This window comes from Cyprinodon tularosa, unplaced genomic scaffold (assembly GCF_016077235.1).
Source record: "Cyprinodon tularosa strain WSP-4 unplaced genomic scaffold, ASM1607723v1 ctg354, whole genome shotgun sequence".
In the NCBI taxonomy this organism is placed as follows: domain Eukaryota; kingdom Metazoa; phylum Chordata; class Actinopteri; order Cyprinodontiformes; family Cyprinodontidae; genus Cyprinodon; species Cyprinodon tularosa.
Genome location: NW_024039068.1, coordinates 490,443 through 542,856, shown reverse-complemented (window position 1 = coordinate 542,856; position 52,414 = coordinate 490,443). Strand labels below are relative to the sequence as shown.

The following is a 52,414-nucleotide window of genomic DNA, read 5'->3' as shown; positions in this document are numbered from 1 at the left end:
ATAGGCAGAAAGATGGACCTCACACAGGTTTACACTGAACCTATGGATCTTTCTTTACTAATATGAGAAACAAAGTGTGCTTTTATTTGTTTATTGCTGTCGTAATGTCATCCTTTGCGTAAGTTAAAAGTAAAACATACTTTCACTGAGATCTATTATTTCAAAAAGGTCCTGAGTCAATGCACTGTAAAAAAAATAAATAAATAAGGCCTTTGGAGAAGAAACAGATCCTTCAGTTATGGGCTTTTCTGCATATTGAAACATTATTTTCACTCCAGCCCCTCAATGAGTTTTGGCAGCTGAACAGGTCAATTTAAGTCTGTTGAGGATATAGGAGACATTATCAGTTGTTTAACACATTTGATCTATTTAGCTACATTTTAGGATGTCCTGTGGGGCAGAAATGTTTTTTATTATGGCATTTCCTTAAAAAAAACGGCAGAGGAGGGCATTTACTGCACCTATGAATAACTTATTTGCAAGGAATGTTCTCATGTCTTTTTTCTCTGTTTTGAAGTTTGACTTGGAGAAAATATCTCTGTAGCATCATATTTAGACTCAAACGTAAGTCTTTCATTATTAATTGGAAGTTGCAAGAGACTATGAGCAAAATGGAAAGTTTTCCTCCAATGACTGAATGTACTAAAATTGATGAAAGCTGTTTTTTTCTAGATATTTCATTGACTTAATTCTATTCTCACTACATTTATTTTAAGCCACATTTTGTTTTTTTGTTTTAATAGAATTGCCGGTGAATGTAGAGGATACTGCACATTCTTAGAAGCATTTCTTACAGGTATTTTCTAGTAGAAAAGAAACCACTATTTAGCATTTTTCCTTTGGATAAACTTTACATGCACAAGTGCACTCTAACAAACAACTACAGGTGCTTTGTTCCAGGTACTCAGAGATTCACTTCCATACAGAAAGCCCATATTCTTATCTTCAGCTACAACAGTTTACATGTCAGATTAAATAATACTACTTATACTTCAGTGATAGTATCAAAGTGTTACTTTATTTGTATTTTTTATACTATATCCGTTGGTTGTGCTGTTCTTTTTACATCTCTTTGCAGGTGATGAAGCAGACTGAAGATGTTTTATCGTAATCCTCCTTTTATCTCCTCTTTCTTTCATATTTTCTCCCTTTTTGCTGTTTTTCTTTCCCTGTTCTACTTACATTGCAGTGTCCATATAATCTGTAATTGTCCCTGCATGAAGTATAATAAAGCAATTTATATGCATATATCACGTGGTACACTATGGCGATAGCTGTACTGTTCCACTTGTGAAAGTAAAATCTGTTGGGCTCTTGTTTTTGGCATCAAGACAACTATTCTTATTGGAACATCGCCAGACAGGACACTGTTATAAAAAAAAAAGTTATTTTCTTTTATTTGTCTGACTGCAGGCTGTACAGTGAGTGGAGCAGTTTGCTGCAGTTCGATTTCCGGCCTGGGTTCTCTCTGCATGGAATTTGCTTGTTCTTCCCTGTCCTCCTGCCGTCCAAAAACTGTTGGATTCATTGGCTTCTCTAAATTGTCTTAGGTGTGTATTTATAGTTGTATGTCTCTGTGTTGACCTGTAACAGACTGGCCAGCTGTCCAAAAGTCCCCCATGGTCCGCTGCAGATTGGCACTGGCCTCACTGTAACCCTGTCTGAATAAGTGAGAGAAGATGGATAGATGTTTAACTGCTTTGAAATATTTAGAGTCGGAAACAAGATGTTTGAATAAACTTGCTTTAAAACCTGCTAGAATTTGATTCAGTCAATTTCTTTTCAGTAAATCTGAAGGAGCCCCAAACCTGACAACCAGTATCCCAACAGTGTTTAACTAATTTCTAGATTTCATAAATGCTCTAAGTTTTGTGCCTGATTTAATCCCTGACTAACACCTACAAGTTCTTCTTTGTTGATTCCTCTGGTCTTGTTGGTAGGGGGGCTGATCATACCTGCTGCACAAGATTCTGTTCTTTTGTTAACAAGATTTTCCTGTTGCCCCTGCATTCAAAGTCTTCTTACTTTTATCTTTTTCTTTCATCTGTTGGTTTGATTGTTTAGCAGTCAGAGATAAAAGCAACCTCAACAACATTGTTAAGTGTCCCAGATTTACTGGTGTTTGTCTAAGAGATCTGGCCTCACTGGCAGAGCAGCTGGTCAGATCGTATACTTGATCAGAGGCATGTCTTATGAGTTTTTTTAATGCTCTCAGGTCAGCGTTATTGCCTACAGTCAAAACTGATAATTATTTTATTGATACCTTCTGCAAAAAGTTCCTAAATGTAAGCATTGTTTTCATTTTTGACCGTTGTGTGTCGGCTGTTGCAGCTTTGTGTGTCCGACCGAGTCCCTGCAGTAATTACCCTTCATGGAATTAGTAAAGTTTCTGTTTTTGATATCAATCCGCTTCCAATACAGGGTTATTGTAGTCTATACTGATACCTTTTACCTGAAATATCATAAATAGTAAATAATAGTGCTTTAAGCAAAGCTGTTTCTGTGACTAACTTTAGATTTCTTTATCTTGAATCCTGGCTCAGCTCTCATCTGCTTAGCTGTGTTTTCTGGCCATCAGGGGCTACTACCTTTCTTCTCTCACATTGACTCCTGAAGGCCTGCAGTCAGATGCTGGCAGAAAGCCATTCACACAAAGCCTGTTTCTGCTAGATGCTTCTCCCTGTTAAAATTTTTCTTTGCTGCAATTCAATGACAAAATGCAATTGACAGTCCACTGCAGAAACATGTTCATCCAGGTGGATTGAAACCTGCAAGTTGAGCTGGATGCAATCCGCTGAGTTTCCTGAGATGGAAAACTTTGAACTGATCTGTCTGCATTTGATTGGGCTGTAAAGTGTGTTGAGAGGACGTGTGTTGGTTATTGGGGCTTTGAAAATACATTGTTATCTGATCAAAAATAGAAAAAAATTGTTATTATAGAGGATTTTACAATATAGATATACTAAAAATAAATCCCATAACTGAGTTTGTAACCATAGTCAGCATGTAGTCTAAATACTTTCTTTGCTTTAACAGTTAAATTGAAAATATTGCACTCAGCCATGTTCATATTTCAGTTCTGAAGCATAGATCTTTATCTATTCTTTGACAGCCACTGATTGTGCAAGTTCTCCTACTTAGAATAATGAAAGAGGACATCGTAGGTACACTTCAACTATGAGAGACGAAATGAGGAAAAAGAAATCCAGGAAATCACATAGTAGGATTTTTAAAGAATTTATTTGTAAATTATGGTGGAAAAAAAGCGGTTTGGTCAATAACTAAAGCTCAACTCAATACTTTGTTGCATAACTTTGTTTGCAATGGCAGAGGTCAAACGTTTCCTGTAAGTCTTCACCAGGTTTGCACACACTGTAGCTGGGATTTTGGCCTATTCCTCCATGCAGATCTCCTCTAGAGCAGGGATGTTTCGGGGCTGTCATTGGGAAACACAGACTTTCAGCTTCCTCCACAAATTTTCTATGTACCTATGCAGGGTTTATACAGGAATGAATAACTCTAATTTAATGCTCTTAGAAATAATTTTAATGCCACCAATAGGTACCCGTCGACAGGCTGCAGCCATACCCCGAATTCCTCGTTTTCGAACTACTATTGTTGAAATTGGCATTCTTCCCCATTCTCTAGCTTTTTCTCCAACTCAAGCTTCTTTTACGAAAATTTGCGATCAACCGGAAGCAGTTCCACGCAAATACATCGTGATATGTCTGACGAAATTTTATTTTGTTAAGAAAAAAATGCCACAATAAACACATTTAATGATTTTTAATGACCCGCGGAAACCCTGCTATGATAAAAATTACAGACCTCTCATTATTCTAAGTAGGAGATCTCGGTGGCTTACTAAATACTGTTTGGCCCCACTGTATTTCTTAGTTTCATGTTTAGTTTTTTGCCTCATCAGCCCAACACTGATCTGATTTGCATTTTAGCATTGATATTTGGATCACTATTCCCACCCCTACAGTACTTCTAACACAGAATATTTTCCCAAAGCTGCTGGGATCATTTGTTCATTTAAAAGCGATTCCAATAAATCTCATCATGTGTTGATATTTAAAAACATTTAGAATACATGTGGTCAGAAAGTTTCTATTAAACAGATGACTTTATTTTCTGTTGCTGGTTTTGACGATTCTTTTTTACTTACAATGAGTAAAATCATTGATATTTGCTCAGGTTATCTTGGTTTCATTTTGAAGGATTTTTGGTGCAACAAAAACGCTTTGATTCAAAATATGTCAGCGCTACTGATCTCCTCACAAGAACTCATACGAGACAGATTTTTTAGGATTTATTAAGATGTATTCAGACACTCAAAATGGATCAGCCCATCACTAGTAATGCTGTTTAACATTAGATTTCATCGAGCTGTAAGAGAGACCACCAGTTAGGTTAAATACGCTCCCCGCCCACAGCCAAAAGTTAGCAAAACCAACACAGTCCGTCATATAAAAATCCAAGGGCAGTTATCAATAATTAAAACATAACCAACACTGTGCAATGCAATAAAAGTTCCTTTCAAACACAACCATGGACCTTTTTCTGAAAAAAAACAACAAAAAAACTGAAAAAAAAAAAATTAACTTAAAAAAAGTGACAAGACACCAGAGAGATTTTGTTAATAACACTACATAGAAGAAGACCACCACTGCTTAACATTTGACCAGCTTTGTGAAAATGTAGCCTGAAGAGGAAAAAAAGGGCGGGAATAACAGAAGCAGAAAAATATTGAGCTGTACAATTGTTCGGAATCTCTAAATAAATTTCCAGGTGAGCTGCTGAGCTTAGAGCTGAACTGAAGGAAGAAGAGAACATTGCACCCTATAACAACATTAGAGTATAGCTTTTTTTTTTCTCTTTTTAACACAGACGTATGACAGTTTCTTACTCTAAACTGATATCACCTATTGCAGGTTGGAGGAGGTTGATTACTGGCCTCTCTGGAAAAGGAGTTGGCCAACAAATTTAACCTTTATGTTTATGCTGCGGTCTGTTATCAGTATGAGCAACAAATTTAAAGTTTCACTGATGTTTGTCTCTTAGAAACTTTGGAGACGTGAATCAACATGTTCCTGGAAATCCGATGCATGCTGGGAAGAGTTGTTGCTTTTCACAGCGATCCTTTCCTGGAACTGTCACAGCCTGAGAGGCCGAGCAACCCAGCATGGGAACAATTTGGTGTTTTCTAGAATCAACAAAAAGGACCCCCTGGCCAAAAAAAGAACCCAAACACAGACTACTACAGGGAACATCCAGCCAACCCTCTTGTGTGACAAGCTAACCCTCCTTATCACTGTTCTCACACGCCGCACAATCACACGTCCACAGGTTTCCCGCTTGCTTGCCTTTCTAAAAAGGGTTTAGTCTTTAAACTGAGTAAAAGATAAAAATGTGTTTGTTTTTTCTTTTTTTTCAGGAGTTGTAGTGATACATGCATCCGTTATACTGATATACACTTCTTAAAAAAAGTTAAAAAACAAAAGAACATCAACAAAAAAGGTATTAGAAATGCAGCTATACAGAGTCTTTTAGCTATTCCAGGGAAGTGAGGGTCAAGAGCAGGTCTGATGCCTGGAAATCAACGGGTCCAACGTCCAGAAGTTGTTTGGGAGGGGTGGGAGCCGAGAGGAGGAGGAGGTGAGTGGAGGAGCTGGGCTAGTTACTGCAGCAGGAGCGGCTGCTGGGCTGAGCCGCCTCTGTCAGGTCCACCCCCCGGTTCCGCCCGCTGCTGGCTCCGGCAGGCTGCGGCTCATTCTTCGGAAGCTTCTTTGCTGCAACCACAAAACACCAATTTGTAAGGTTATTGCCTTTAACGAGCTTCTATAACAGAGCCTGTAAAAATGACTTTACAACACTGATCGTTGGTCAGATCAGTTAGGCTGGAAAAAACAGAAGCTACTTGGTTTGTTTCTTTAAAGAATGTCTTTAAAACCTGCATCAATCTGACCTTCCCTGTCAGATCAGTCATGGGATAAATTAAGTTCACCTTAGCCGCTTCTTAAGGTTTCAAGATGAAAGAGCAGCAGCCATGTGGTGCTCATTAAAAGCACATCATTTATGGATCATCATCAGAGTGAGTCTGTCTATAAAAAACAGGAGTTAGGGAACTTAAAGTAGAGTATTTATAGAAAGAGTGCAGGCAGGATTTAAAAACTAAGATTAAATAATTTAGAGAGAACTAAATTTGAAACGCTGGCCCATACAGCAGAAAGAATAGATGCATCGATTAAAGGGAAAAAAGTAAGGCACAGCTACTCAAATAAAAGGCATATTCATGTGAAAAAAAGCAGCCAGTTTACAGAACAATTCAAATACTATACGAGTGATATGAATGTACAAACCAGCACTTCCAGAGCCATGTATATTAACACAACGCCAAGTTGGAAAGACATCAGTATCGACCTAAAAGAACCTTATTTTGCTTCTCGTCAATCTGGGAAGGGATACAAGTCTGAAAAATCTGTGGTTTGGAGAACATTTAGGACGAATGGGAGTCCTAAAAGAAGACATTCCCGCAAATTCTTCTAGCGATCACACAATGTTCAGGGAAATGGCAAAAAAACATAAACAATAAAGAGCTCCATGTCAAACTTCACAGGCCTCTGTTCAATTTCAAACTTAAGGATTCAAGTTTAGGATTATTATAAAAGGGAAGAAAGAGTTACAGTGTTGTGATGGTCTATAAGCTAAAATAAACTGTGGGACTTTACCAGAGCTACAAAGAAACAGATGTCTGCAAAGATCAATAAACTGATGCAACAATACAAAAAAGAACAGACTTCATCTGAAGAAATTTCATAGAAATTTCATAGAAACGTTAATTTCACAGGACAAACTGTGTTTTCTTAGGGAAAGAATTTTTTTAAAAATCGATGGAAGAGAAATTTAACCAGCTTGAACAAAATCCTGGAGCTGAAAGACCTAGATCAACTTGTACACCTAAAGATAACAATCACAGCAAAGCAAATTTAGTTCTTTCTCCCATTATTTAATACATTGAAGCTTCTGCAAAGCTTAAATAAACTCAACAGTGCCACTTTGTGGCCAAAATGTTTCTTGTCATTTCTGTCAGGGGGTAAGTTGCATTTAAGTTGCAATTAAGAAAGTGCAGCTAATTGTTTTCATGGGCTTCACACAGCTGAGGACCCATCTGATACCTGTGCTCCTTCTAAAACACTATCTGACTTAATAAAAACCAAATGTGTTTACAAATAATTAGGGAAACGGGTGAAATAGTGAACAATTGATACCCAGCAAACAGTAAAAAGCTTAAAATTAGTGCTGTCAATCGATTAAATTTTTTAATCGCGATTAATCGCATCAATGCCTGAGTTAACTCGCGATTAATCGCATTTTAATCGCAAATTTTTTTTCTGATTGAAAATCATTTAAATACTCTCGATGACATACAAAAAATACATACAGGCTAGGTTTGTGCCAATGTTCTTTTTTTAAAATGAAAACAGGTCACAGACACTGATTTATGCCAGAAACATATGGCAAGAAGATGGGGAGGCATGTAGCAAAAAATAACAAATATGTAGCCAAAAAAAAGGCCCTGAAAACAGGCTGATGTAAAAGACAGTCTTTACAGTTAATGCAGTCTTTTGAACAAAGACAAGCATTTTACCCTACTGCTATAAAATGTAGTACAGTTAATATTAGATGTCAATTAACCAAGGTAATAATGAACAATTTTCAATCAATACATCAAAATCAATAGACCGACATCACTAGATGGAGGTAGTCTATGCTCTAGAAAGTTACTTTTCAGCCTCTTAACAAAAATGAGAACACACACACACACCCACCCACCCACCCACACACACACACACACACACACACACACGATACCGACCTGTGGCGAACACAGACAGCAAGATTCCATTTCACCTCAGTAATCTGTTTTCTCAGCGTATTTCAGGTTGCTACTAGTTACCAGACACTCTACTTGTTTGTTGGTGGTGGGGCTTAAAGAAAAGGCACTAGCGCTACCCAGTGTATGAGCGTCTTTTTTCCTTGAGGAGCTCCGCTCTGGAAGCCTATGAGAAATGCATACACTGGGGGAAAATAGCCCCGCCTTCTCGCAGGCTGCAGCGGGATGTACTTGGAAAATTGTACCATAAAACCACATAGCGTTAATCTCACGTTAAAAAAATTATCGCCGTTAAAATGGCCTCGCGTTAACGCGATAATAACGCGATAATTTTGACAGCACTACTTAAAATATATCATGAATCTGTAATTTTGGGAGCATGTCCTATTATCATCCTGTAGAATTAGGGACGGATTTTACCTAAACTAAAATTTTACAAATTGAAGGAAGAAAAAAGGTCTGCTCAGTGGTGACGTGGGTAGCACTGCTGCCTTGCAGCAAGAAGGGTTCTTTCTGCATGGAGTTTGCATGTTCTCCCTGTACATGTGTTGGTTCTCTCCGGGTACTCCGGCTTCCTCCCACAGGCCAAAAACATGACTGTTAGGTTAATTGGCTTCCCTAAATTCTCCTTAGGTATGAGTCTGTGCATGAATGGTTATTGGTCCTGTTCATCTCCATTTTGCCCTGCGATGGACCTGTCCAGGGTGTACCCCGCCTACCTCCCATTGAAGCCTGGAGATAGGCACCAGCACCCCTCGCAACCCCACTTGGGAATAAGTGTGCAAGAAAATGGATGGATGGATTTATGGATGGATGATGTCTTTCAGGTGTTTATTCAGTTCATTTTGATGATTATTCTAACAGTTACTGTGAAAAATACAATTCAAGACAATAAAACGTTATTTTGATGGCCTAGCCCAAAATAGGAAAGTCTCCTGATTTGTAAGCAGTCTTGTTTCTTTTAGAGTTTAGAAAGATTTAAATTGGTGATGACAGTGAGAGACATTATAATTCTTGGTGTTCAAACAGCAGGAAACTCTACAGTTTCCTGCTATCACATGCGTCATTCTGACCCTTTAAGATATGCAAACAAACATACTAGCATGTTGATGCTGCTTTATATTAAAGCAGCATGAGAAAATGTTGATTAAATACAAGGAAGCTCTGCGGTATGGGTAGAAGCTGTGGTCTGGATATATGATGACGAATACGTTACCAAAATAATATCTGCTTAGTTTCTAAAGCTGAAAGCAGCAGCTCTGTTTGTTTATTGCCATCGTGATTAAAGAGCTGTTGGTTTTGTGTAAACCGTATTTAAAGACGTGAGGATGTCAATAAATAGGTTTTTATAATTCAGTTCAACAATTTCTCTACACAACGATCCACTGCTTGTCAACCAGAGAAAAGACACGTAAAAATCTTATGTGTATTTTTTGCAATAAAGTAAAGGAAAGAGGGACTACAGATTAGTAGAGGGAGGCAGTCGGAGGCCCGGAGTAGGAGGCACTTACCAATGGCCATGAAAATCTCGTTCACGTTCATGGAGGTCTTTGCTGAAGTTTCCATGAAAAGCAAACTGTTGTCGTCTGCATATGACTGTGCGTCCTATAGAGCAGCATCAGAAATGAGTAAGAAAAAGAGTAACAAGCAGAGTCAAAAGAAATGCTTAAATGAGAAGTTGGGAGACTAAAGGTTTTTTTTAAATCTACAATCAGTGATTTTGATCCATTTAATTAAACAGTTGAAGTTCTGAGGACAAACCTGGAAGTCCAGAGCTCTCTTGCTTGCGAGGTCCGCCTTGTTCCCAGCCAGGGCTATTACAATGTTTGGACTGGCTTGTCTCTGAAGCTCTTTGACCCAGTTCTTTGCCCGTACAAATGACTCCTGGCAGACATAGGAAATAAGAGTAAGGGCTCCCTCACTTAGAGAAAATAACAATCAAGCCCGAATGATGGAGAGCAAGGCCAACACAGTTTATTTAACTGATCAGGGCTTTTACAATTTTGGTAAAGCACAGGAAGAACATTAAAGAATTACATACTTAAAGTAAGCAGACCAAATACCATTCCTCTGTTCTAACAGAGGAAACATGGCAGACATCAACCTGCAAACAGAATACTAAATGTTAGGCCATTAAAAAGTGAAATGCGTGTGCTGCCACTAGGGGGTGCACAAGATGAAAAATGTAATGGCCGTCTGATAATTACAGAATTACATTTTTTCCCTACACAATAAAGAGGTGTAAATAAACATATCCTTTGTAAAATTTCAAATAGAAACTGTAGTATTAATAAAGATCTACAATTTTTTTCACAGGAAAAATCTATTTAATTAGAAGCAATCTTTTTCTACACTTTATTTGAAGATATTGTATAAAGGAAGTTATCCTTCTAAGCATTGTAGTAGGTACTGTATACGCGAAGCATGCGGTCTCACATACACAGCGCTCTCCATGGGATAATGACCGAAAGTAACCACTATAAAACAATCAGGAAACACCTTTTTTATTATCTGATTACTAACAGCTTTATGAAGGCCTGCACTCACACTCTGTTATTGTTACTCTACGCCTCTCTACCAAGGTTTTCTCTTTCTTTCGTCATCGGACACGAATCAAATAACCTTCTTAGAGTTTCCATTGTGCAGCTAGAATTGTGATTCAGATTTAGATAGAGAGGCAGGTACATGACACAAACAAAGTGAGAACACACACAGGTAGATTACCGGAGTTTAGTCTTTAAATCCACCTTTCAAGATCGTTAAGGTTTTCTGTAGAGATTTGCCTGATCCGGGCGTCCCTTTCTTTCTCTCATTGCACCCAAAAACCCTCAGGATCCTGTTTCGGATGTTGTGTGTAACTTTATTGCAACTTATTATAAATTGACACTACCCCAATGAAAGAGGAAAAATAATTTAAAAAAATCGCAATTTGCAACTATTTTTTTAATCATCATTGTTTAGATGATAAATCAATATTGTTGTAATGACTAGAAATGTGGCACCATAACGATAAACGATACAATAACTGCTCAGCGTTAATTTATACCGGGATTTATTGCAATGAGTTAACAGGATTTTATTTAGGGATATCAAAGCAACTTGGTCAGCATTCATCTGCATACACTTTGTATGTAAAAACTATTCAGGAATCAAATAATCTGTTTTTTCAGTATATGCTATTTTGTGTTGCAATATGAAAAAAGGTTCCTCCAAAATACATAGAGGTCTCTGATTGTAGAGATAAAGTGCTTTTATGAGGTATGGATACTCTTATAAAACTCATTGCTTTCATTTAAAGTAATATAGCATCATTCAGATAGATTCAGTCACCAAAATGTATGTTTTTTTCTTGTCATCTGGGATTTTTCTGATCGTAAAGAATAATAAAAAACTGGATGATATATTATAATTTTTCTTGTGTCACAGCTTCTTGAAAGGAGCTGAACCTGGAGGATGTTGTTATCTGCGCTTTCATCAAGGCAGAATTGGGAGAAAGCCAGCTTCCTTGAACGTTTTCCTGGAAGCAACTTCAGACAATGTAGCAGGATACCTTTTAGTTAGCGCGACAGATGACTCCGGGAAAAGTTCGCCTTTTGCTCACCAAGGACAAATGATTTTCCAAAGACCCAAACAATCAAGATGACTATTCTTCAGAGTAAATACCTTTGCACTACTCCTCTGCTTTACTGAACGTAATGACTATCTACTGCAAACCTGAACCACTTTCTGTGATTGGTGAAAAAACACTGCACTAGTCACAACAGGATTCTATAGCATAGCTTTAACATAAACTTCACCCTTAATACGCTTGATGGACCAGAAAAAAGTTCTTTCAGCAGCAATATTCCAAAAGCTGTTACCATCACATGTACATTTATCACGAAGCGAGGACAGATAATACCGCATATTGTATTTTTTGTTTTTAAGGCTGCACTTTAAAAAAAATGTAATTGTCTAGAGAGCTGTTCTTAACTAAATTTATTTTTGTTTTACACTTGTGTATACAAAATGACAAAATAAATCTAAGTCTAATATTGAAGTTAGTGCTAAGGAAGACATAAAGAAAGATTAGGAGCTCCCCTGCCCCTCATTTACAGAAATTAGTCATCTAACTAGATTAATAAAGGGATTTCAGGTGGACTGTTTCACATCATTCTGAGTTAATAATATGACTGAACTAAAATTAAGTAGAGATTCAGCCATCTGATATTAATATATGTATTGGTCCCACTATCAAAACAAAATTCTGTATTAGATAGTGGTGCAAATGGACCCAATCCATAGAGGCAGGAGAATTCAGTCTAGTTCTATAATACATCTAAGTTAGGTAAAAAATCTTAAGGTTCATGAGAACCTATCTTTGATTTATTACATACAGTCATTTTGAACCCATAGAGTTGCATAATCGGGATTGAATTTGTCCCATTAACACAATTTAATGACTTCCTTTTCTGACCTTATACTGATCTCACTATGCCTTTCGTGATATACATTTAAACAAATCATACTTGCTTCTAGATAGTAATATATAACAGTAACTGAAATATGGAACGCTTAAAAGACTAGAAAAGCAGCCTGAGAGCGTAGACCTCAGACAAGCAGCACGTTGTGACTAAAATCTATAGATAAAACTCACACAGGATCTGGATCATTACTGAGTTTTAATGGATTATTCCAAAGCATAACTCTGGTGAAAGCATCATTAAAATCTGTTTATAAGTTCAGAAGTAAGGCTCAGACTGAGTCTGCAGCCTCTGGTGTCTGTTCTGTTCTTGCCTCCTTCATTTTGGGTGGTTTCTTCCTTTTTTCAGCAGATTACCCCCCTTTTTTTTTTTACATCTTTGCATTTTTGTCTTCAGTATACTTCTGGCCTGGATGCAATGCTGAAGGGCTCAATAGTCACTGCTGCCACCCTCTGGTTTAGGGGGGGTACTGTTTTTTTTCTCAAATATCCCTATGTTACAATTGCTAAAGAACCCTTCAAAAAAAAAATCCGATATCTAAATTATGATCTGTATCTACTTAATTGATCCTTGGCATGAGGCGCACCTCTGGTAAAGATTTTATTAAAATCCATTCATAACTTTCAAGTAATCCTTTAACCAAAAAACATGACCAAAAATATAACCTTCTGGGAGGAGGTGATGCTGAATAACATTAAAGCAAACAGAGCTCTGGTTTTTAGAAAAGTATGGGGATCTGCAGACATCCACATTCAAGTAGTGGAAATGGATCAGAAGTAAAAAAAAATGTGGATCAGTGCATTTAAATAAGTCTCACCAAAACTGCAATATGAAAACAGACATGTTTTGTTTTGACATCGAATTAACTTCTTAAGGAAATAAAGATTTTGTAGATGATTATTAGTCACAATGACTAGAGTTGCAAAGTTGCAAAATAACACTATCCCTCTTCCCAAAACAAAACAAACAAGCACGTTACTATCACAATCAGGTTTTTTAGTTTGGCTAACTAACAGATGTCATATTATCTACCAAAGCTGCAAATTACTCATTACCACAGAGGAGATAAACTTAACAGAGAGTTTTTAAAGTGACCTTCAGATTAACAATTATGCTGTTGAACATTAAGACATTAATCATTAAAATATGAATGACTCAAGTGTGTACGGAAACTCTACAAACATTATCTACTGGACACTTTGATGTTTATCCGTTACTCATCTTGCATGGTTTAAAAATAAGTTTCTGTTTTAATCCTGAATGCTATAGAAAAAAAAAAAACATAATGAAGATGGAAACCCCCACCACGCCCATTTCCTCATATACCACAGCATTTTTGTGCGAGCGAGCTAATACAGATTAGTGACAAAGCTGCAGGTAGTAGCAACAACAAACACGAGACAAAAAATCTTGGCTCACCTCATTTGTTATATCATAGACCACAATGGCTGCCTGGGCGCCTCTGTAGTACATCGGAGCCAGACTGTGGTAGCGCTCCTGACCAGCTGTGTCCCAGATTTCAAATTTGACTGTTGTGTCGTCCAAACATACTGTCTGAGTCAGGAAGGCAGCTGTAGGGAAAAAGAGCAGATAAGGCAGTCACATTCTGAGCTGCACTAAGTCTGTTTTAGTGAAAGTAACACCAGTCAGTGCTGCTCACACTCAACCTGCCTTATCAGACAGGATGGAAGGGTAAGGATCAGTGGAGATGGATTCAGGGGCCCTTTTTTTTAAATTAAATTACCAGTATGTGGTCGGATTTCTTAGCAGAAAGGCTCTGCTTTTAATATAAGCAAAAACTTACTTTGTATTATCATGCAGTGAGATTCAGCCTGATTTATTACTGAAACAATTTTATCTGGCCTAAAGGGATTCTAATAAAAGCAGTGTATTCAATTGAATGGGAGTTCGTCACACAGTCTGCAGGGGGAGGGGAATATTATAGACAGCACACAACTTTAACTTAAAAAAAGATACCTGAAACTATGAGAGAACGTCTAGGAATTTACCTCTGCGGTTCTTTGTTCCTCCCTGATATCTAAACACATGAGATAACCTTAAAGTTGAAACCTAAAAATACTCAAGGTGTTAATTAAACACAACTACATCACGTTTGGCATTTCCGTTTCTTTTCACCAAAGCGGATAAATCGCTTCAGCGTGTGTCTTTCAAAAAAACAAAACAAAAAAAACTGACTCTTCACCCACAGCATCCAAATCATTCCTAACCTCCATTATTGGCTGATGAGAAGGTGTCTGTAAAGGTACTGTTTGGAAATCTCTCCCAATAATCTGATAAAAGTCTGTTTCTTTAATTTGAAAAAACTAAACAAAAAAAACATTTTAAGGCTGAAATGATGAATGTGAGTAAGCCTTGAGAGAAAACAGGTACAGAGAGCAGATTCTCCTTAACAACAAAACAAAGGAAAAAAAAACGTGAAACAAACAGGCGGCCCAACTAAAACCTTGAGGCGCCTTATGAAACCGCGCTGAGAACGGTCCGAGCACTGTATCCAAGATAACTGTTGAGTGTGAATGAAATGCAACTGAACCGGACCATGCCAAACACAACCAAACATGCTAAATCTTGTACTAGTTCAACAGAAGGGCTCGCCACGGTTCAGTTGTGGTTTGGTTCTCTGATAACAAAGAGCGCATGAGCAGACCACTTCATCTCCTATTTACAGTCAGCTGACTCATTTCAGGCGTGTCCAGCTTTGCAACTCACAGATCTCTCCGCCTGTTTACGACAAACTTTTTCTCAGCCTATTAACAATAAATGGCATCAAAAGAACGTGGTGCGACCAGGGATGATGCCAATACCAAGACTCTAATTGAAATTTGGGCAGAGGACGCTATCCAGGAACATAAGTTCCTGAATATTATGGGCGCTGCCATTTTTGTTTGTGTAAATCCTGCCTGTAGTGTCGTGGATGCCGATAGTAGGCGAGGAACCGTGCTAGCATGATGTGTAAATGGCCATAAGAACCAAGCTCGGCACGGTTAACAAATCCAAGCTTGATCCGAACTGAACGTTTCAGAGGGCTAGTGGAAATGAGACATGAGGGAAGGAGCAACCCGGCCGTAAGGACACTGAACACGACACTGTTCATGTCGTTGACAGGACAGATAGCTCAAGCAGGGAGTTAACAGTCAGACCACTGAGGGAACTGGGGGTGTTACTTGTGAGCATAAAGTTTGGCAGGGAAGAAATTGCTTTTCTAAAGGATTTTTTTTTTATTATTTCTTCATCTATTTCTTTCCTTTTTCTATGTCTATTGTTGGTACAAAACATCCACTGGTGTAGATTGTGTTTATAGAACAACCTTGTTGGCCACTCATCTGTTCCTTGGGGGCCACCTGGTGTCTACTGACACTGTGTTGGTGTCCCGTGCTCTAGATGTTCCATCTTAACATATGAATATGACAATTTGCTTTAGTTAGGACAGTTTTGATACTCTGCATGTCTTCATCTAATAGAAGTTGTTTTAGTTTGCTTTTATCCACCAGATATTGTGGCAATACTTTGGCTAATGCAACTAATCACAGTTATTAGTGAAAAAATTTCAGTTATTTTAGTCAGAACTGAACAAGAAAATATCGAAAAATTGAATTTAGGATGAAAAAGGGTCTGTACAGAACTATTTTTGTGATATAGTTTAACACCATTTGGTTTAAGCTCAGTAAATTAAGCACCTTGTGCTATTTGTTTATTAATGGATTCATCGAAAAAATTGTCATCAAATTATTCTAAACACTACTGAAGAAGTAAAACTTAAAAAAATTAAGAAACCTGTCTGAATTATGCACTGAATTATCTACTTATGCCTGAAGCGTTACTGTGCGTAATCTACAACTGGATGATATGGTCAAAACTTATATCATAATATATCTTTTAGCTTTGGTTGATACGATATCATTCTGATATGGATATAAACTATATAAGCAAGACTTCAGCTAAGGTAAAATATAATAAACCATTTCAAAGACCCCATCATATCACAGGGCTTCCCCTTGCTCTGCTCTTTACTTTATGCCCTCTTTCATTTAAACACTGCGCTCAGCTCTTTAAGCTATGCAGTAAGCTGTTGCATATGAGCATCACAACTTCTTTACGGTTCACCTACATAATTTTCCTCAGACATTAAATCAGGAGACATTTGTGGGCGGGCTCAGGTGTGTCTGAATCTGGAACGTTTGGACATTTATCCTGGGCACTGATTTTGTAGCCAACGCTCACCAAGTTGGATCTTAGCCTACAGCTGCAGGCACAGGCTCCGTCTGTGGCGTGTCGTCGCTCATGCGCCCAATGTTTTGCTAGATATCACTGACGTAAAATAAAACTATACAGTCAGATATATTGATAGTGAATATTTGCCCAGTCATAGTATAAGATGTATTAGGCAGTTTAATAAATCCCCATTCAAACACCTTCATTTGAAACATGATTGTATAGTTCATGATTCTGCTTTAAATGAATGGTCTGATTTGATGTTATCCCTGTCTAGTGACCGAGACTCTTGTGACAGCTGTTTGTTAATTATCTTATTTCCTGTTATAGATTTTCTGCATACCCCTCTGATTCCCAAAGTTGTTATCATACATACCTCCGATTGTGCTTTCTTGGAATTCGTGAAATTGACCCTTGACGAATCGAAGTACAAGACTTGACTTTCCCACCGCTGACTCTCCTAAAAGCACGAGCTTGAACTGGCAGATCTTGTTGCCTGCATTGGGTCCATTGGGTCGCGTGGCTCCGCCTCTACTTGCCATGTCACTCTGTGCGGTCTCTTCCCCTGAACGCTGATGCGGTGTAACAACTTTTATTAACACCTAGAGGAAGAAAATAATAATTCAGTTGTAAAATTTGTCAACACAGATAGTGAAAATCATTTTCGGCTCATTCCAGGAGTCAAATCACTTCTTCATAAATTTGGATTTGGATTTTCAAAAAGTAAGTCTTTTTCTATTATATCTCCATGTCTCTGCTTTATTCTTACAACTAAAAAACTGCAAAAGCTCTATTTCTGGCATGTGACATGAATCTCAACAGTCCTAGAATTTATCTCTACACTGACTAAATGTTTTTTAAATGATTCAAACTCCTAATTGTGTACACAGGGAAGCTCAGGGTCTTTGATACAGACGAACAGGAACAGAGGAAACAATAAAGCAGAGGCTGGACTTTTAGTGTAGCTGCACGGGGCTGATCCCCTGATTCTATCCTTTAGAAATTCATTTTTCTCTTGGATTATAAACTAAACCGTCTTTTTCTGTTTTAGTGATTTTTTTTCTTATAAATTTGTTGTGAACTTTTGTGACAAACAAACTGAATTGAAATTGTTTGACATCTCATTTCTTCATGTTTCTCATTTTTAAAACTTTTTTGTCAACCTAATTTGTTTCCTAAATCTGCTTATAAATTAATAAGACTTTGAATAATCTAAAAAACACGTTGAGTTTTTCTCAGGAAAATATATTGAATTTAAAATAAAACCAAAAGTTTAAAAATATACCACCTCAAAATGCTCTGAAATAATTCAGTTTCAGTATTAATTATAACAATTTCTTTAAATTTTTTACCATGGGTATTGCTTGATTAAGATTAGGCTAATTACAGTTTTATAAAATAGCTGCAATGTAATAGACCAGAGCATTTCAATATAAAGTGTTATTTGTGTTATTTCTTATACAGGAAAATGCTTTTACAAAATCTATGAAAATACATTTGTAAAATATAACCTTCATCCTTCACACTTTCATTTGAGCCCAGATAACCAGATATTCTTGTCAACACTGCAATATGTTTTGTACTTACTTTTATATTGCAAAAAATTGTTTTCATTTTGTCTATAGGGTACACACAAATAGAATATAGATTTCAGATAAAGGTCTGAAAAGTGTGAACATTTTAGCTACTGTACGAAGCTCCAACAATACCTTAGAGGGGATTTGATGTAGGAGTAAAACAGATTAGAGGACAAGTTTGGACAACACATTAGGAGAACCTCCTCGGGTTAGGTAAGATTAGGTTTGTTACAAAGAGCAGTAAATTAGGTTCCATTTGGAGCGGTTGTGATTTTGACACCTGACAGGGCCAACACCTCAGGTGATTAAAAACAATAAAATAAACCCTCTTATATTGGCTATAGAAAGGGGGAGTTTTAGAATCTGTGTGGATCAGAAAATTTTTTATCAGGATTCCACTTCTCATCTAGTTTTTGCATCCTAGTTTTCACACAGGTCAGGTAGACCAAAACCACATCTTCTGATTATAACAGCTTTATCAATTATTTTGTATCTTATATGCCTTATATAGTACTGAGTTTATGTTGGGTTTCTTGGTAGGTCTCATTTGAGGAGGAGATGACTAATTTCAACAGCACTTGCTTATTTTATCAAGATAAAAAAAAAAAAATCATGTTATATCTCATGTCATTTGCACTGACTCTCTGCAGGACTATCATAATTTAGCCAAACCGATGAATTATCTGGGCTTTTTATGCTGTACCCCAAAAATCCTTAAGCCAATGTAGATTAATGGGAACATGGGGATGATAAAAGAGCAGGAAAGACTGCAGGAAAAGAGTTTCTGATTCTGAGAAAACAATAGTTTTACTTGAGACCAAAAATGTCTTTCTTTAATAAAGAATTTGAATATTAAGGGCCATACAATCTATACACTGACAGATCACTGACCGGGGCTGCAACTGTCACAGTGTTTTTTTTTAAGCAACAACTGAGTTTCAAATTAATAATACCTGGGCTAAAAAGCAGGACTGGACTGCTGCTCAGTCAGATTTTTCAGATGAAGATTGTTAAGCAAATTTTTCTTTTTTACGCATAAGGAAGAGAGGAGAGGCACCCAATCCAAACTGATTTGAGGTCATGTGTTTAGTCTCTATGGTCAATAATTATTAGGGCAGCCATGCCATCTGCTGATATATGTCCAACAATCTGTCATATCCAGAGTCTGTATCTGTGTCTATCAAGTCATTTTATTTTTCATTTTGCTGATTTAATTTTTCCAGCAGAACTTGGCACCTGAATAAACTGGCACAGGTATCATTACCTGCTTTATTGGCTTTGGGATTACTGTGCTTGATTAGCCAGCAAACCTCCAGATCGAAACCCAACAGATGATTGCCAACAGGAAGACAACACACCAGATCAAATAATATAAACCAGCTGAAGACAGCTTCCTTTGACTTACTTAAATTATTCCAAAGGAGCCCAACATTTCAGTATTCCATGATAACACTTTTCACAAGTCAAAATTTCTGTATGTATAAACGCTTTACTGCATTGGTCTGGTTTAAGGTTGAGGAGCTGTATTTGTTTTGATATCAACCTCATTAAAATCAGCAGGAATAAAAGGTTTAAATGCATGAACTTATCTTTCCTAACATTTTCATTATAAGCTTATCTGGGGATCATTTCAACCTGATTTAAATGGTTAAAAAAACATTTTGATTTCAAATAGTACTTATATGAAGTCACCACAATAGATATTATGACGGAGTATGGGAAGATTGAAGACTTATTTTTCATTGATTGGTGTATATCTGATAAAGGACCAACTCTCCTTCCGATTTTTCCAAAAACAACTATCACAAACTTCGCTTGAAATCGCGTTACAACATCGGGATAACCACATATAACCTGTTATTAGCTTCAATTAGCAAACAGCTAACATTAGCAAAACAGCTAGTTCGTCAGTTAACACTGTCAAACTCCAGATCAAATAGCGATGACATCTGATTCAGTCAGTGAAAAAATAAGTCTAATCGCGATATGTTTCTTACAGTACACGGTTAGACACTTGCGTAACGTTTGAAAATGTCAGAACTCAGATGATGATGCAGGTTTGGGTGTGTACAGCTAATGTAAGGTGGCTAACGCTGTCTGAAAAAAAGATTAAAGTAGTTAAACTTCTTTAGCCGTTGACTTCATTGTGTATTTGCGTTGTGTTAATGTTGTATAACGCTGTTATTGAGCTGGAACTGTTGGCCTGTCCGGGTTAGCAGCATTATTTACACTGCTAACTAGCATGGCCCGCTGTGCTGGCTAGCTGGGTGAATGTTGTTTAGCTGCGGCCGCTTCGGGAGGAGCCCCTCCGGTGTTAGCATTCAGGTCGCTAATATTAGCCGCTTACTCACCAAAGAAAAAGAAGGGCAGCCTGGGCGATGTGAATGATGTCTCCGCACCGGTTTATCCGCCGCACTCGACTGTCTGCTCTCAGTCCGTCAACTATCCGGACAGGTCCTGAATCTGTAGATTTCGTAAGGCTGCGCGGTGTCCCTCTCCCACTTCTTTCAACTTCCCTTTTCGCATTGTACGAAGGATGATGATGACAGATCGTATGACTACAAATGACAATCCGCCTGCGTGTCAACGGCACGGACCAATCAGACGTTTACCTTTATTTCAATTTTTTTCTTACTTTAATTACCAAAATAAAATTAATAAAAACCACAGAAATCGTGAATTTAAAATAGCTAAAGACATTTTATATTTTTGAAAAGGAAAAAAAAAAAAAAAAAGTAATGACCTCAGTTTACATGGTAACAGTTGTTGTCAGGCAACGGAACTCTTTTGAGACGTCGTCGTTTTAAAGGTATGTGTCTTAAAAAGACTGTCTGCTTTTTACAAACTTATTGACAGGACTACCTAATACTAATCTGAGTTTTCATTCAAGATGGATTTGACCGATGAAAACAACCTTTACCCCAGAGATAAAAACCAAGAATTACCAAGGGTAAGCAGTTTAACAGTTTGATGATAACTTTTATTCAATCTCTATACATATAGATTATATTTTCGTCGTTCCTTCTGATTTATGGCATCAGGGCAGGCTTGGTTTTTCCTCCTTTTGTTATGGAAGCCTTGGTTGTTTCTAATTAGCCTTTAACTTGTTTACATTTTAGTTCAATTCAAAAATGCTTTACTATTCCCATGTGGAAATTAAATGTGATGGGATTTCTTCAAAGAGCTGAAGGCGCTGATGGCTGTAGGTTAAGAGGAACCCTGTAGTGGTCTGTCTTACTTCTGATCTGGATTTCCCTCTGACTGAAGACACTGTTTTTGTGGGACAGTTTAATGTGTTCACACCGAAAGCGAAACCTGCAAAACAAAACAAAAAAAGGCAGTTTTTGAGTGCTTTTGTTCACCTTAGATAGATGTATTTTGTCATTTTGTATACACAAGTGTAAACAAAAAGAAATTTAATGTAGAACATAATGTAGAACATTCATTTTTTTAAAGTGCAGCCTTGATAAGGTAAGCAGCAGTTGTTGTTGAGCTGCTGCTACTGCCTCCAGCTCCTGAAGCACTCGCTTCTCCTGGCTCAGGGGAGGAAGAGGACGATGATGATGCTGTAAGGGTGGTAGCCCCCTGGGTTGAAGAGGCTGATGTGAAGCAGCAGTGGTGCCATCTGCAGGTTTAGTAGCGACAGACGATGCTGGAGAAGGTGTGGAAGCCGGAGGGGGCCGGGAGGAGCCGGCTTGGGTTGTTTCAGCATTTGGCAGGGAAGCATCTAGAGTACTCTTCTCATTTTCACCTGCAGAGGGCCGTGCTTCCCCTCTAGATGCCGAAGATTGCCTGGGAACAGTCTCAAAGGAGTTTACATTCCACCTGACATTTTACCAGATATTTTCCTGGCCAGCAAAAGCAAATCCACACTGCTGGTGAAAGGCTTCGGTATGTCATCCAGTTAGCTGGTTGTTGGTTTCACCTCAGCATGGCGCACATGGATTTTAGGGAGCGGGGTTGCAGGGTTTTACTTTACTTTGGAGAGTTGAACAAAGCCACCAGCATCAATGTCCACAGTATGGAGAATAACACCACCTTCTCCAGGGGCTGCGTCTGGATGACAGACGCTTTCAGCCGTAGGACCTTCTCCTATCTGTGCCAAAAGGTTCAGTTAGAGGACCTGCAATTTAAAACCCCTTATTGTCCCACAAAGTGGAAATTCGTTCACTGTATTTTGACCGATCCCCTTTGGGAGCAGTGGGCTTCCTTTGTGTGGCCCCTGGGGAGCAATCAGGGGTTAAGGGTTTTGCTCAGGACCCCAGAGTGGAGGCTGTGGGGATCAAACGGGTACTTGCAACGTTCTCAGAGCGCAGTGGCACTACTCACTAAGGCAACACTCCCCTCGACTCCCCAACACAAGACCCGCTGCTTTGCTTTGGGGGGCAAATCCACCTGACAATGGAGGTAAGGAGCCAGCTCAAACTCAGGAGGAGACAAAAGGAGAATGGTGGTACGTTGGGAAAGAGTGCCAGAGCAGAAAGAGAAGGAGGACAGCATTTCCCATGTCATCCTTTGTTAATATTATTTTGTATATCTCACATTTTGATTTTAATAAATTGTTTCTACTGCCTCCTTTACTGAAGGCTACTGTACTGTAGGTCACCACCATATACTCATTGATTGGTTTTAAAAGTATTTTTGTTATTCTAATACTTCACTCCACTGTATTTGCCAGAAACCAAGTATTTACCTCACTAGAATTAGAACCTTCATCTCTCTTCACTTGGAACACTTCAGAGCCGCCCTCTACAATAGGGGATAACCTGTAAATCAGGCATCCCCAAAGTCGGTCCTGCAGTTTTTAGTGGCTTGTTCTTGCAGTCAGAACGATTCTTAATGATTCTCTAGGCATAACAGAAATGTTCCGCACATAATATCCCTTTTTGATATTATGTAATACTAAAATCGTCCAATCAAATTAAGTTTTGGTTTTACTTTGACTATTATCCCTGCCTTATATACACAGATGTGAAAACCACTCTCTGGATGTTAGATGTGATTAAACATTTTAAGTGAATTACAGAAAAAAATATAAAGAGCTGGTGATATCTTTACTTCACATAGACTTATGTTTGTTTTATTTATTTTTAATCCAGGCTTGGAAACTACCACCAATAGGAGACAGTGTAAAGAGCTGTCTAGAAGAAATTCCACATGTAAGTCTTCTTTTTAATATTGGAGATTGATGGGCTGTTATAACCAAAAAAGGTTTTGTAATATTGTCTAAGTGTACAATGTGTCAATGTTCCATCAGTTTCAGTTCGGTTTTATTCAGTTTTAATATCCTGCTAGTTTGTGGTGTACCTACTACAACATAACAAAGCTGGAAAGTGTTTCTCTCGTATCTATAAGATGTTGGGGTGGAAAAGTAATGAAATTGATAACAGATAAAAGCAAAAAGCAAAAAAAAAAAAACAACCAAGTGGAGTAATTGAAAGTGTATAGTCTTAGTTTAGCCTTTTAACAGCTTGAGGCAGAACGCTGTGTTGCAGTCTACTGGTTCTGCTTTGGATCTTTCTGTACAGTTTGCACGATGGCTGCTGGTTCAAACATTTATGGAGCGGGTAGGGGAAGGTGCTTTCACTGATCAGATCTCTGCAGATGTAAAAAGATACTAAATGGAGACTTTAATGACATGCAGCCTTCCTCACTGTCCTCCCTTGTATTGCAGCTGATTTTGGATGCCGAAATGTTAACCCCCTCTCTCTCTATTTAGAACGATTGTATGTAGTGATTTATATCGTTATATATCGCATCAGTGACTTTGCTAAAGTTGTTGTTTTCTTAATTTACCACCACTGTAGTCACACTTTACATACTCAGCTTCTACATGCCTGCTACATTCATACATATTTCCCTCTGTTGTGTTTTTTTTTTTCATTTTATTATTAGTTTTCTTTTTTCTTTTTTTTTTTTATTAAAATCACAGCAAAACCTCAGTGCAAGCTTTGGGTCTTCAAGCCTTCTCATATAATGTATGAATTGGTTATTTGTTCACAGCATTTATCATTCACTTTAATTAAAGAAATTAATTTTGCCTAAGACAGCAATCAGCTCTGGGTGACTTGGTCTCATGCTCTTCATGATGTGTCATTAAATATGTTTAACAAGCAGCCCCCAACCCCGCCCGCTTTAAGGAAATACCGTAGCAGTAATAGACCAGAACCAGAAGCCATTACAGTGGCTCCATGGAAGGCAAATGACCCAGATGTTGCCAGCGCTCTGGTTCACGGCATCAGGACCAAATCATCCCTCCCCGTGAGTAAAGCCTATGCTAGAAGTTGGTGGTTAACTTGCAGCATTAGTAAATTACAACATTACCTAATTTTTTCAATTGAAAAACCTTGCAAGGTGTCTTTAGTTAAACATGGGATGCATGTCTGCTTAGTCTATATAAAAAGTACAGAAGAAATAGGGGAAAAAAGCTAGAATAATATGGGTATAATTCCAGAACTAACCTAATATCACATCTATACACCTCTACATGGTTATCTGCCATAAGTTTGTATTCAGAATGATTACATACATTCATTAAAGAAAAGTATTAGACCACCTTGGTCATTAGGAACAATGGTTACGCATTGAAGTAGTAACTCCGACTGTGTATTTAAAGACAGAGTGGAAAAAGAAAAAAAAGATTCACAAATTTGGAGTTTTATGTTTACATTGAAACTTACACACCGGTTCCTTTTTCCAACAGGTCTCTGACTTGATAGCTCCTCCCAAAAAGACGGACCTCAAACAGAAGTTAGAGGAGCTCAGTGAGTCTATTTATGCTTCCAACAGGAAGGCTCCGCTTGGCCGAACACCTGTCACAGACCTACCTGCATGGTACAGCGAAAAAACTACGTTTGGTCTTAAAACAGTTAAAGGTACATCATATTTCCTAAGATTTTAAAGTTGTTTTCAAATTCCTGAAGGGGAAACAGAGCAGCTTTTCCTTTCAGCCCTGTTTCTAGCTGGTTTAAAGAGCGATTAATATCGTTTAATTTTCAGCGTTAAAATCATACACAAGGACATACCAGGTGCTTCTGAGTTATTATGAACAGGCTTATTTCTAATACAAATATCCTACATTTTGTAGTGTCACAGCTGCACTATGATTTTTATCTTTGTGTGGCAATGTAGGACAGAGAACAGTTTTGGACAGAACAGTTTCCATCACCATTAGAGAATGCTATCCCAGCATTCTCTAATGGTGATGGATGGAAACATTGATGGTCGTTCCCAGGGTCTGAATTTTTATTTTTTTTTTCAGCCAAAATCTTGTTACACCTAAAATAAGGTGAGCAACTCAGAAAATTCTTTAGAATGGTTCTTGTACTCTTAGAAAACCATTTTTTTTCAGCTAGTTATTCTCCATTTACCTGTGCAGACCCTGCATGGTGGACTCTGCCCCTAGCCTCTGATATATCTCTTCTCTGCTTTCTATTATGGCAAATAACATTTAAAAACAGTGGAAAGCAAAATTTTGACATAGACTTAGGAAGATAAGTAGTAAAAACTGTTTTGAAATTCAATTTCAAAGGTACTTTTATGCCATTGATTGTGAGAATTGTGAGAACTAAGTCTGCCCAGAAATTAAAGCGTATTGGATTTATTCAAGGAATAAACTAACTAGCAAGTAATGTCACAGAGGTAGCAACCTTTTAAATTATTGTTAACCAGCTTAACATATTAAAATATATTGGCATGTTTGACCTTGTCATAATTTAACTAACAAGTCTAATTTGCAAACATTACACAACTTACATGGTTTGTTTGGAAAAAAAAACTGCAAAGTTTTTCACTTTTGACGATATGTCAAACATCCTGAAGCTCACATTGAGCCTGCTTAGCATCAGGGCTGTTGCGAACTTCTGCATTAGCGTTTGTATGCTCATGGAGCGTTCAAAGACAGCTAGGAAAAAAACGTTACACACTAAGAATGTGTTAACTTGTTGTAACCGTTAAACGACAGCCATATTTTGTTTAGGAAAAATCAAGACAAGAGCAGGGATTGCTTAAAAATGTGACCATGATGGTAGGAAGTAACTATTTAATGAAAAAAAAGCTTTGAATTTTGCCTCTTAATACTTTATTCCAGGACAGGATGCGCGTCAGCTCATCAACCCACCAAAAACAACAGAAGAGTTGGAGAAGGAAGCTCTTGAGGGACATGAAGCTTACATTCAGAGTCACAATTCCTATTTTCCGGGTAAGATGTGTCGGGATTTTTCTACGAAAAGTTTTTTTTGCTCTGTTCAAAGTCCTTTTTGAAATTAAATCTTTTAACTATTTCGTTTTCCCTGTTTCTTAGGTGAGCAAATTGACAGAAAGTATGAATCTAATAACTTCAATAAAAAGAGCTGCTTTGGGATTCCCACGCCACACTTCAGCGACGGCCGTAATCTCTGCAAAGCTCTTCGCGGGTTAGACTCTTGCAGGTACGTTTTTTAAGTTGACTTACTCAGAAATTCAGGTGAGATTTTACTAATATCTTCTTAGAAGTTTTCTTGTATCTGATTCATGGAAATGTTTCTAAATGAATATTTATTACAGGATAAACTTTCCAAATCCCAGTTGGAAGAGAGCTGGGACCAAAGAAAAACTAGCTTTACAACTTGGCCAAACCACCAACATGTACAGGTGCTGGTCATAAAATTAGAATATCATGAAAAAGTAGATTGATTTCAGTAATTCCATTTAAAAAGTGAAACTTGTATATTATATTCATACATTACATACAAACTCATATATTTCAGATGTTTATTTTGTTTAATTTTGTTGATTACAAATGACAACAAATGAAAATCTCAAATTCATCATATCAGAAAATTAGAATATTGTGAAAAGGTTCAAAATTGATGGCCCCTGGTGCCACACTCTAATCAGCTAATTAACTCAAACCACCTGCAAAAGCCTTTAAATGGTCTTTCAGTCTAGTTCTATAGGCTACACAATCATGGGGAAGACTGCTGACTTGACAGTTGTCCAAAAGACGACCATCGACACCTTGCACAAGGAGGGCAAGACACAAAAGGTCATCGCTAAAGAGGCTGGCTGTTCACAGAGCTCAGTGTCCAAGCACATTAATAGAGAGGCGAAGGGAAGGAAAAGATGTGGTCGAAAAAAGTGTACAAGCAAGAGAGATAACCGCACCCTGGAGAGGATTGTGAAACAAAACCCATTCAAAAATGTGGGGGAGATTCACAAAGAGTGGACTGCAGCTGGAGTGAGTGCTTCAAGAACCACCACACACAGACGTATGAAAGACATGGGTTTCTGCTGTCGCATTCCTTGTGTCAAGCCACTCTTGAACCACAGACAGCGTCAGAAGCGTCTTGCCTGGGCTAAAGAGAAACAGGACTGGACTGCTGGTGAGTGGTCCAAAGTCATGTTCTCTGATGAAAGTAAATTTTGCATTTCCTTTGGAAATCAAGGTCCCAGAGTCTGGAGGAAAAGAAGAGAGGCACTTCATCCACGTTGCTTGAAGTCCAGTGTAAAGTTTCCACAGTCAGTGATGGTTTGGGGTGCCATGTCATCTGCTGGTGTTGGTCCATTGTGTTTTCTGAGGTCCAGGGTCAACGCAGCCACATACCAGGAAGTTTTAGAGCACTTCATGCTTCCTGCAGCTGACCAACTTTTTGGAGATGCAGATTTCATTTTCCAACAGGACTTGGCACCTGCACACAGTGCCAAAGCTACCAGTACCTGGTTGAAGGACCATGGTATCCCTGTTCTTAATTGGCCAGCAAACTCTCCTGACCTTAACCCCATAGAAAATCTATGGGGTATTGTGAAGAAGAAGATGCAATACACCAGACCCAACAATTCAGAAGAGCTAAAAGCCACTATTAGAGCAACCTGGGCTATCATAACACCTGAGCAGTGCCACAGACTATTCGACTCCATGCCACGCCGCATTGCTGCAGTAATACAGGCCAAAGGAGGCCCAACTAAATACTGAGTGCTGTACATGCTCATACTTTTCATGTTCATACTTTTCAGTTGGCCAACATTTCTGTAAATCCTTTGTTTTTATTGGTCTTCAGTAATATTCTAATTTTCTGATATGATGAATTTGAGATTTTCATTTGTTGTCATTTGTAATCATCAAAATTAAACAAAATAAACATCTGAAATATATGAGTTTGTATGTAATGTATGAATATAATATACAAGTTTCACTTTTTAAATGGAATTACTGAAATCAATCTACTTTTTCATGATATTCTAATTTTATGACCAGCACCTGTAGGTTCATTTTTTGGTCTATTGCTGAATTTTCTCATCTTCAACTAAAGTTTGGCACATTTTACTTAAAAAACCCCTTTGTCTGTGCAGAAGGAAAAATACTTTGACCCTTCCATCTGAATTCAGACTTGGGATTGTCACTCCATCACATCCATGCGGTAAAAAGGCCTTAATATGTGCTGAACTGGGAAAAAACTGGGAATCCTCTCAATGACAACAAAAAAATCATATCAGGCTGTTTTTCTCCACAGGTGCTGGAGATTTTATCTACTGTACCGAGCCGGGGGAATTTGTGAAAGGTCTAGACGTTCAACGAGGCTTAGTTAGCGCACTGAGACACCGCCTTAAGATAGCAAACTTGCAAAACTTCCCCTCTCTGCTAAAAGCTTTCAGATATTATGACAAGGTATGGATAAGATTTCTACAGACAACCATAACTAAGCTTTCAGTCTGATGTGGTACGTCTTACACAAAGATAGTGTCAATCGTTATGCTACTCTGATGTTTGCTAGATAAAGATCTAAGATAAGAGAGATAAGATATGACAAATCTTTGTCATAAACACTTTTGCAAGGGGCAGTACAAGGAAATTGAAAGGTGGTGTTGACTCAGTGTTATAAACAATAACAAATTAAATTTGCAATAAGAATAAAAGAAGCTATAAAATTGTAATAAAAAGACATGAAGCAGTTTTACTGTGAGTTTAGGGCCACAGTGGTGGAGTAAAAGCTGTTTCTAAGGCTCTTTGTCCTGGTTTTCATTACTCTGTGTCTCTTGCCGTATGGCAGAAGTTGTAAGAAGCAATGAGCTGGCTGTGATTAGTCCTATAAAATGTCTCTTGCCATTCATTGTGCAGTGATTTGTCCTAGCTCTTGATTACCCTTTGAAGGCTTTTCTGTACCATACACACAGTCTGTATGTTAGCACATTCTTATTGGTACAGTTACAGACGCACAGTCCTCCTCCAGCTTAAAGCCCAACAACCATATCGTCGCTATCTGCTTCACACTAAATCAATGATGAATATAACTGGCGAAAAGACTACCTAGATATATTTTTGTCAAAAAGCAAATCTTTAACACCTCATAGAAATAAAAGGAATTAAAAATAAACTAAGTTTTCTTAAGAGTTTTTTAACTCAACTAATGGTCTGCATAATTGTTTATAAACATGTGGGCAAGGTACCCCTTGTTTAATGGAAGAAAAACCCAGAATAGGTTCCAAAAAATGTTATAAAAATGAACAAATAAAAGTCAGTTATTGGTTTTAAACCATGCTTCGGCAGAATGATTAAAACAAACAGAAACTCTTTTGACAGGCCTGATGATGATGGTACCCCGAGAGAAGACAATAATGTGAACAAAGGGAAATGTTAAATAGAGTTGTGTCCACTAATTGCCATCATAGGTTTCCAGAATCTTGTAAACAGTCGTTGGGTCTACATATAGGGCTACAGGTAGTCACTGCAGTTTAGTGACATGGTGTGTACCACACTCAACATGGACCAGAGGAAGACAAGCAAAGAGTTGACTCAAGAGATTAAAAATATATGTAAAATAGACAGCGATAAACTGTTTGCTTGTGTACCTGAAGAAAGCAGTACTCTGTATGGTACAAATTAGCAGATTATGATTCTTTGGTCCAACAGATTTTGTTATGGGCAGCTTTTAATTTAAGTAGTTTAGAGTTTTATTTTTTTGCTTTTATTTTATTGTAGTCCGACTTGATGTTTTGATGGATTTAAATGCCCTGCAGTTTGCTTTGTGACCCATTTCACTAATCAAGTATAAGTATTCCTGTGTTTAAAACGGGCTAATTTAGGTCATAAAGTCATTGTTATTTTTTTGCATGCTTACATTTTAATCTATGTTTAAGTCCAGCTTTGAGAGATATCATTAATTTTATACTCTTCAGCTGTAATAAGATTACATGGCATAGTTCATCACACACTCAGTGCAACAAAACCATATTTGTATATAAAAAAAACTGAGTAATTTATTTTTCTCATGAAGGGGTAATATGCATTAGTTTATGCTATAATAGTAAATTTTTCTACAGAAATTAAGTGGACTACAGGATTATTGTAAACAATCTGTTATGTATGATGCACTTTTTGCCCAAACCTATGTAAATAATGCATATTGTTCTAAACTGAAACCTGCAGTCATTCAACGCTGTATGAACACATTTGGGGCCAAAGAGAGGCTTTTTCGCCATTATTCAACTATCCATGTGTTAAAATATTTTCACCAGAAAGGAATATTTTTCAGACATTTTTGTGTTTTTTTTGTTTTTTTTCACCAGAAAGGACAGGGTCTGATTGACAAAGAAGACCTGCAGGCAGTCTGTCATGAATTCAACCTGGAAATAAGTGATAAAGTCCTGGATGATCTGATGGAATACTGTGATACAGACAAGGATGGATTCATCAACTTTGTGGAATTTGCTAATTTCCTAAACTGGAAGAACAGGATGCCGATCAGCGGTCAGTTAAAGATGTTAATGTTTGGATGAAAGTTTTGAACGAACCATCACCTCTAACTCTCAGATAAAGAATGAAATGAACAATTCTTATTTTCCCTGAAACCACTTGTCATTTCTGAATCATTAACATTTCTGGTGTTTGGGTTTTTTTTTTTCCCTGCAGAGTGCCGCTCCTACTCTGCTGCAGTCAATGTGGGCAGAAAACCTTCATCAGAGCCACAACAACCTCTTTTCCCCCAGGATTTGATCCGGCCTGAGGACCTGGAGCCCATCGAACCAGGCAGCTCACAGAAAACTGTCAGGACACTCAGGAGACCCAAGGCATCTTCAGACCACTTCTCCACCGCTGCCTCAGAGATAGGGGCTTACATTGATGTGCCGCCTAAATTAAGTGAGTCAGGAGAAGGGCTTTGTCTGGACAAATAACGCCAATTTACACTAGCTTATTTCCAAAATAGTAGTTGAATTAGTAATAATTTAACCATAAAGAGACTAGTTAAGAAGCCTAATAATGTATACAGAGTAAGAACCAATAGTAAAATGAGACAGCACTTACTGTATTTTATGGTTTATGATTGCAGAATACAAAACAATATATTTATCAAACCAAGTTTCTGTTTTACTAATTAGAACCTTTCTAGCAGATTCTATAAATTTGTTTTCCTGTTTAATATACTTATTGTTCAGATGGCCGCACCTATGGGATCCCATCCGGGCGCTTTGACATTCCAGCTCCACGTATCAAAAGAATCAATGACAGGATCAACTACAGTGATTTATCCACAGCTGCAGATGTCATATTTCCACCAGTTTATGCTCAATGGGGCGTTCAAAAGGAGGACTTCTTCTGTCCTCGCACCAAGAAGGAGGTGAGCTGGGAACCTGAGCTCAGAGCTAATAAAAAGTATGTCTTGGTAGAACAGAAGAACTAGAATTCAGAAATCCCTGGGCATTACAGATGGAAAGCACAAGGATGATCCTTGTCAAATTGGGACTACAGCCCTTTTGAAATTAACTAGAAAAGCTACACAAATGTAGTTAACAGCTGAAGATGTCCATTACAAACCCCAAAAACATATGACGGTGTACATTAGCATGTGTCACCCATGGTAGAAGAAACACTTGCCTTTATTTTTTAACTCTGAGGTGGGCTGTGCCTCTAAATCCTGGCATCCTTCTTCCTCTTCCTACCTCCTTCCTCCTCGGACAGCACTTATTATGGTGACCGCTGACACTTCCGCTTTGGCCTAAGAACCTTACTGGTTTGCATTATTCGGATGGACCCCTTTCTATGCAGTGGAGCTCGACAATGCAGAAGATTTCAACTAGTCTCTGTACAGGCTTTTTACTGTCTGAACCTGGGTTACCCACTTACGTTATAAAAATGTAGATGAATCCAGATAGATCGTAAATAACTCCTATAGAATCCTGTCACCTAGTTGCATTCGTAACCAGCTGCAGACAGTCCTAATAAATTCTTCCACCCAGTGAAATCCAGTGCATCATTTAATTCAAATTTTTGAAAGTTTTAAAACTTCTTAGAAGTTTATTCTAAGCTGCTGTCATGTTGCTTATATTGTCATGTGCAGCATATAGGAGTATTACAAATCTGTTTACTTTTATGTCAAAGTACAAAGAATTGAAGATAATTTAATCAAATTATTCCCTCATCCTCCTAGAGCTCTTCTGTTTCTCCAGTTTGTGTCTCAGGATGAAAGGAATTCAGTGATCCATTTCACTGGAAGGGAGAACACTGCTTTACGTTGACATCCCATCTTGATGTAGTGTTTAAACATTTTCTAAGCAGATAGGAAATGTTTAAAGCTCATCATCCATCTGTGAGGGCCCCTAAAGATTTATCAGCTGAATTTATCAGAAAATAGCTTGGGCACTTGTCAGCTGGCGCAAGCCCAAGCATTTAGAAAACTGAGGTGAGCCTATGCATAATGTAGTATGAATGAACTATCCATCCTTCCATCCATATTCTAACACGCGAGGGGTGCTGTTGCCCATCTCCAGCTGTCAATGGACGAGAGGCGAGGACCCTGGACAGGTCGCCAGTCCATCGCAGATAAATGAACTATATATATTTAAATATTTCTTTAAAAACTTTTTTAATGTAAATCCAAATACATTTATATGAGATATACTGCAAAAGGCATCTCATAGTTGCCATGCTCATGCATAAGGGCAAATGTATAGCTCCAATGCAGCAGATAGGGATGTGAGGAGGAATTGCTTTGGCCAAAAATACATGACAGCTTGGTTTGAAGATCAAATCCTGTATGCTACAGTATTGACTGCAGTGATGAAGCATTTCTTACCAAAGACGTCCTTAAGCAACTGAAATAAAATACTTTTGTGTAAAGTTGGTATGAGGAATATAGCCTCCGACGTTGCAGTAATTCCCTCTCACCAAGCAGGTGGCAACAGTGGCCGGCAACTTCTCAGTTTTAACAAAGCGAAAACAATAGACTTTCAGTAATGGGCACCTTTACTTTATTTTATGAGTTTTGAGTTCCTTTCACAGCGGGAACTGCTCCAGTACATTCAATTAGAGTCCAACAGTTATTTATTTTAATTGGGGGACCGTAATCATTTATCATCTTAATCATTCATAGGAAGTAATGCAATGTATACAGAAAATGTTACAAAATGTAGATAGTTTTTGTAGTTGATGCAATCTTGTAGAAATACATGAAATATTGAATTATGACTTCTTTTTACCTTCTGGTTCCAGATTCATCAGATATTCATGAATATTGGTGCGAACATTTCTGAGGAAACATTTGAGGAGGCCTGGAAGCTGGCCGCCTTGAAGCACCCACATGGAGAAGTTTGTGTGGATGTCTTCCATAACACACTCAAGGAAATAAAAGCATTGTAAATCAAAATCTTGCTGATAATGTAATTATTTTTTTTATCTTTAATATGACAATATTTGAATTGATGCAACAAAACAATAATTCCTGATTTTTAGTCAGTTTTTCATCTTAAGGAGCCTTTTTTTTTTCTATTTCAATTTCCATTCAGTTTATTTATATAGTGCCAAATTTACAACACGTCATCTCAAGGCACTTTACAGTTCAACCAGATCATACAGTCAAATAGATTCAAAGTTTTCTATCTAAGGAAAACCAGTTGATTTCATTGACTCATTGACTCAAATACAATCCCTCACTCTAAGCATGCTTGTAGCGACAGTGGAGAGGAAAAACAGGTGAAAATCCAACACTGTATTTGTTGAATTTTGAAGGGATTATCTGAGGACCTGAATAACAGTAGGCAGGTTAAGCTTTGCTTTCATTATGGGGATGTAAAGAAGGCAAGTTTATTTACACACATGGACATATGTAAAGTCCGACTTTCATTTGTCCATTTTCATAGATTCTCTTTTATTATTACTTCTGTCAGATTCTAATAATTTCTGTGACCATTACGGTTTTTCTTTTATTAAATGTGGGGTATTAACAGGTGCTGAGGAACAGAATGAAGGTGCTTGAGGTCCGATCTTTGATGGCTCCATTTTATCTGCTGGTGTCCACAGTGTTTCACTGACCAGTCAGTAGAGCTGCTTTGAAGAAAATGTTAGAGCACGTATCCCTCTATTTAGTGGCTATATAAAGATTACTTTTTTTTTTTATTCCAGCTGGACATGGCTCCTGCCACACTGTCAAAGGTGATAATACCTGCTTCAAGGTATTATAATGCTTAACTAGCCACAGACCTGTACAGACTATACCCCATAAAGAAAAACACTGAGTATTGTCCAAAGGAAGGTAGGCCAGCAAGTTCCTGCCACAACCCCTCATGTCAGTATCTGACGTGCAGGGGACTCTACAAGCGTCAATGTTTGACAAACTGGGAGAGAGAAAGCTTTGGATTATATAGTGTCAGCTGCTCTGCGGAAAAAAAACAACTCAAATTATTCAGTTTTCAGTTAGATTATATTACATTAGATTTACCAACATTGAACAGAGTGAGACAGCTTAATCCAATTAGAAGGGTTGGATTAAATTAATTAATGACACAGGCTGGCACTTAGCAGAGGCTAATCTAAATGCAGCAACAAAACAGTTAAAAACTATGTGAAAAATCAGCTTTGTGTGCATGTAGGTGATTCACAGGCATGCTAAATTGTTTAAAGTGTTCTCACCGTGCACATATTGACATGAGCCAGGCCAGCCGCACTCATTTAATCTCATTAAGACTCCACAAGACATTCAGCCGGAACAGAAAAGCCCACGCAAACTTCTAGACAGCCCTTATTAATATAGCAAAAAATATAATATAATCCGCCTCATCTGTCATCAGGCATGAATAAATGAGCGGCTAATGATGGCATCCATTCTGTTTTACAGATAATGTTTTGTTCTCATTAATAATGCAGGAGACAGTTTGAAGAATGTGTCGACGGAGCAGTTATGAACTGGTTTTATGTGATGTTTTTAATCGGCGACATGTTTCTAACAGGTAAGACACCATGCCGAGGGGGAGAATTTTGGCACTTTTCCTTGTTTACACTAAAAGACGTAATTATGTTGGAAATATTTCCAAATTGAAAGAGAATGACATACCTAATGAATTACCCATTCAGTCGCTGGGTAAATACATAGAGTGGATGCGCTGAGTTTTTTTCAGCTGAATAAAAACTACACTGTAATAAATTTTGGATCAAAGGAGGAGCTTAAAAAGTTAACACACAGCTTTAATTACTTTAACTACACACCAGTGATTCAACCTGGAACGTAAACTGTTGGAGGAACATGGACAGTAACAAAGCCTGCCTTCTATCATCTGAAGAACATCCTCAAGAACGAAGGAATACTGTCTCAACAGGATTCCAAAAGGATTTTTCCTGTTTATCTTTGGTAGAATTGATTACTGCACCGGTCTGTCTAAAAAGCAGCTGATTCAGAATGAGGCTGCCAGCGTTCTCACTAAAACTAAGAAAGTGGAGCACTTTACCCTGGTTCTGAAGTCATTTCATCTGATCGCCATATCTCAGAGAATAGACTTTAAAATACTACTGTTGGGCTATAAAGCAGAGTGTCTTAACACTATATAATATTACAGACCTACTCTTCTGGCTCAAATCGACTCTGCAAACCCAGAACCAAACATAGAGAAGCAGCTTTTAGTTCTCATGTCCCACTAAGATTTCCAGAAAACTGTCTAAGTGATGAAAGCCTGAGTTCTTTTAAATCATACTTAAAAAAAAACAATTCTGATAACGCACACCTCTTTGAATTCACTTCTTATTGAAATGTTCTTTAAATCTACTTGATGTACCTTTTAAATGCACTCAATGTGGTGCTGAATTAGTAAGTTTGCTCCCTTATGAAGAAACTAACCGTTCTTCTTTTATACAATTGTCTGATTAAATACAAAATAAATTGCTTAAACAGGTAATCAATTTCCACATTAATTGATCTGATCCCCAAAAAAGGGGGAAACTATGATATGGCATTGAAGTATACAGATAAGTCAACCAGCTCATCTACAGGTTGAATTTCTTCCATTTTAAACACCACTAAGCAAGACTAAAATGCTGTGAAAAGACTTTCAAGGAATAATAAATTTACACATTAACACATGGATGGTGGGGGGTTACTTAGTAGCTACAGCAGGCCTGAGGGAGACCATTAGCAAGGCTGCCATAGTTTATCCACCAGTCAGACTGACCACCGCTTCACAGCCAGCCTGTGTGTGAAGCGTCTTACCCAAGGACACAATGGCAGAGATGGATGAAGTGAGGGCTTGAAGCGGAAACCCACTGCTCACAGAACAAACCCCTACCTCCTGAGTCACCATCAGGAAAAGCTGGCAGGTCTCCAAAAGGCAGAATGGGCTAAATCATTGAGTATATAATAATTTCTCATTTCTGAATTGAGTTAAACAATGTTTTTATGCATTTGGGGAGAAAAAATCTAAAGGCAGGCAAACGGCTCAAGAAGAAAGGCTGCATCCACCTCTAAGGAGAAGTTGTGCAGATGATGCATATTCTCAATCACCTTCATTTCCTGGTAATCAGCGCCCCCAAGTGGGCAACCAGCAACCTAAAGAAACCTGTTCAGGCTTCCTTTTTTGACTCCTTTCATCAAAGATGTGTGAGATGAAAATCATACAAATAGAAACCATCAGTGGTGCATTACAAGTATTCTGCAGCATCACATTCCTTAATCTGCTTGGTAAATAAACAACAGCCTTTGTTCTCTAGAAGAAAATATGGAATACTGTGAATTACACCAGCTTTGTGGAAAAGGAGCTACTTCACCTAAAACAATATTAAAGTGCACCTTTATCTATTAAGTTCCTAAAATATCGATCCCACACTTTAATATCACTGAAGAAAATATTTCTGTTCTTCGTTTATTTGTATTTTTTTTAAGAACACAAAGAAATCAGATTATGACTTATTTTCATAATAATTATTGTTGTGTTTACCATTGATTTATTGGGAAGGTAAGAACTTCTCTTTATCCCAGCTGGATTCCAAACACTGAACTAATGCTTGTTATCCAACAGTTTAATTGTAAATCTGTGCAAATGCTTGTTTTTTATTAAACAACACACACACAGCAAAGTGTTGCATCTGGGCCATTACATCTCCAAATCATTCACTAGCCTCCATTTATTAATACCAATGATTGTTTGGAAAGAAAGGCAGTAAAAATTGAAATATGTTGAAACAAGTGAACTCTGGTCAAACCTTAACTGGAGTTGCATGCTTTCATCAGCTGGGACTAATCCCACAGGGAAATAAAAAAATATTGCATACAATTTTCTATTTTTTTAAAGAATTTGGATATAATAAGGCATGATAAAAAGGATACTCCAACATTACCTGTCCACACATTCGACAATGCAGTATTCATGGTTTCCTCCCCTGATTATATAAGAAAAAAACCTGGGACAGAGTTGTTTGGCGTTGTCAAACATTTCAGAACATGAGCGCTGTTTCTCCAATACCAACTTAAATGCAGCAATAAACACCAATAAACATAGCTTGATCTCCCATGAGGCTAACAGTTACTCGCCTTTACAGTTACAGGATTGAGAAGCTTAATCTGAAACCATCACCTGCAAATCTGATTATTTTAACTACTAACTAACCACTGGGAGGCAGTGACAACCTTAAAAAAAAAACAAAAAAAACACATCATTTTTATTTGTTTTTAGTCTGCAATGCATTTTCACCAGACAAACAGATATTACCACCTTCACTAGACAACATTAGATCTTTATTGGAACGTTAAGCTTTAGGTAGCTCCAGCCAACAGGGACAGCGCATTATCAGCACGGCCTGTAAATAGACTGATGAACTGAAACCCCTAAAGGCTGCAGCAGAATCAGCACTTAGGTTGCTTCTTGTTATACGAGGATCAGACTCCAAGAAGACAATTCTGCTGATGCAGACTGCTGTAAATATGATCTGTGATGTAAGCAGGTATGGTGGTGTTCAGGTAATAAATTAAGGCTCACGAGTGTAATAAAGATGAAGCAGTTTATTTATAGAAAACAATAGAAAACGCAATCCTGAGGAACATTCCAGACTTTGGTAAAATGGTTTGAAACAATTCCTTCAGAATGAAAAAAAATAAAAATAAACTTCTGTTCAGCTGATGGTTTCACAGGCTGTTTGGGAGATTGCATGCGTACCATCTGCTGAAGAATCACAGATTTCATGTTTTATGTTGGCAAAGTCTGAAAAAAGAACTAAAGGCAGAAAAACTTAAAAGGAGTGTTGGGGAAAAAAAGCAACAAAAAAACAAAAAAAAGTTAATATCAAATTAAAATGTTCTGGAGCATTAAAGGCATCAAGGGAATAGTTCAAGTGGGGTATGGGTTTGTTTGCAGGTATGCTAAAAGCAGGTTTACCCATTTTCATTGCCTGGCTTTTCCAGTAGGAACATTAAAGAACAGTTTTTAAGAGGTCTTAAAAGTCAGGTATAAATCATCCACAGATGAACAAAATTCTGAAAGTTTTAAGAAACACAGGACCATAAATTCTGGGAAATAACACCATCCTGGTTCTTTCCTTTTGTAGCCATTTTGGTGAAGATGTGTGGAGAGGCAGGTTTGAGAGTCTGATGATCATCCAGTTGGGGCCAAATTTAGACCAGGTATCTGCAAACCATACATAATAAAATAACCCCTTTCTTTAGACCAGATAAAGAAAATGTACTGCCACCAACCTATCATGACCTTTTCAATAAATGACAACCTATAGTTCCTCACAAATATCTACTATAAATAAATAAAATGTTCATATTAAACGAGCATCACAACTTTGACCTTGGGTGAATTTTTGGGATCTTGAGAGGATTGACAGATTACTAAAAAAAAGTGTCTTCTTGACTTAAAACACCTTGGAAAATGCTCTGTTCCCATTTCCACATCGATAGGCAGCAAAAATAAAACCTCTCTGGAATCCCTGCTAATTTTTCTCCATAGTAACATTGTGTCGACACACACACACATGGTATGGTGATCGAAAAGACGATGTTGAAACATGTACCTTCTTTACTTTGGCCTTTAATGTCATCCCCATTTTTCATTTGCTAAGAAAGAAGATAGCAAAGATTTCAGCACCCGTCTGAACCCTTGCTGAAGTGATGAGCAACAACAGCGTCACAATGCCAAAAGAGAGAAAACATGGCATCATGTTAGCTTTGCAACATTTTACTTCTTCCACCCAAAACGATGGAACGGTGTTATATGTCCAAACTTGTTGGCCTGGGTTTTTTATTAACCTAATTTTATACCAATCAAACAATTCATATTTATTGTTCTTTAAGGTAAAACCTTAATGAATTGGGGAAAAAAAGTGTCACCATACTTCTCAGCCATGGCTGAATGTTCTGCTGAGTTCTGAGAGCATCTGAGCTTTAAGTCTTTTCTCCCATGAGTGAAATCTGCTCCTTCAAACATTGTAAATTCAGCAGGCGGTCGTCCCGTTGCATCCTGGGAACTCACTCAGCAGCTTTCCAGTGCCAGTGCCAGACCGTAGTTACCGTCCAATCAGGAGAGACCCCTGGCTTTAGCTCTCCGTGGAATCTGTAGACGGGAGATGATTAGAACTGGATTAGTTCATTTCTAACTCCTTGAGAAAATAACTAAAGCCATAAGGTCTGACATTAGAATGCATTTTTGATTGGGTTTCACCTTAAACGCGTGGTGCTTTTATGGTATAGATCAACTAAAAGCAGGAAAAGAAGCTAAATGGGACCCAATTATTTTTCTGCAAATGCTATAAACAGGATTCCTACAGCATAAGGCAAGTTAAATTCAAGACTTAAGACTTTTTAATGTCACTTGAAAAAAATGTAAGACCAAATTTACAAGAAACACAAGAAAAACCCGCTTGCGACAACTTAACCCAAAGGTTTATTTTAACATAAACCACTGCACTAATGTTTCAAATTTTGAAAAGCTTCCCATACAGGAAGAAAGCTAAAAACACACAAATGACAGATATATTTTAACAATTATTTAACTAAATTCACAAACTTTGTTTTAGCAGGGAACAAAACAAATCAGTTTTAAAGCCACAACATAACCAGTGCTAAGTCTTTTTTGCAGCTATTTTTCTTTGTATCGTTTTCTTAGTAAGTTTGATTTGGTGATAAGTGGAGGTGTTGCAGAGACAACGGTGGAACAAAACTGAGAAATACCGGCTGTTTCTCGGTAACTCGGTGCAATGCTTGCACACTGTTGCACTTTTATCCACAACTTTCTTTCTGCCGTCATCGTAGGTCACTCTAAATGCAAAGCGCTCCCATACAGCAGACCTATAAAGTGCTGCTGGTGCGTCTTCCAGCTCCTGTTCTTTCCCACTCGCCATACCCACACAATTCTCCACAACAACTGATTTTTTTCTGCTACACCCGACTACGCTGCTTCGCTTCTTCTTCTTGTTTACTACTGGTGGTTGGCTTTGGTCGCAATACCACCACCTTCTGCTCAGGAGTGTAAACGCTTCGCCTATGAGAAAAAGGAGCAGCGCATGAACCGAACGCAACACACGCGAACCGAACCAAGACAGTCGAACCGAACGGTTCGGACGGTTTTCATAAACCGTTCCATCCCTACTAGTCAAGCACATATACTTCCCATAATCGGGACAAAAGTAGTATTGTAGCAAAGACAAAAAGTTAGCTGCATTCCACTTCAAAATGCAGGAAATAACATTTCAAAGAGTCCGGCAGGGGTCCGGGGAAGATACCCTGTATCCCTCTAAGCCGCACAAATAAACAACACCGTTTTGGATAGTTTTTTAGTTTTTTTACACTTTGATGGGGTGTTTTTTTTTCCCCCCAGTCAAATCGAAAATATTCAATAGGGGGTTTTCAGTGACGTCCCTGGCCAGCTTCCGGTCCGCCATCTTGGGTGGCATATTATCGTATATCATATATATCATGTCACGAATGGATAAGTACACCAGCACGCTAGAGCCACCAGATCATGGAACATATCTGAGGAAATGTTCCGTGATCGACCACATGGACCCCTATGCCCTCCACGGTGCCTTGTTTAGCACTAATCCAGATGATTGGCCAAATGTAGAGCATGGTGACATAGTTCATTACCTGGTGTTCAGTGAAAACCCTCTGCACACTCTTGAGGAAATGAGAGCGTACAAGGGTCTAGAGGCTCACAACCAGTTCACATCTGGTTGGGTACGAGATGTCGAAGTGATGTACATGAAGGAAATGGCCATCATACGTGGATGGGTGAGTTTTAATAAGATGGTAAAAATGTAAACAATCCGACGCTATGCTAGGTGGCTAACGGCCGGCGGTGCGCGAACAGTTCCAAAGCTACAAGTCCTTGGAGTCTCATGTGCAGTTTACGAATGGATGAGTTCAGGAGCTGCAGCTCATAAAGCCAGCAAACAGTGCTAACCGTTAGTGCTAACAACCACTCAGGCATGTAATGTACTTTTAACTAGCTGCTATGTGTTTCAAAGGTTTAGTTAGTAACGTTAACTGCCAAACCTCCCTAAACCCTCCGGGTTTCTCACATATTTGAGCCTTTTCCCGCTGGTTGAAATCAAGTTAAGGTGAAATTAATCAAATTAAAACACGGCTGAGAGAGGGAGTCCAGTACGCGGTAGTCATAAGCAGTAGTCTGAGTAGCGGCGGCAAAGACGGTCAACATTGCGGCCACGGAAAGTAATACGTCATGACGCCCAAGCCCTATTATTAATATATTCTTACATGTTTTAAATGCTTGACAGTTAATTACCTGTGACAAAGTGAGCACTGCAGACTCTGGCGTATTCCAGCTTAACACCGTCCAAATCGGACCTGGATATCCGTGTCAGCCATAGGTGACGGCGTTGTTCAGATAGCTGTTTTGTTTTTTCACATTGATTCACGATTACGGCTGGTATGCGATAGAGCGTTGATCTCCACCTCCACGGGCCGTGCAACCAACAATTACACACGATTTCACCATTTTTCACTGTCAATATTGCCTAAGACTGCCACCCAATATGGCGGACGCGCTGAGTAGTCACATGAGCGTAACATCACCTGAAAACCCCCTATTGTGCAAAACTGCAATGGAAAAACTTTTTTCACACGAGTAACATGACCTGCAACTGGACCTTACTGCATTGGAAATAGAAGAACAGGAGTAGTTGGAGGATGATGGATCCCTCCAGATCAGTGGAAGAAATATGGATATGTCTCACAAGAGTTTACATCCACTGCTTCCTTGTTGTTACCCTGAGTTATCCAAGAGCAAACATATTCACATGCACTTTAAATTGCATTTCTTATTTCGTGTAAAATGTTGCACATTTTTAATGGAAAAGCAATTATAGACTGTCTCCATCGAAACTGATTTAGCTTTAGGTGTTCTGCAAAGAATGATGGGTAATAATTTCTGTTTCTAATGATAGTGGAGCCTTTCCCCAAAATACATGAAGCTGTGATAGCAGCAAAACATGGCTCAACAAATTATTAATCTTAGGGGGTCCGATTACAAATGCTCTCCACACTTTTCAGATCAGGATAAAAATAATGAATTTCTTTCATTCTACTTCAAAATTATACAACAAGCTGTGTTAGTTTATCACATAGAAAACTTGTATATAAAATGTGAGAAGTTTTAAGGAGTGTTAATAACTTTGTAAAGCGATTGTGAAAGAAGCTTCCTCATCCAGCTTAGCAGTCTAACGATCTGTTCGTCTTTGGGATAAGGCTTGGAGGTAACAGGCTTTCTCTGAGGGGAGCCTATAAACCTTAACTCTGTCTAACCCGATCAGGTCGGAGGTATTAGGTAGAGCAGAGAAGAGCAGAAAGAGGCTTTGAAGGTTGGATTCGGGTGTGAACCAATTTCCTCATTTTGTTTAATCAGCAGCTTCTAAAAAAAAATAGAATCCTTTTTTTTTTTTTTTTTTAACTATACTTACATAAATTTGGTTTTCAGCATTATATTACAAATATAACATCAAAGTAACTAAATCTGGTGACGGCGATTGCTCTTGCTTGGGGAGCCCAGAACTCACTCATAAACAGCAGTTGCCAGTTTCTTGTGGGGATTCCCGTCTTCGCTTGAGGCCACCTTGAAGATTTTGGTGCCCTCTGGGTCGTCAGGACCCTCGTGCGACGACACGAGCCAAAACCTCATGACGACGAAACAGAACTTCCTCCCTGCAGGAAGAAGGTTGGGATTTAAGGAGACCATTGTGGGGTTTAAGTGGAAGCAGAGATGGTGTGAAAGCTTCGAGGAATCGTACGTTTTTTCAGGATGAACACTTTTAAATCAGAGGTTGAGAGGAACAGCTTCTTCTTCCGTGTTCCACATCCAGCTTAGCAGAACTCACCATGCTCATCAAAGACCACCGAGATGTCCTCGGGGAGCAAAAATATGATGTCCTCCATGTTGACAGCAAGCTGCTTCCTCTGAGCCTTAGTGAGAGGTTTGCACTTCTCCTCCACATATTCCCTCATCTTTAGACATAAAACAAGGAGACATTTTGGGATTTTTCTACAAAGAAACAATTCTGAATCGATTCATTTGATTCTAAACACTAAACCTGACCCTGCTGTTCTGTGGGTGAAGCCATCTTAAGTTAAAGGTTATTGTGTTACCTCATCGCTCACAAGCCCTTTCAGTTCATGGTATCTGCCGCTGGACATCTTACTGGAAACCTGAACCAACGCCTAGGATGGAGGAAGGAAAGATGTTAGTTAAACTGTCATGATTTTATTGGGAAACACGTATTTGCTTTTTATTCTTTACATTTCTATTTCACTAATTTTGTACAGAGCTTGGTGATGCATAGTCCATCAGACCGCCTCAGGTACATTACTGGCTGGCAGAATGTGAATGCATGGAGATTAGGGCTGCAACCAACTATTATTTTGCAAATTGATAAATCTGTGGATAATTTTTAAAATTATTATTCGGACAGCCAAAGGTTCCTTAAAGAAGAATTTTTAAAAAATGAAACGAGGTGAAACTAAAACTTTTCCACTGGAGACGTTCTGGATAGAGCATATTCACAGACGAAAAAGTTTTTTTTTTTTTTATCTCTAATGCAAAATGTTTACATATTTTCTGTTACAATCTTGGTATAAATGCTGCTCTAAGTGTCGCTCTTTCAGCTAAAGTCAAGATTTAGAGTCTCTATACTCAAGTTATCGATTACTAAATTTGTTGATTATATTTCAATAATCGATTAATCCAAATAACTTTTCAGCCCTAATGGAGAGCAGTCCTCTGCCACACTAAGGTAGTGATGGTGGTGATGATGATGATGATGATGATAGTGACTCTGTGACCCAAAAGCCTCTGTTCCATTTCACCTACAACAGGATGACGTCTGTTGTATCTGAATTATTTATCATTTTATAAAAATTATTTTAATTAAACTATTCCAAAAAGAGGATAAGAAAAAAGAAAATTCCCAAAATATATAAAAACGCAATTCAGTACATAAGAAACTTATTAAAATCTCACTTCACCTTTTGGCTCTACAAGCCACAAAAAAAAAAAAAAAAATGTTAAAAGGAAAGTGCTGCATTAGGAAGGCATGCTATTAGAAAATTATTATACCACAACAATAATTTAATATATTTTTTTCCGTAGTAATTCTCTCAATGTGAAGCAACACTGTCCTTCAGAACCTTAGAAGCTGTTTAATTCCTTATAACTTAAATATAAAAACCGACAAATACGGCGTTCCACACTATTGCTTGTGAACTTACCGTAACACACACACACACATACATATATATATATATATATATGAAAAGTTAAGTGGAAGGAAAAAATGGTGCACATGCAACAAGGTGACCCTAAGCTGAAAGCATTGTGGGTATTGCTGTGGTGGAGCAGGATATCAATAGCCAACACAAGCAAGGACATGGAAAACAACTTTTGGTGTCATTTTAAAAGACATTTAGCCTCGATACAGAACAATTGTGGAGAGTTTGCACTTTAAATTATCTCAGGAAAGTTTTTGTTTGACATTTTTATTTAAGTGGTCTTTGTGTAATCTTAATATTATCATGTCTGGCTCATAAACAGTTAAATCAATCTACAGAATGATGAGGAGGTTTTTCAGGTTAAAATCTTTATTGACAAGTTTTAACTTGAATGATCAATGAACCGATGTTATGGAAAGGCTACTGTTGTTACAGTTAACCTTAACTGTGTTTTTGTTTTACACACATTTATGCAGCTCTGCAGACCTTATCTGACTCCTTTCATTCAGTTCATTTCAATATTGGGTTGAACTTTGTTATTTTTTGTTTTTACTTTACCTGCTTCACTCCTTTCTGAAAGTCTGCAGAGTTTATGTCCACCTCAAAGTAAAGATCGATCAGCAGCGTTATGATTTTGCAGCGGATCCAGGTGAGCGGGTCTGGGATGCCGATCACAGAGATGTGGGGCCCGGGACCTGGGCCCCCCGGCGGCCCCTCGGCTCCAGCCTGGGAGCTGAACAGTCTGCATTTCTCTCCAGCAAACAGGACGCTCCGCCTGGAGCTTATCTGTCCGGATGCTGCGATAGAAGGCCGGGCACACAGAGCGCTCCACTGTCCCCTCCGGTGTAGATCCACAGCCGGCTGCCTGCAGCAGATCGAGCCGCGGCTTCCGCTCCGGACTCCGGAGGCAGCGAAGCCGCGGAGCTCCGGGCGAACAGCGAGGCCGCTGATCCGCTGCATGAGGGCGGGGAGGCGGCCAGCGACAGGACCGAGCACCGGCTCACACACCACATCCACCGCTCCAGCAGACCAACCTTATGCAAGTCACCCCATGTTCTACCCACAATGCATTTAGTCAACGTGACGTAAGCTCAGCCCGGCTGCTGCGTTTAAGTACCGTAGGAAACTCTGCAACTACAACAATCTGTAACCGTTTGCTCCCTCCTTCAAGACATCAGGGTATGTGTAACATCTAATCACGTTATATCAACTCAGAATATAGACTTAAAATATATAGATTCGTAAAATTTATACAAAATGTATCAAGAACCCCACTTTTGTTCCAACTTTAAATATTTCCAATCACTCAGATGATTTACAACAGGTTTACATGCTTAGAAAATCTTTACTCAGCATTTTGGAGGCTTGCTGTATTTAAACCTCTGACATTTACTTGGCTTCATCCTGGCTGTTAAAGTGACAGTGACCATAGGTATCTATCAGAAACATCCCAGCAGCTTTTAAAGGGATATGGGAAGAAAAAAAAATCCTCAGTAGAGTTTGAAATCTGTTAATCTATTGTACACAAAATATTTGATTAGTTAAGGTCAGCAATGTCCTCCTATCATGCAGAGAAGCTCCACACAAGTTGAGCACAAAAGCAAAGTGCAATGTGCTACAAAGAAGTTTCTAAAATACCTTTCAGGGAAGGTTGCAAGGAGGAAAAGTTCAAAAAACTGACTGGAGTTTGTTAGACAGAACGTAAACAAAAACCAGGATTTGGCAATATAGGCCCAAAACTAAATGAATGGTAAACCAAGTGTTCTGGGAAAAAAAAGAAATAAAATCTCCTACTTATATATAGCAGGTTTGAATGTCTTGGTTTGGGGATACTCTGCTGCAACAGTACCTGGCCGGCTCACCACTATTGAATTAGAAAAATGAAAGCAGAAACTGAAACAGACCATGTAGCTACTGGGCCAACGAACACAAGAGCAAATCCATCAACACTAGTAGAGGAATGAAGAAACACAAATAAGTGGGCAGACTCAAGGATTAGATCTTCTAATCATATTAGATTTTTTTAAATTGGGTTCCACTAAAAACTAAAACATTTTACACCTAAAAATAAACTTTTGGAGAAACTTTTTTCACAATATCCCTGAAAAACTTGCATGAAAATATTTTACTCTTGCTATTCTTTTCATGTATTGATAAGTCAAGTAAAAATAGTCATATAGTGCTAAAAATGAGCACACCTACATTAAGTGAAACTTTCGTGAACTTAAACATGATTAATTTGCCATCATTTAGCATATTTATTGGTAGCTCCTTCTACGTCTTATCATTATGGAAGAGAATTAGGACTGATTTTTAAATATTATTTTAGTTTAATGTGTGGTGAAAAAGCAGAATTCTGACTTTAATCTCAGAATTCTGTCTTTAATCTGAGATTAGAGTCAGAACTCTGAGGAAAAAAGTCAGAATTCTGAGATTAACGTCAGGATTCTGACTTTTTTCCAATATTAAACTGAAATAAAATTCATTAATCAGTTTTTTTTTTTTTTTTCAGTGGCCCTAATCCTCTTCTGTATATCAAAGCTACTCTTTTTATTGTAGGTATAAAAAAAATCAGGTTGTATGTTCAATGAGCTCCCCAAGTTTTGTTTCAATTGATCACTAAAACTGCGTTTACTAATTTAGTCAAGTAAATACATACACATCTCTATAGGAGCATTTAAAAGAACACAATTTTATAAACTCAAACATTTTTTTTTTCTCCAGGAAACTTCGAAAGTTATTATTCATCGTTATTATTTGCTCATGTTGAAACTTGGACTAAACAAAAGTGTTTTACCAGAAGTGTCCAGTAGATGGAGACAAATACCAACTCATTGGTCCCACCTGATCTCAGTAAAGTGCTTAAAAGTTTGTCTGTAGTGGAATACTTCATTTAAAACAGTCTCAGCTTTAAACATACACTATATTGCCAAAAGTATTTGCTCACCCATCCAAATTATTGGAATCAGGTGTTCCAATCACTTCCATGGCCACAGGTGTATAAATTCAAGCACCTAGGCATGCAGACTGTTTTTACAAACATTTGTGAAAGAATGGGTCGCTCTCAGGAGCTCAGTGAATTCCAGCGTGGAACTGTGATAGGATGCCACCTGTGCAACAAATCCAGTCGTGAAATTTCCTCGCTCCTAAATATTCCACAGTCAACTGTCAGCTGTATTATAAGAAAATGGAAGTGTTTGGGAACGACAGCAACTCAGCCACGAAGAGGTAGGCCACGTAAACCGACGGAGCGGGGTCAGCGGATGCTGACGCGCATAGTGCGAAGAGGTCGCCAACTTTCTGCAGAGTCAATCACTACAGACCTCCAAACTTCATGTGGCCTTCAGATTAGCTCAAGAACAGTGCGCAGAGAGCTTCATGGAATGGGTTTCCATGGTCGAGCAGCTGCATCCAAGCCATACATCACCAAGTGCAATGCAAAGCGTCGGATGCGGTGGTGTAAAGCACGCCGCCACTGGACTCTAGAGCAGTGGAGACGCGTTCTCTGGAGTGACGAATCGCGCTTCTCCATCTGGCAATCTGATGGACGGGTCTGGGTTTGGCGGTTGCCAGGAGAACGGTACTTGTCTGACTGCATTGTGCCAAGTGTAAAGTTTGGTGGAGGGGGGATTATGGTGTGAGGTTGTTTTTCAGGAGCTGGGCTTGGCCCCTTAGTTCCAGTGAAAGGAACTCTGAATGCTTCAGCATACCAAGACATTTTGGACAATTCCATGCTCCCAACTTTGTGGGAACAGTTTGGAGCTGGCCCCTTCCTCTTCCAACATGACTGTGCACCAGTGCACAAAGCAAGGTCCATAAAGACATGGATGACAGAGTCTGGTGTGGATGAACTTGACTGGCCTGCACAGAGTCCTGACCTCAACCCGATAGAACACCTTTGGGATGAATTAGAGCGGAGACTGAGAGCCAGGCCTTCTCGTCCAACATCAGTGTGCGACCTCACAAATGCGCTTCTGGAAGAATGGTCAAAAATTCCCATAAACACACTCCTAAACCTTGTGGACAGCCTTCCCAGAAGAGTTGAAGCTGTTCTAGCTGCAAAGGGTGGACCGACGTCATATTGAACCCTATGGATTAGGAACGGGATGTCACTTAAGCTCATATGTGAGTCAAGGCAGGTGAGCAAATACTTTTGGCAATATAGTGTAATTGAACGCGACCAGAAGCTTCTTTGGATCCGCGGCTTTCATTTTCTTAAAGCCAGATTGAGATAATTTAAAGATAAAACCCGATTACATGAAAGGGACCACCCAATGTGACCTGCGCGCGCTCATCCATCAGCGACGGTACCCGCAGCACGCGGGTATTTTAAACACATTTGAGTCAGAGTACGTATAAGGATGAGAATAACGTCACAATAACTATTTATTGTTAGTATAAAAAGCCTTTCATGGTTAGTAGTATATTTTAAGGTTGAAGAGCAATGACACATTTTTCTACTTTAGTTTTTCGTTTGCTGAGAGTTTATCCACTCTGTTATTTTAGATTAACTAACCTAGACAAAAAGGACTAGTTTGGCATTTAGTCTCTTATTGTATCATTGTATCATTTAAAATCAGACAGGTAAAAATATGCAGGATTATTTTCTAACCGCCTGCCCTGGACATTTGCTTTGCTTCCTTAAACATCCTCCTCATTTCCAATAAAGATAAACTTAGGTCCTAATTTGACTTTGTTATAGTTTCCCTATGTTAAACTTTAGTTATTGTTTGATATGTTAATGTTTATATATATTTTTCCTTTTAGTTTTCCAACACCAAAGAAGAATCTCTAGAAATTTATTTAAATGTCATTAAATAAATGTTTCACATTTTTAATAGTAGCCAGAATCGTGCCTATGTGAAAAATTATACAAACAGGAAACAATACATTACTGTAAATTCATTTATTCCGTTATGAAGTGAAAAAGCAAAAAAACAAAACAGAAAAAAAAACAGTAAGTTTCATATATTTGTTGTTTGAGATTAAGGTGATTGTTTTGCAAAAACAGTGTTTTAACCCTCTAAATAAATACTGTTAAATTTAATGTTGACGTTTCTAACTTATTCTGCGTGATAAGCTCATGCGGGTCTACTTTTTCCTGGGTTTTTTTAGTGAGCGTCCAGGATGTTCATTTCTCTGCTCTGCCGCTAAACGGCGCTGTTCTCCACGTTAAGCCACGTTGGTGGCTGAGGTCTGTAGAGTTTAAACCCCCAGAGAGAGAAGCAAGTCGCTTCAGACTCGGAGTCTCGGTCTGTTCAGCAGTCTGACAGCTTCATCAGTGACAGATGAGGTTCTTCACAAGCATTCCCACATTTAAACATCTCAGAATCTTATTTGTATTTTTTTTGGTTGGGATGGGATCTGCCTGAAAGTTCCTCAAAATCAATATAAACGTTTATTTTTATTTCATTTTTTTGTTGTTGTTTTACAACACATTAGATTGAATATAAAAATAAACAATAAAAAAGAGAATTCCTAAATATTGTTAGATAAAAAAAGTTTTGGTGTTTGTGTTTTTCAAAGTGTACAGCAATAAAAAAAATCTGCAAAAATGACATAGATAAAGAAAAAAAAAAAAAAAATACAAAATGCTTCCATTAATTTAAATATCAAGTATACAAAATTGCACTTTACCAAAAAGGCCACAAATGTATCTATTATAAAGATTTTTCCTTATTTTATTATTATTTGTAAAAGATGAAAATAATCATAAAACATTGATTGATAGAACATCTTCCATAATATTCCATAGAGAGCAGATTTAACTTGATTTTCTAGTTATGAGGTTCTTAGAAGATTGTTGAGCTGCCAATGGTTGCATCTTTTTAAATCAGAAAATATGTTGTTTTTGTAAATTCACATTTCGTCTGGGCTACAGGTATTGGTTTTTGTGAGAGCTGGCACAGAGCCCCACAAAATAGCAGGCACAGGTGTTGCCCATGAAAAAAAAATTGTGAAAGAAAGAAAAGAATATGATTTAAATTATGGTTCTAGATGAATCTGGTATTTTTCGTACTGGCAAAACATTTTAACAGATTAGCATAGTTTGTAGGAAAATCATATATATATGTTTTAAATGTTTATCTTTTCCTTACAGATTATTTTTATTAAAGTAAGGGAATAATAATTAGAAGTTTTTGACTTAAATTATGCCTAACAAGAGAAATTAGCTCTAAAATGTTCTTAGAAATAGTTTATGATTGTTTTTTGCCTACAAATTATTTCTCAACCTGTTTTTTTTAACTATGCACAAATAAAAAGAAGAATAAACTTAAATTTATTATTCATCTGAGATGTGATTAATATGCAAAATTATGCAAATTAAGATGCAATTAGGCTCCAATTCTCTAGTGGAATTTTCCATTATAATTTAATACAAAGTAACAGAGTAATTGGTGTCACGTGTAATTACGGTTACTCAAGTGCACTTTCAGGCATGCAAATTATTTGCTATATGTTGGTTATCCTATGCAAATGCACCATGTGGTGTTTTAACAACTTGAGGAAAGCACAATGGTTACCCAGCGGGTTTGGAACCACATAAACACACCAGGATGTATTTTTTAAATGAGACACGCTGGAAAACTTTGAAGTGCCCGGATTATCAGCACGACGCAGACTTTCATCTATCCCAAATCGATTAGTGAGCGGAAGCTTGAGGGATTTTTTTGGGAAACTTTGAGAAGACCTGGACTCCACGGAAAGGACTTTAACTGTTGCTTCAGTTGACACGCTTCTTAGGGAGGCACCTCGCCTGCTGCCTCAGTCACAGCACTTTTTGTGTCTTCATTATGAGTGTTTGATCAGTGACGCTGCAAATGTCAGCGACCAACAGAAAATGTACGAGGTAATTACACAGTGACAAACTTTCCAGGGGCAAAGAGACAAAACCTGATTATGTAACTGATATCTATTTAGATCGGACAGAGTCCTGGAATATGCTTGAAGGTAAGAATTGTCTTGCCCAGCAGTTCCTTCTTGGGAGGCAAATTGATTTTGAATTGTTACAGGGCTGGTTTACATGTCCTGACATCTTGCTTTTTCACTCTCCGACACACAAACAGAAACTAGCACACACACAGACCCTCTCTCTCCAGCAGGAACACACACACCCTCTGCTATCTGTCTTGTTATGATCAATGCTCTGAACAAAGACATCCTCCCTCCTTCCTCGTTTCCCTCCTCCCCATCAGCCACCTCACCCATCCTCTCCGCCTCCACTCTGTGTGTCTGCCTGCGTGCACAACTCTCTCAAAGAACATAATCCCTCAACAAAATGGAAACACAAAGGAA

The 52,414-nt window shown here is 38.2% G+C and overlaps 3 protein-coding genes across 4 annotated transcripts; 1 reads left to right on the top strand and 2 right to left on the bottom strand.

Annotated features, from left to right (window-relative positions):
• Positions 1 to 4,302: 4,302 nt before the first annotated feature.
• Positions 4,303 to 20,722, bottom strand: rab5ab (RAB5A, member RAS oncogene family, b). Of its 2 annotated transcripts, none has more exons than XM_038295390.1 (6): positions 20,522 to 20,722; positions 16,970 to 17,195; positions 13,783 to 13,934; positions 9,662 to 9,784; positions 9,412 to 9,505; positions 4,303 to 5,795 (listed from the first exon to the last, which is right to left on the bottom strand). In XM_038295390.1, exons 2-6 carry the CDS (start codon positions 17,133 to 17,135, stop codon positions 5,680 to 5,682), a joined length of 651 nt encoding a protein of 216 aa, XP_038151318.1. In that variant the 5' UTR covers positions 17,136 to 17,195; positions 20,522 to 20,722; the 3' UTR covers positions 4,303 to 5,679. The 2 variants fall into 2 exon arrangements, with proteins under 2 accessions (XP_038151318.1, XP_038151319.1); XM_038295391.1 differs by lacking the exon at positions 20,522 to 20,722 and adding an exon at positions 19,435 to 19,493 and having other exon boundaries at positions 5,656 to 5,795.
• Positions 20,723 to 20,990: 268 nt separating this feature from the next.
• On the top strand, positions 20,991 to 33,780 carry efhb (EF-hand domain family, member B). Its single transcript, XM_038295389.1, has 13 exons — positions 20,991 to 21,120; positions 23,270 to 23,329; positions 24,288 to 24,431; positions 24,874 to 25,045; positions 26,260 to 26,370; positions 26,473 to 26,599; positions 26,715 to 26,795; positions 28,500 to 28,567; positions 28,661 to 28,815; positions 30,714 to 30,894; positions 31,057 to 31,284; positions 31,581 to 31,762; positions 33,634 to 33,780. Exons 1-13 carry the CDS (start codon positions 21,061 to 21,063, stop codon positions 33,778 to 33,780), a joined length of 1,716 nt encoding a protein of 571 aa, XP_038151317.1. The 5' UTR covers positions 20,991 to 21,060.
• A 4,601-nt stretch (positions 33,781 to 38,381) lies between these two features.
• On the bottom strand, positions 38,382 to 46,193 carry si:dkey-82o10.4 (uncharacterized protein LOC797793 homolog). Its single transcript, XM_038295395.1, has 5 exons — positions 45,677 to 46,193; positions 44,000 to 44,071; positions 43,732 to 43,858; positions 43,414 to 43,558; positions 38,382 to 39,953 (listed from the first exon to the last, which is right to left on the bottom strand). Exons 1-5 carry the CDS (start codon positions 46,076 to 46,078, stop codon positions 39,869 to 39,871), a joined length of 831 nt encoding a protein of 276 aa, XP_038151323.1. The 5' UTR covers positions 46,079 to 46,193; the 3' UTR covers positions 38,382 to 39,868.
• Between the last annotated feature and the right edge of the window lie 6,221 nt (positions 46,194 to 52,414).

Excerpts from the sequence above, each read along its gene's own strand:
- rab5ab (XM_038295390.1), bottom strand. The coding sequence starts at position 17,135 with ATGGCAAGTAGAGGCGGAGCCACGCGACCCAATGGACCCAATGCAGGC. Across the intron at positions 13,935-16,969 it reads CCAAGAAAGCACAATCGGAG|CTGCCTTCCTGACTCAGACA; the intron begins GTATGTATGATA and ends TTTTCCCTACAG. Across the intron at positions 5,796-9,411 it reads CGAGATTTTCATGGCCATTG|CAAAGAAGCTTCCGAAGAAT; the intron begins GTAAGTGCCTCC and ends TTGTGGTTGCAG.
- si:dkey-82o10.4 (XM_038295395.1), bottom strand. The coding sequence starts at position 46,078 with ATGCAGCGGATCAGCGGCCTCGCTGTTCGCCCGGAGCTCCGCGGCTTC. Across the intron at positions 43,859-43,999 it reads AAGGGCTTGTGAGCGATGAG|ATGAGGGAATATGTGGAGGA; the intron begins GTAACACAATAA and ends TTATGTCTAAAG. Across the intron at positions 43,559-43,731 it reads GGTGGTCTTTGATGAGCATG|GGAGGAAGTTCTGTTTCGTC; the intron begins GTGAGTTCTGCT and ends TTCTTCCTGCAG.
- efhb (XM_038295389.1), top strand. The coding sequence starts at position 21,061 with ATGGATTTGACCGATGAAAACAACCTTTACCCCAGAGATAAAAACCAA. Across the intron at positions 26,796-28,499 it reads CTTGGCCAAACCACCAACAT|AAGGAAAAATACTTTGACCC; the intron begins GTACAGGTGCTG and ends TTGTCTGTGCAG. Across the intron at positions 31,763-33,633 it reads GTCCTCGCACCAAGAAGGAG|ATTCATCAGATATTCATGAA; the intron begins GTGAGCTGGGAA and ends TTCTGGTTCCAG.